The following is a 72,089-nucleotide window of genomic DNA, read 5'->3' as shown; positions in this document are numbered from 1 at the left end:
TATCTGTGAGAGGAGCGGATGTGACAATGCACTGCAGCCTCAGCAGCTCATATCAGAGCACTGGCTGGTTTTTTCTTTACTGGGACCGCGAGGAAGTGCAGGCGCAGTGCGTACCTGTAGGAGACAAAAGCTCCACCTTCACCCTAACTAAGATACAAGAGAAACAGCAGGGGGAGTACTTGTGTCGCTACTCCACCCATTCACAGACCGGCTGGGTGCTTACTGAACAATCTGCTCCTGTGAATATAACTGTGCTCGGTAAGCAATGTTGTGCATAGATTGCTCTTGCAATATGCTATTTCACCAGGCATTGCAAACCAACTGAGCTTGAATCTGTCATTATTGTTTAAAGCATAACCAAACTCCAATCGATGTTTCAAACACCCCCCCCCCCCCCCCCCCGGTATTCATTGCATTCTCCTGTGCTGTAACTAGCTTTACCATATATTTTTCTACAGTATCTCCATTGCTTTGTTATTATTATTATTATTATTATTATTATTATTATTATTATTATTATATGCAATATAAATTGTGTCGGCAAAAAACATGTACTGGGATGCACTGAAATCTGGGGTTTTAATTGGCTCAGAGTGACACTGTTTGGATCAGCTGAGTAAACCCCATTATTATTATTTATTAGCAGACGCCCTTATCCAGGGCGACTTACAATTGTTACAAGATATCACATTATTTTTACATACAATTCCCCATTTATACAGTTGGGTTTTTACTGGAGCAATCTAGGTAAAGTACCTTGCTCAAGGGTACAGCAGCAGTGTCCCCCACCTGGGATTGAACCCACGACCCTCCGGTCAAGAGTCCAGAGCCCTAACCACTACTCCACACTGCTGCCCGTGTTACTTCCTGTATTTTCACGTTTAAAACGTGTCATTCTATTGAGAGGAATTTTTAAACACGTCTGTGGTTGCCATTTTTAACAGCTGAAGTGACAATGGTATGTTTTGTTCTGTATTCCAGACCTCCCTAAGCCAGCGATCTCATTGGAAACACTGTTAAACCCAGCTGGAAGAAATGACATTACTTGTTCATCAGCCAGGGATTACAGAAACGTGACGTTCTATTTGCACATCCAGGGTGAATCGAATCATACTGAGATGAAGAACGCAGAGGCATCTGATAACAGAGTCACGTTTACTGATATAAAGCTTACAGCAGGGGCTTACTGTACCTGTTGGTATGAAGTCCTATTTTTAGGAAAGCGTTTCATTTCACCATTTAGTAAGCGTGTCCCTGAAGTAACAGAAGGTAATGTGATGTTATTACATATCGCTGAAATATTATTATTATGAGTCATTTAGCAGATGCTTTTATCCAAAGTGGCTTACAGAGACTAGGGGGTGAACTATGCATCATCACCAACTGCTGCTGCTGCTGCAGAGTCACTTCCAATAGGAGCTCGGTTTTAAGTCTCATCCGAAGAACGGAAATTATGACTTCCCAACAATTTTTCTTGGAATGATCAGAACCCCTTTTTAAACTGCTGTTGTTTTTACACACACACAAAAAAGTTTAATAATTATAATAGACAATGATTAATTAGTGATGTTTTACTGTGTTTTAAAATTTAAAAACTATTTGTTTTAACAAAAGTCGTGGAATCCATATATTATTTACAAAAAAAAAAAAAAAAGTACAAATGGGGCTGAAGTGAATTACTTTTGGTTATAGCTGCATCTGGGGGTTCTCGTGAATTTGTGGTTTGTAATAACCTTGTAATCAATTACAGCCCACCTATTATAGTATATATAACATAACAAATTATTACATTTGTAGTTTGTCTTTAAAATAGGATTGTAATAAACTTTCAATACTGGAAAAACCTTTAAAAAACATCCTATAGATGTTTTATACATGAATCCTTACACGAAATGACTAGAAAACAGAACGCTGCTGTACTATTAGGCAAAACCTGCAAAATCGTGGTGGCTATGATTCCCTCCTGCCCTTTAAGGTGTAATGAATTACTTCTGAGCCAGCTGCGCTCCTCAATTAAAAAGCGTTTATTGTCCAAGGGGCTTCAGAGCCTTCATTGCATAATCTGATCAAAAGCAAGTGGCCCTGGGTAACGTCATCTTCTTTGATAAGTAAAGATCGAGTCATTTATAAACCATACTCTGGAGGTGACTAGCTGAACCTTCTGCTCATCTCTAACCGCACACGAAAGTCTCGCACATGTTTGAAAGACAATGTTATTTATCCAGTTCTTGCTGATTGTGTTTTAGAAACAGAGCTCAACACATGGATTGCTATCGGGGTCAGCTCAGCTGCAGCGCTGATGCTTCTCGTGTGTGTCGCAGTTCTGTGTGTCCGCAGAGTCAAACGAGGACCTACCAGCAGGGTAAGTCTCAAGTCAAGCTACCACTTCTGTAACCTTTTTAAATACATTCTTACATGTGTGATGTCAAACAGTCACCTCATTCTAACTTCACTCATGCTATATTGACCCTGTACATAAAAAACAGAAGAATCACGTGCAGTAATAATCCACCACTTGGAACCTTTGAGCTCTCTTTGATTACTTTAACTGATACACCTTTGAGCTCTCTTTGATTACTTTAACTGATACACCTTTGAGTTCTCTTTGATTACTTTAACTGATAGACAATAAGTGGTACTAAATGCATAAGACTACAGCTTGAGTGAATACAATCAGCAATATCGAAAATAACAAGTCTGAATAAAAAAATTAAAAAAAAAGCTTTGTGTCTGAATTGTGTGAATGACTCTGGGCGCCACGGTATGATCTGATACAGATTATCGTTCCTATTGCAGAACACAGAGATGTCGCAGACACAAGAAGAGGAGGAGATCGTTTACGCCAGTTTGAACCCAAGCACTCTGAGAAAAAAGGACTCAACTTCTCTTATGCAGGAAGAACAGGCAATTTATGCAGCTGTCGTCATCAAATAAAAACCCACAAACTAGGACGCTGATTTCCAAAGGTTCTGTTGGGTGGTGCGGTCGGTTTCTCAGATCTGACGACTGGGTTAAATTTGATGGTTCTTAGCCAAGCCTGATGCATAGAACATCACAAATCCATTATAATTTTCACTCAGCTGTTCTGAATTGTGGCTCCACTGAACTTGATCAGCTCTGGCCAAAAGTTTTGAATTAATTTTGCTTCATAAAGTCGAATGAAACCTGCTAAATAAGGTTACCTTGTTAACATATTGAATTACACACCCTCTATATAGAATGAACTCCCTCAGCTTCATAGAGTCCAATGAAAGCTGCTGAATAATGTTCCCTTGTTAACATATTGAATTCCACCCCCTCTATATAGAATGAACTCCCTCAGCTTCATAGAGTCCAATGAAAGCTGCTGAATAATGTTCCCTTGTTAACATATTGAATCACACACCCTCTATATAGAATTAACTCCCTCAGCTTCATAGAGTCCAATGAAAGCTGCTGAATAATGTTCCCTTGTTAACATATTGAATTCCACACCCTCTATATAGAATGAACTCACTCAGCTTCATAGAGTCCAATGAAAGCTGCTGAATAATGTTCCCTTGTTAACATATTGAATTACACACCGCTTTGTAGTTTTCCATAGACTTAACGGAAAAAAGCTTTAGTCTGTCATAATCGAAATCTAACATGCAATATAACTGTACTACTATTACGGCTTCCGGTAGACTTTTGCGATATCATTTTGTAAATACTGAGCTGAAGTCATGTGGTTTCATAAAAACGCCAGGTGCTCAGTGTTTGGTATTTCAGTTGAGTTAAAATTGCCAAAATGAGCTGATTTAAGAATCTGTATAAATAGCCATTCGAAAAGATTTTAATTAACGCATGAACAGCGATTCACAGCCGCACGACTTCAGGAAAACAGCAGTCTATCCAGAGGCTGATCAGGTCTGTGCATCAACGCTGCCAGGATTGTGTGAATGCTCAGGGAGGTCATACTCGAGACTAACTTGTGTAATGTTTTAATTCTGACAGTGTGTCACGTTTCATACAGAAAACCTATCATGATTCTTTGACCTGTAGTTTTGTTCACATTGTCTGTGATTTTGTTTGATGTCTGTGTTTAAAATATTTGATTAAATCCATTATATATAGATATAGCAAACAGATCACATTCTGGGGGTGCCACTGCAAATTAAAATCTTCTGAATACATTGGAAGACGGGACGATTATCTATCCAGGGATAAAAGTTTTTTTTTGAGTGGGCTTCTGCATTTATTTATCTGTCTCAATACTTCACAGGATGTTAGCATGCGCGTGTGTGTGTGTCAGTCGAGTATATATCTTTCAGCGCATGTTCGTGTGGGCGTGTTTGTGTTTCCATGTGTGCCTGTGTTTGTTGTGTGCTTGTGTGTGTGTGTGTCCGGGGGGGAGGATTAATCTGCAGAGGCCAGTTGATACCCATTCCATATAAAGAAGAGCGCAGTGCCCTTTGCACAGCATAGCGTCTAATCAGCTTTTGAAGAAAGTCTTGCAGCTGAGCTGCTAGTGCTGGCAAAGCAAACAGCTGGACTCAAGCTAAACACCAGCTACTCCTACTACAGAATAGCAAGCACAGAGAGAGAGAGAGCCAGAGAGGTAAGGGAACACAGCCCTGAAACAAACTACTGCATATAAACCCGAGAAATCACAGACGAGATACAAGGCTTCACCGTCTTGTGCTGGGTCCACTATTCACAGTTTTTATACTGTTAATGAGAAGATGTGCATGAATTATTTTTTATCATCACATTATATGTTTCTCCTTAAATTTATTATGAATCGATTTTCAGGACTTTCAATGCGTCATTAATCTAATTATTTAAAAAAAAAAGGGCTTTTGTTCAAAACGTTTTGAAATAAATATTTTTTGTAATCATTTAAACCATTTTGCACACTGCAGTTTGACCTCTTTTCAAACAGTATACATACATATATATATATATATACACACACACATTTCAATGGTTTAATTTGGATGATCCTGTGTAATATATATTTTTTTTAAAACACATGAAAAAAAAAAACCACACAACATGTGCTTAAATCTATTTCATTTTTGTCAAAAATTGCATCTTCCTTTTTCCATTTCCTTTTCACTTGTACTGGATATTTATTGGTCCAGATGGTGTTTTTTTTAAAGCTTTATATATATATATATATATATATATATATATATATATATATATATATATATATATATATAATATTTTAAACAATGTTCTATTACTTTTGAATGTATCAATTACTCAATGCTTTATCCAGGTTGTACTAGATATGGACTTGGACTGTTGTGGCATTATCATATTCCTTGCATTATTATTATTATTATTATTATTATTATTACTATTATTATTATTATTAATACGTACTTTCTGTTCAGCATACTGGATACCTCTACTGGTTATTCCCTTCTAATGATTTAGCTGACTTTTTGCATCGTTATTTCTTGCTGTTTGGATTAGCTGCATAGAAACACAGAGCTATATTTCCTCCAATCCATGTGAGTTGCTGCATTAAGGCAACATGTGCATTGAGCAGTTCCAGTTGTTACACTCAGGTGCCCCAGATTAGAGCTTCGACGTGTTTCGAGAGCTTTGAGGGCTTTACTGAGACCACAGCCCTGCTTTAAACTTCAGGATGTGATGACTGCACATGAATACCTTAGCTATCCGGGATATTTAACTCGCTGTATGGTAAACCTGTATGGGGGGGCGACTCGCTATCTGACTGGGAGATGTTGCTCTGTTCATGTGCACAGGGAGAGGAGAGAGACCCCCCGACCGCGTCACCATGAATCCGATCCCCGCGGCTGACGGGGACCCAATCGAGGAGCTGATGCTGCTGATGGCTCAGAGCCTGAGCAGCCTGGAGATCAGAGAACACTTCAACGTCATCAAGGAGATCGGGAGAGGGAAGTATGGGAAAGTGCTGCTGGTCACCCATCGCTGCAGAGGTACCAGGGCTACGAACCAGCTTCATTAAAGAGGAACCACCTACATTTTAAAATGTCATTTTAATTGTTTTTTATATTTCCTTGTTATCTGATAGTGACTAGGTTATGTTATTATTATTATTATTATTATTATTATTATTATTATTATTATTATTATTATTATCAGTAGTAGTACTATTATTATTATTATTATTATTATTATTATTATTATTATTATTATTATTATTATTCTTTATTTCTTAGCAGACGCTCTTATCCAGGGCGACTTACAGTTGTTACAAAATATCACATTACAGATAAGAGCAGTTATAAAATACAATACAGTCAGTAGTAAATAGGAGCAAAATGACATAAGAGAAAATACAGTAAATAATTATGTTTGAGAGCGATTTAGACTAAGAGCAGTTAATCTTCTAGTAAAAACATTTGCTTATAAAAGTAAATTCCATTAAGAGCAAGTAGTGAGTACAATAAATGGATAAGAACATTTTCAAGTAAGAGAAATGACAAAAAAATGTGAATACGGTTACCCTGAAGAGTAAAACCAAGCACAAGACACAGGAAGTAGTTATAATTGAGAGCAGTAGTAGAATATGGAAAGGTATGGAGCAGTTCAGTGCAGATACAAGCTGATGCAAGTACTGGTACAACTGGGTGCCATACAGTCCAGTATAGTGGAGAGTTTTACAGATGCTGTCTGAACAGGTGTGTCTTGAGAAGGCGCTGGTATGTTGTTCCAATTTTCTCTAAACCTGCCTTTATCTGGTGTTGAGCTTGTCTGTGGAAGGGCTGGAGTGGACAGCTTTCTCTATTCAAATCCATGTGTCTGTTCAAGTTGTCACATGATTGGAGGCTGTGTGGTCCAGTGGTTAAAGAAAAGGGCTTGTAACCATAAGGTCCCCGGTTCAAATCCCACCTCAGCCACTGACTCATTGTGTGACCCTGAGCAAGTCACTTCACCTCCTTGTGCTCCGTCTTTCGGGTGAGACGTAGTTGTAAGTGACTCTGCAGCTGATGCATAGTTCACACACCCTAGTCTCTGTAAGTCGCCTTGGATAAAGGCGTCTGCTAAATAAACTAATAATAATAATAATAATAATAAAAATTATCATAAGGCACTATTTGAGCAAACCCATAACCACTAAGAATGAATATATCCTACAAATTGTTAAAAAAAATAAATTAAAAAGCCATTGAAACAATTGAGACCTCCCTGGCATTTTAAATACAAAAAAAATAGAAACTCCCATTAATCCTTAAGAGACCAGTAGTTCTAAGCTGTAGATGTGCATGAAATGTCCATATTGACTTACAAAACGTACATCTTTCCAGAAATGTAATAATAATAAAAATGTTTTACAATAATTTCATTTGAATGCGTTATATAAGATATTGAAAAGAATCAGTAATTGGGGTAGTCTTTCAGATTACACACTAAACAGGCAACACAGACAGATACATTTTCCTTAAAGGGGTGCTAGGAAAGGTTTTCAGATCCATTCTCTTACCTCTTATCAGCACTCGGTATTCCATTGCTGGTGCCCTTTTTCTTGTTGTATTTTACACTTCGATCTCGAACGTGCAGGAATCTCAAAGGCAACAGTAACTCTTCCTCTGCTGTATCTCAGCACCCTTCCAAGTTTCTGTAACCAGACACAGGAAATCACTCCATAGATTTATTTCATCTACATGAAACATCTGATTTTCACATGTGTCCTGGGTGGATAACAGGGTATGCACATTCAAATATTACAGCACACACACGCACACGCACACGCACACGCACACACAAATCCCTAACTCCTGCACACAGTGGAATTGGCAGCCCCCACTTACTTCTACAAGGATTCCAAAATTCAAGGTATATCCTGCGATATACTACTGAATTAGATATTTAAAATAAGAAGCAAAGAGCTAACACTTGAAGTGGGGGGACCAGTGATGTTGTGCAAGCAAACAGAAGATATTTTAAAAGCCTCAGTCGGCGTGCCTGATAACTCTTCACATGGATTGGGCAGCAGTGTGGAGTAGTGGTTAGGGCTCTGGACTCTTGACCAGAGTGTCGTGGGTTCAATCCCTGATGGGGGACACTGCTGCTGTACCCTTGAGCAAGGTACTTTACCTAGATTGCTCCAGTAAAAACCCAACTGTATATAATTGTATGTAAAAATAATGTGATATCTTGTAACAATTGTAAGTCGCCCTGGATAAGGGCGTCGGCTAAGAAATAAATATTAATAATAATAATTGTGTTGCAGGCACTCTAATGGCCCTGAAGGTGATGCCCAAGACCTCGACCAAGCTGCAGGGTTTCCTGCGCGAGTACTGCATCTCTCTGCGCGTGTCCAGTCACCCCTGCATCGTGGGGATGTTCGGCATCGCCTTCCAGTCTGAGGAACACTACGCATTCGCTCAAGAGCTGGTCCTCGGAAAAGACCTCTTTGCTGTCATCGAGCCTCGAGTGAGTGGAAAGGGGGAAGCTTTGGTTCTCTTAGGATCAGTTAAAAAACACAGTGTTTTAGTCATTATATTGCATATACCATAAAGATCAGATCAGTAGCTGGGGAACACTGCGTGTGTACTTTGTCAAAATTAATTGCTGTGTTTTTCGGGAAGCCTATTTAAGGCTCAAGTTCTTATCTGGAGACAGGTGAGAACTCGAGGGGTTTTTGACAGTACTTTTAATGCTCACCTGTGTAACTTTAAACTGTGGCAGGTGGGCATCCCAGAGACTGCGGCGAAGCGCTGTGCCCAGCAGATCGCCAGCGCTCTGGAGTTCATCCACAGCAAGGGGCTGGTCCACCGGGACATCAAACCCGAAAACATCCTTCTGCTGGACCGGGCCTGCTGTCGGGTGAAGCTGGCCGACTTTGGGCTGGCTCAGAAGAGGGGCTCGCAGATCCAGCTCATCTCCGGTACCCTGCCCTACATGTCGCCAGAGCTGTGTGCCGTGGGAGTCTCCTCCGACCACGACAGCAAGTCAAGAACGATCCTCAGCGTGGAAACCAGCCTGGACACCTGGGCCTTCGCCGTGGTCCTTTTCTGTCTCCTAACCGGATACTTCCCGTGGGAACGCTGCGCCCCCAACGACTGTTTCTACCAAGAGTTTGCCGAGTGGTGCCAAGGTGAGCCGGGAGAATGGGAGGTGCCCTCCCAGTGGAAACGCTTCAGCGACAGCGCGCTTGCCATGTTTAAGAAGCTGCTAGCACTAAGAGCCCAGGATCGCTACCCGGTCACTGAGGTGCTAGCTTACCTAGATGAGGAGTGGGTGAAGCTTCCTGTAGCAGAGAACCGGAAGGAAGAGGAAATGACGACTGAGGGTTGCCATGGAAAGGGATTCAGTGTGTGCAGGACAGCGTCTCACTATGGAAGTCCAATGCAAAAGGATCTGCAGTAAGGAAGGGTCATTGAAAACTGCGGAGATATCCTAGGTGATTTTAAGCAGTGAATGGATTGCTCCATTGGGACCTTTATTTTTAAACAAGGCAAAAAGCAAGCAAGAAACAACAACGCTGTTAAACTGCCGGTTGTTTTTTCTTTGAATTAAAAATCAATAAAATTATATTATTAACTATTATGTTTGCCATCTCTTAAATCACCTGCTTACAAACACAACAGTAGTAAGGTCTAAACAGACAGCTGGCCCTTTGATTGGTCTCAGGGACCAAATTAACGTTCAGATACAGGACGCAGAAAAGTCCAGTTATTGGTACTGTTTATAATGCTAATGCTCTATTACCATTTCAATGTATTTAATAGCGCTTGATACAGATCCCATGTTCAGTGCATACATGGGGTTGATTACAAGCTGTGTTTGCGACATCACAGCTGCGGTCCTTCAATATCAGTATTAGGATGCCATACTCAAGTACCCTAGAGCTTTATTATCTTACAGATAGCTTTGTAGAAGTTCATCCACGTCGAGGCAATGCAATATCAAGGGTCTAATGTAAAAAAACATTATGCAGCAATCTCAGCAGCTGTGTAACCCAAGAACTGGGAGACACTTATCCAAACTATGTCCATTCTGCACAAATGGAGGGACCGCAGGGTATATATTAGGGGGGGTTGCTGCCTCTGATCAGCGTTTATATTTAGAGTGCTTTGGGGTGCTGTGCTTCGGGAAGCTAATTTAAGGCTCAAGTTCTTATCTGAAGACAGGTGAGAACTCAAGGGACTGGATGTCATATCCATGGCCTGGCAATGTGTGATTTTGAAAGAGTATTGAATCCGCAGTGGACAGCTTGATCACCGAGATGCTAAACTTGTAAAAGAGGGTAACAGGAGGCTTTCAGTGGCTCCTCCGCTAGAGGGGCAGAGCTCATCGGTGTTGTGCAGTTGCTGATCGTGGCCCACAGGTTCATTGGCTTTTGTGCTCCGGCAAGGGTTTGACAGAAAAAAAATAAAATAAAAACGCCTGGGGGATATTTCACCCCAAAGGTCCGGTAGCCGTTCTAAAATCAGGATGAAAAGAGGCGATTGGCTTGACAGCTGGAAAAGGAAGCCAGTCCGCGATTGGTAAGCGGGTTGACCAGAGGTTACATTCAAATTGGAGTAGATAAATATGTAATGTTCCAATGTTCTTCATCAGTGTCAGCTCTACCAACGAGAACCACCACACACCATGTAACAACTTAAACGAACCCTGTGTTATTGACAACTGGGCAGAAGAAAACCTGCAAAGGGATTATGGTGAATCTCGCTCCTGTTCTGCCGCATATCATCATGCTTGTCCTTCAGCCACGCTAAAAAGCAAGCTCTGGCACATCGTCTTCGGCATGCACATCAACAGCATCGCGATTTCCCCTGTCGAGCAACGCAGAACACAGTGCAATCCAACACGGCTTCAGAAGAAGTGCCAACCTTGCAGGCATTTTGTTTTAAAAACTGTTGTATAAATCTACACAGTAAAAAAAAAAAAAATTATGTGAAGCAACGTTTTTGGCAGGTAACTCTAAACAGACATGCAAATGTGATCACATCATAGGCAGGAAAATACTAGCAATCGTAAAAACAAAAATCAAAGCAGTGATTGAGCCAGGGAGATAATTCCCCTAGTCATATTATCCTCATATTATCACGCAATCAGGCTCAAGATAATTAAGGGCTAAAACAGTTGTCCAGCTTGTAAGGAAATGATCGGCTAACTAACGAAACCTCAAACCATTTCATCACAGTCAAACAACTTGCACAGCAAATTGGCTTACACTGAAAGAACAGTAGAATTGAAACAATATGATAACTTTTTCTTGGGTCCTTTCTGGGGTCTGTTGCTTCAAGAGTTATTACCATTTTTCTCTAAATCAGCCTCTATCTGGCTTTGAGCCTGCTAGTTAGCTCCAGCCTTTTCCATCCCATCCCATTTATTTTTTATTATTTTTTTAAAAATGTAGTTGTTGCCAAGTATTTTTATTATTTTCTCCCAATCTGGAATGTCCAATTATTTTAAGTCTCAGCTCACCGCTACCACCCCTGCGCTGACTCGGGAGGGGCGAAGACGAACACATGCTGTCCTCCGAAGCGTGTGCCGTCAGCCGACCGCTTCTTTACACACTGCAGACTCACCGTGCAACCACCTCAGAGCTACAGCGTAGGAGGGCAACACAGCTCTGGGCAGCTTACAGGTAAGCCCGCAGGCGCCCGGCCAGACCACAGGGGGCGCTGGTGCGCGGTGAGCCGAGGACATCCTGGCCGACCTAACCCTCCCTCCCCCCGGGCGACGCTCGGCCAATTGAGCGCCGCCCCCTGGGAGCTCCCGTCCTCGGTCGGCTGTGGAATAGCCTGCCATCCCATACAGAAAGAATGAAAATTACATTAACAATAATAATAATAATAATAATAATAACTAAATTTGTATTTTAATATTCATTTAAAATGTCTGTACTAGCTGTATGCCTGAAATACATTTTCTTTCTTTGCCATAAATCTCATCCTTAGTAAATCTTTGGTACACAGTTGCTATCTCTACAAGGTGCAATCTTACTGAAAAGAGACAGAACAGAGGGGTTCATCTGAACTCATTTGGTATCATTGTTATGTATTTATGTTCATTATGGTACTGCTGCTGAGTAAACTTGGTTACTGTATTTCTTAACTGCAATTATGCCTTAAAAGCTGGTTCCTGACTTCTCTGGTAAGGTGCAGCTATGAGGGAGTTTGGGGCACAGTACAGCAAACACAAAATAACATAAAATGGTAGCTTGAAAAGAAAAATAAAGAGAAATATTTTTAAAATGTTACACTCATGAAAAGGTCAAGGCTTTATTTTTGGAGTAAAGGACTAGTAATTATTACACCAAATCTGCCACTAGTGCTATACCGAGACCTCTGTAGGGCCTGACAAATAAATACATACATAAATAAATCCCATGAGAAAGCTGTCAGTGCTCCTTTCATCTAGCGTCCCACTTGAAGTGTAACATCTCAATTACAGGCGCACCTCTCTTCGTCCACTTTTCCTCCCCCTCCCGCTCTCCCCGAGGTCATTAATCTTGTGGCATGTGATGCAGCTGGCAGGCTGTCGAAAGACGCGGGGGGTATGTTTGTTTAGGAATAGTTGGTGTGAGCTCCAAGATGCCTGGGCCCTTTGCCAGGCCTTCTATGCTCCGTGTTCGCGAGGATGTCTAGAGGCGAAACGGGACACAGAGCGATTTGTCGTTGCTGCCTGCGGTTCTGTGGGGGATCGATTTCAGAGTTCCAGGGCCTTCGGGACTGATCAGATGCCCACTCCACCAGGGGGCGTGTATTCATCCTGACCTCAGGCCGACTTGTAAATGGAAGGTTGGAAGAGACACCGGAGCTCTGGGCTGTAAACAACACCCTTAAAGGCTTGTCATTGGTAGTACACATTCCAGGAATGTGTTTGGTGGTGTAAACAGCCTAGTATAAAAAAAATCAAATTCTAATAAAACGGAACTGCCTTACCCGAGTCGCTGTCCAGCTCCACCTCCTCCTTGGACAATTCAAACAATTGGGATGGCCGTGCCACAGACCACAACAGTAGTTTCTCAGTGTTTAAGTAGGAGCCTGGACTGACGGTTATGACAATTTTTAACAAATCATCACGCATTCTCTATTTATTTCAATAGCCTACCACCGTATTGCCGCCCTGGTGATTCAAAACCAAAAACCCAAACACTAAGTCACTTTCTTAGTGTTGTTGAACGCGTAAACTTGAAGGCACAACGGTATTTATATAAGGATATGACTGAAGGATATGACTGAAGTTTGAAATAAAATGCAAATGCATTATTTCAAACATGCGTTTAAATGCTTTCAAACACTGACACCCGTGCTCAGTTTGGGAAGCGAAGATTCAGCGAGATTCCACACTGCCACGCCCTGTAACTGCATCCCTCTTCTCTGAATGGATGGCTGAACAGAAATCTCTGCTATCATTGGTTGTTTCAAGTGCCCATTAAAAGAAATGTATTGATGTTAGGAACTCAAGTAGTTCCACCGATGACTCGCCATTAAAAAAAAAAAAAAACTGAAATTGTCCCCACCCCTTCACTGGCTTTTTTCCTGTCAATAACCAATCAGCTGCTTTCCATATTGACTGACATGCTTTCCGCCAATAGCAAGCTTTGACCCACAAGATGCTGTTTAGGTGAAATGACAACCCAAGAATTAAGGCACAGAAATTGAGAGCTTTCTTCAACCTGAAGTAGTTCCTGATACCATGTAAAATGAAAATATAACATGTGTTTCTTTCAGAACTGCACATCTGAGACCACCACTCCTCTAACTTCCACTCAAGGGACAGCGTGGAGCTCTCCCTGGCCTCAGCTCCCTATCATATTAGGCCTACTTTGCTGGCGAGCGTAATAAATTTCACTATACAACTGTGGCCAAAATTTTTGCAGCACCCTATAGAATTAATTCATTTTGCTTCATAAAATCAAATGCTGAATAATGCTAGGTCAACATGCCTCTTTGTAGTTTCCCATATACTTAATTTCAAAATCTAACAGAAATACTGTGAGGCTTTCTGGTAGACTTTTGCGATATCGTTTTGTAGTTTCTTTGATTACATGATGTTAAATAAAAGATCTAAATCATGTTAATATAGATTTTTTTATTGTTTTTATGCCTCAGTCCTAAAATTCTAGCTGTAGACCCTACTTCAGTTTCATTAGGCAAATGAGCTTGTGGAGCACATATTGTTTTTTAGCTACACTCCACGACCACATTATTAGGAACTGTAGCTATTATTGGGTTTGGCAACCATATCGACCTGATCACATCCTTGACAGGATGTGGTATAGACTCTACAAGGTGCTGGAAGGTTGCCTGGGGTGTTTGTCAGCCTGTCGTATCTGTGTTATTGAAATCTCAGCTCCCCACAGAACTAAGAGGTGCTGAGTAAACTTGTAATGCCAGAAAAACACACATCAGGTTAGCATCAGAATCTGGTCTGATGAAAAGCGTTTCTTTAGTTATCAACGGACTTGAACATTTTCCAGAGACCTTCGTTTTGCAATGAGATCTGCCTCTCCGGAAAAAAAATAAAATATAAAAAAATAATAATAATAATAATAATAATAAAATTGTTTCTGCTGTTTCCTATCTGCTTCTCGCTTGATCGCTATGAAAACCCGCCTGCCGGTGGCTGTTATTTATTTAGGAATAGTAAAATGTGATGTTTTGCATGTTACAATGTTTACAGAGTGGAAGATACATGCTGTATTCTGCAGGCTGCTTGATTACTGTATGACACAGAGCCTTGAAAGCAGGTCTTCAAAATGAGGTCCGCTCTTGCAGGATGGGCTGTCGTGGGGCTTTTCCTAGCTCCTAAAATGTTTTTTTGTGAACCCGGGGCTGGTGAATGCCGAGGAACATTGGAGGCAGAAGGGGATGTGTATATTTTTGCAATCTTTGGAATCTGTTATATTACAAGATTTAAGTAAGTAACAGTTACTGCACTTTTTTTCTTTGATAAATTTGGGAAACGTGACAAGAAGGTTTCACGGGGGGGGGGGCTTAGTGTGTATCACTACTGATCTGGGAGCGATTTATGACCTGAATCATAAAATACAGCTGGGTAGCAGAGCTGAAAACAGTAACTCAAAGCGTAATGTACAGCAGCAAACGAATTCTTACTTAATATTTTACTTAATAGTTTTTGTTCTACTCCAGTTTTAAACTGAACAGCTCTGGCCAAAAGTTTTGCATCACCCTATAGAATGAACTCATTTTGCTTCTTAAAGTTGAATGAAACCTGCTGAATAATGTTACGTTAACATATTGAATTACACACCGCTGTGTGCTTTTCAGAAATTGAAAAATGTCACATTTCGAAACCTAACATGAAATACTGTACTACGATGATGGCTTCCGGTAGACTTTTGCAATATCATTTTGTAGTTTCTTTGATTACATGAAGTTAAGTAAAATATCTAAATTATGTTCATATAGTTTTTTGTTTTTAAATGATGTTTCAATCCTAAAATTCTAGGTGATGCTAAACTAGCTGTATTATCCTTTTGTTTTCCAAAAATAATTTTCTAACATGAAAAATCCAAGTTTGTCCCAACACTAAAAAAAACAAAACAGAACCTGGACTATGAATCAGTGCCAATTTATAGTTGAACCCTTGTCGTTTCAGTATTCAAGAGTACGTCCAGGCACAACTGCCCAGGTTTTTATTGGACAACAGGGAAGCTACCGAGGGTCTGAAAGTGGGATATAAACTCATTTCAGCCTGCAATACATCTTATGATTGTCAAGTAACACAAGCGCTGGAGGCAATACACAAACACATGGACGGAGAACAACCTATTATAGTCATGATCTTTGGTGATGGCTCTGAGAGAATTCTTCCAGATTTCATAGGGGATATACCAACGGTAAGGGAAGACACTGTCATTTTTATGTTATTTGTGTTATTCTCTTATGGTTTTACCTGTAAACCCAGAAGAACATTAGAATACGGTTTCTCTGGTAAAAGGTATACTTTCACGTATTGTATAAATGTATCTGTAAACACATTATACCTGTTGTGTTGCTCATATCATTTCAGATCAGGTTTTCTAGGGAAAACATCTTCCTCTTCAACAAGGGAACAGTGGAGTTCGGCACTCACGGAGGGACGTTGGCTTTGCTGGAGCTCATGAGATCCTCAAACTGGAATTTAATCAGCGTCTATCATGAGCTTGACCTGCAGGTTCCTGAGATCTTGGATTTAGCCAACAGTCTGGCCGAGAGAGACAAAGAAGAAATATGCATTGAGCTCAACCTTATCTCCTGTAGCTGCCCCTTGAACCGAAAACAATTAGCATACAGGATCGGCAACCTCACCTCCGGGGTAATTTGATGATGTACTGTAGTCTACAGCAGGGGGTCGCCAACCTATCTTTGTTTTTATATAGCGCCTTTCATAGTGGACCGCCATCACAAAGCGCTTTACAGAGGCAGGCTGTGAACTGCGCATTATATGCAGAGTTACGACAGGACGTTGTTTTAACATCTCATCCGCGGGACGGAGCACAAGGAGGTGAAGTGACTTGCTCAGGGTCACACACAGCGAGCCAGTCGGTCAGTGGCAGGGGTGGGATTTGAACCAGTGACCTTCTGGTTACAAGCCCTGGACTTTAACCACTGGTTCCCCTAACTATCCTGACTCTTCGAATGACCAAATATGGCTCCCATAGTCATTCACACATAAGTAGTTTTTTTGTTAGGTCCAGCTACTCTCTGCTCTTGTTGGCGTTTCTATTCCTGGAGTCTGTTTTACCACGTATAGGGTATGATTTGCTGTAACGTCTGGCTCTTTGCAAACCACTTGCTCTAAGTGTCTTTTCAGCTGGGCTCTTGCAGAAAAAGTTTGGCGACAGAATTTTCTGTATATTTAAGAAGCACAGTCCGCACTCGCATATCCGTTACCCAGATACACGTCAGTCACGTTTTGCCGTCCTTGCACTAAGAATAAAATCAATCCCCATTATATATATGTAACAAATTAATCCTCGTCACATGCGATTTCTGACACCAGTTTTTTTAAACAAAGCCCATCTCTTCAATGTTACAATGTACGTGTTTATCTGTCACAGACCAGTTTTTTTTTTCTCCCATACCACGTCTGTCTTGATTGTGCAGTTACACAACGCTTCCTCCAATTTCACATGACGAAAATACAGCAAAAACCAAACGAACGAGACAAGCTACGATTATGTAAAAATTAATCATTAAACAGTTTTAGATACTGTGATGCATTTTTTTAAATCTGTGATTTTTAGTTGCTTTTGTGCATTTTCATTTGCAAGTGAACTGTGACATTAGGGACTTATCCTATATTCTGCAATTTTGAAGACTGGATAAATGTGAATGTGGCAATATTTATTTATTATTTATTATTTATTTCTTAGCAGACCCCCTTATCCAGGGCGACTTACAATTGTTACAAGAGATCACATTATTTTTACATACAATTACCCATTTATACAGTTGGGTTTTTACTGGAGCAATCTAGGTAAAGTACCTTGCTCAAGGGTACAGCAGCAGTGTCCCCCCCACCTGGGATTGAACCCACAACCCTCGGTCAAGAGTCCAGAGCCCTAACCACTACTCCACACTGCTGCCCCAACATTTGTAGGCAAAATGACCATCTTTTTACACCCCTGTCCTTCGGTAGTCTAATCATGAAAGCAAACCTTTTAACAAGACTCTCTAACATTTCATTTTTGTCTTAGGTCATTGTTATATTTGACAGAGTGGACAAAATCCCTTTCCTGATCAAAGAGTTTGAGAAGGGTTTGCTGAACACCAAGCAGCTGGTCGTGTGCTGTACCTGGATCTACGCATCTTACAGTTTCCCAGAATCTAGACCAGAGCTGGAGGGCATCGTCTCCCTGCACAAACGTGCTCGACTCCTGCCCGGATTTGAGAAGTACATACTGGGTTTGGTGGACCAACCTCTGGATGGCAGCGTGCAGGAATTTGCCTTTAAAAAACTGTGCCTCTGTGACAATGGGATGAATACCATTAACCCAGAAAACGATTTCGGAGGGTTCGTTCCTTTCAACCTCACCAAAGTGTTCCTTGGAGCGCCCGATACAGACGCCTGCGTCCCTACTCAGCCCCCAAGACTCTGTGATAGCCAACTCTCCCTGTGGGCAAACGAAGACACCAATTACCAGCTGTACTACGCTCTCACCAAAATCATCCAGGCAGCGGAGGAGTTCTGCTCAGCGAACACCACGTTCTGCACAAAGATTGCCAGAGAGGATCGCATGTCACAGGTATCGTGAAAACATTCTCCGAAACTGTGCTCGCTCTCAAGGTTTTCAAAAGGGGGTCTGGTCAATCGATTAGCTTGCTGATTGCACCACTAGTGTTTAGGGGAGTACAGCTATGTCCCCAGTCTATAGACCTAACTAATTTTGCTTCACAAAGTCGAATGAAACCTGCTGAATAATGTGACGTTAACATATTGAATTACAAACCGCTTTGGAGTTTTGAAAAACTGACAAAATTGAAAAATGTGACATTTCAAAATCTAACATGAAATACTGTACTACTGTTTTGACTTTTGCAATTGTGTAGGTTTTAAAAAAAAAAAAAATGTATTACTAAATTATTTTTATATATTGGGAGGCTGTGTGGTCCCGTGGTTAAAGAAACGGGCTTGTAACCAGGAGGTCCCCGGTTCAAATCCCACCTCAGCCACTGACTCATTGTGTGATCCTGAGCAAGTCACTTCGCCTCCTTGTGTTCTGTTTTTCGGGTGAGACGTAGTTGTAAGTGACTCTGCAGCTCATGCGTAATTCACACACCCTAGTCTCGTATTTTGTAAAGCGCTTTGTGATGGTGGTCCACTATGAAAGGCGCTGTGGTTTATCATGGTATAGGCTGGTCAAATCGGCAGCTTTCTTGTTTGGTTGTAGTTTATTTAATTTACCTTTCAAATACAGCCAACACTGAAAATACCTTACATGTTCGAAAAAAAAACAAACTACGTAATGATCTTTGAATTAATCATAAACACGTGAATAACTTTTTAGTGGTTAGGGCTCTGGACTCTGGACCGGAGGGTCGTGGGTTCAATCCCAGGTGGGGGACACTGCTGCTGTACCCTTGAGCAAGGTACTTTACCTAGATTGCTCCAGTAAAAACCCAACTGTATAAATGGGTAATTGTATGTAAAAATAATGTGATATCTTGTAACAATTGTAAGTCGTCCCGGATAAGGGCGTCGGCTAAGAAATAAATAATACTAATAATAATAATAATAATAATAATAATAATAATAATAATAATAATAATAATAACCTTGTCTTCTTCTTCCACCAGTTTAAAGCCTTGCTCAAAGAACACCACATGCCAGCAGCTCCACCAAACCCCAGCCCGTTTGAAGGGCTGTACTGGCACACGGCTGACAGAAAGCTGAAGCTGATTCCATTTAACATCTCACAGGGCTTGCAGGCAGTGAAGCCAGCGGCACAGGTATGGGGGCATCCGTTCACTGTGTGGTACTTTTAACAGTGCTAGGATGCACACAAGCGTAGTTTGAATGTTTTTTAGTATATGGCGAGATGTGATCAATTCTGCTAGATGCTACAGTTTAAAGATGACGCTCATATTAAAAATTAAATTCAATTAAATTAAATGCAACTTTGATGCAAAAGTGCAATAAAAAAATAAAGGTGAAACAGCTTTTCCAAGTATTTTAGTTTTGGCCATGGGGAGATTGAAATCTTACAGACATTTGTCCTTAAAGTATCATTTTCAACGTGTTAAATATATGATAAATATAATACTGCATCAAGTTTGTCAAGAATAATTGAAGAAATATACTCTTGTCTCCTGGTACCTTATTACTTCCTGTTCTGTAGGTCACGGTTTGATTCCAGCTGGAGCACTGGAGTAAAATATTTTTTTTTTTTTTAAATTAAAAAACAGAATATGATTTGGTTTACTTTTAACTATAACGTCTGTGTATTATGAATTTGAAAGTATTTAAAAAAAAAAAAAAGTCCTTCACCACAAGAAAAAGGGGTTGGAGAACTAATACATTTTAAAATGCTTGTGGTTGTGTTATTTCACAGGCTAGAAGAGTTTCATGCACACAAAACATAATCGAAAAACTTCAAAGCAGACTTTGCGAACAAGGTGCATTAACCACATAAATTAAATGTGAACTGCCACAGAACAACACCTGTAAAACCACATGCAAAACCACAAGAAAAGCCTCTTCTTACATGAAGTAGCTTTACCAGCAGTTCACACTACAGAAATACAAGGAATAGTGTAGACCTAAAACTGTACACAATAAGGCTTTCGTTTCTTCAAGGGTTTTTGGGGGGGGGGGGGGCATGTAAAATCACAAGAGCGTGAGACTAGGGTGAACCTTATTGGTTACGATTAGTGCAATCTGAATGCGTGTCATTGCTTTAGCTGCTTCACGATCCAAAATCTATACATCACAGACATAATTGTTAATACTGCTGGTCTCACTATTTCATTTCGATGTGTGGTGCTGAAGAGAGTCAATGGGTTGGGGCCCGTCCGATAGAATATAGGAGATTGCCTTTGATGCAGAACTTATGGAGTTTACAGTATCTCTGCTTCTCTGGGTCCAAGGTTCCGCAGTCTCAGTGTGTTCGGACCTGCTCTCCGGGACAGGCGAGGAAGACCCATCCATACCTCCCCCGAAACTGCTGCTATGAGTGCCAGGACTGTAAGCCGGGAACCTACAGCAATGGAACAGGTGAGCCATCAGCCCCTGCGCTGGCAATGCTCAGCAATATGAAAAGCAGAAAAATTATAATTTGATGCTGGTCTACACTGCTGAGCTTGGCTACCTGGCTTTAACATGAGTGCAACTGGAAAAAGAGTTTCGCTTTGAGCTTTTATGTCATCACATTTATATTTTTTACATATAGAAACGCTTCTGCAGTTTTGGTTGCAACACTCTGCAGCAGAATCTGGGCGGCGCTGTATTTAATGCTTCTTACACATGCACATAATGTGACTTGTGATGATGTCATTTTTCGTGATCTAAATTGTATTTGGTTAAAATTTGCATTTCAAATTTATTTTTTTTTTTAAATCCCATGGAAAGTCTTTGAAGTTACATTTACAGGAAAAAAAACAAAAACACAGACTGCATCCGCTGTGGCCCTTTTACAACCTTCAGAAGTTTCAACGCCCAAGAGGCAAAACATCGCCCCCAAGTGGAAGTTGTGACAATGTGCAGCACATCATCTGAAAACTATACCTGATTATCTCTTTCTCTGTTTCAAGTATCTTTTTTGTTCCCAAATGACCAGGAGTGTTTTAATTAGTTTGCTGCTTTAAATGCAATTTGAATGGCTTTTTTTGTTTTTAAGTTGTATTTTATTTTTAACATTTCCATTGGTTGTGTTCAGACTGAGGGATTCTGGGTTTTGTGGCTCCATTATTGAGTTATCATTTTTTCTCTAACTCCTGCCTTTACTTGGCTTCGACCTACAGATACAAAGTGCCATCACTGAAGAGCCTTTCACATTACTTTCGAATCACGTGACAAAGTGACCTTTCAACCCTGCCAGCTTCACTGGCAAGGTTCCACTGTCACATGATTTCAATGGCATTAAAAAGACTGTTCTGTGCCAGCACAAAAGCATCTCAAAGCCAGTTAAAGGCACAACTAGAGACACAAAAAAAACTTGATATTGGAGTAAGAGAACTCACTAAAGAGGATTGCGGGCAACGCAAAAGAAAAAAACCTACTGCCTTTTTAAGATTTGAGTGTTTCACTCTATACTGTATCTCTTCACAGCCTCTGATGTTTGCTGGCCATGCTCATCAAACCAGTGGTCTCTCCAAAGAAGCAGCTCATGTTGGGAAAAGACTTACGTCTACTTGCACTGGTCCAAACCAATGGGGATTGCCCTGGCTATACTGGCTTCAACTGGGGCTGCCATGACCGTTGGCCTCTTCACAGTCTACCTTCGGCACTGGGACACCCCCATTGTCAAAACAGCAGGGGGCTTCATCTTCTACTGCAGTGCTGGGGGTTTGCTCTCCTCGTTCCTCAGCACGTTCCTCTACATCGGCCAACCCACCGACTGGAAATGCCAGGCCCGCCTGCCCCTGTTTGCCCTCAGCTTCTGCCTCTTCTTCACCAGCATCCTGGCCAAGACCGCCCGGATCTTGTGCGCCTTTGCCAGCCCTGCCGGCCGACCCACCAAGCTCCAAACAAGACTCCACCTCATCATCCTTCTCCTTGGGAACTCGGCACAACTCCTGATCTGCCTCCTGTGGCTCCTGTTCAGCCCCCCTTATTCTAGGTACGTGTTCCCCAAAGTGGAAGCTCTGATCCTCATTGAATGCTATCATCCTTCTCGGGTCCCGACCTACTTTGTCATTGGACACCTCTGCTTCTTGGCTCTGTGCACCCTCTTGGGCGCCATCAAGGGCCACTCTCTGCCGTCCAATTTCAACGACTCCCAGGGCATTTCCTTCTCCACCATGGCTTTCTATGCCATCTGGTCGTCCGCCATCCCGGTACTGGAACCCAGCGAGGGCGAAACGGCTGCCACCGTCACCGCCTGTGCCATTCTCCTCTCGGCCTACAGCTCCCTGGTGTTTCTGTTCTTGAGAAAGTCCTACACCATTCTTGTCAAGCCAGAAAGGAACACCCCGGAATGGGTGAAGAAGTCCAACTATGAGTACTGTCAGAAGCTGGCACAGAAAGCCAACCTTAGCATCCAGCTCGACAGGTCCAGTAGCCTTGGCACATCCAACACCATGGCCATGCATTCCGTTAGCGACCGTTAGATTACAGGGGGTCTGCTCTCTTTGCTAGCTTTGCAGAACATTCCTAACTGTCAATTAAAAGACATTGTTTAAAAAAAAAAAAGTGTGCAGTCATCCAGATTTGTTTTTGATCTTTTTTTTTTTACATTTCATTGTTGAATTTATCAGTTTTAATTAGTCAGTTGATTAAGGTAACTCAGTGGTTGAAATGTTTTATTCTGTTTACAGAAATGTGTGAATCATTATTTACATTTATTGATACTTTTAGATTTTTTTGTACATTATTATTATTATTATTATTATTATTATTATTGATACTTTCTTAGATTTTTTGGACCATTTATTTATTATTATTATTATTATTATTATTATTATTATTATTATTATTGATACTTTCTTAGATTTTCTGGACCATTTATTTATTTATTATTATTATTATTATTATTATTATTATTATTATTGATACTTTCTTAGATTTTCTGGACCATTTATTTATTATTATTATTATTATTATTATTATTATTATTATTAATAAAATCAGTAGTAAATGTTGTTTATTGTTTACAGTTGTGTGAAACATTTTCAAAGTCCTAAATTAAATCATTTACAGCTAATTATAACTAGGGCTTCTAGTTTTCCAGTTTTATTTTTGATTACGTGATGTCCCTTTAAACATATTTTGGGCCGATTCGTTTTCTTAATCAAACACTAATTACCAAAGGAAGTTATTTCTTTTTACCCTCATATCTTGATTGAGTTCACAAACGACGCGCCTTGATATCTCACCTGATTCTATGTGAACCTGCATTTCGTTCTGGCTCTAATCGCTGAATTCAGCTTATCAATTTCCACTGCGATAAGTTTCTAGCAGCGCTTCGCTAATTTAAACAATCTGGTATGCAGTTAAGGCTTAACAACTATTAATTAGGGTTTAAAGGGAGGGAGAGAGATGGAAAATAAAAACCAAAAACTAGAAGCCATAATTATAACAGATAAAGTAAATCCTACTGGTCCATATAAGGCTGTAAGGATTTGTGTGGATTTCTAGAGTCACCAGAACACCTTGATAAAACTACAGCCTTATAATGTACTTTATTCCTTATATATAGTGTTTGTTCTCTGTTCACTATTATTATTATTATTATTATTATTATTATTATTATTATTATTATTATTATTATTATTATTATTATTATTATTACTGGTTTATAGAAGATTAGAAGCTCTGCTAAATGCTTGCGTTTTAATTTCTTTTTTACACGATCGTCCTGAAGGCTTCAAACAAACATCCTTCAACGCAGTTTATATTTAGAATAAGCAGAGAGGGGATAAATCCATCACCAAAAAAATTACATTAGCAGCAACGATCAACAACAGTGCAAAGCTGGGTCTCTTACAAAAGCAAGCTTCAGATTCCAATGCCATTTAAACACAAGGCATGCCAATGAGCTGTTTACAAAGTGTCTCTAGCTGTGATGGCTTTTAGCAAGCAGATTGACAAAGCCTGCTTCTCCAGCCATGCAAATCATCCGAATGCAAATCGCCTGTCTGCAGATTTTGAGGTTAATAAACAGCTGTACGGTGACATAACCTTCTAAGAGTTCACAACTGTTACATATTCCAAATCCACGTTATCAGAAAGGAACTTTTCACACACACACACACCCCGAGGCTACTTCAAACCAGAACTAAAACAACTCGGACACTTAATTTTTGAAATTCATAAATCTATCTAAAAATTCTTTTTTTTTTTTTTTTTTTAAATCCATTTTATTAAAAAGAGCAAACGACAATTCGGAGTAAAATGTGGAACTTTAAATATCTTGTGACATAACAGAGAACACAAAGGTGGTTTATGAGATTAGAAATATATATTGCCATTTGTGCAAGTACATCTTCTGACCGCATCTTATTGTCATAAATTGTAATAGTTTTAATAAAGTTAATATCTTAAGATTTGAATTGTGATTGAGTGTTCTTTTTTTATATACAGCAAGTGTTGATCTAGCATAAAAAAAAACCAAAAAAAAAACCATATTCAATCCTACTGAGGGGGGCTTGTGAGTTTTTGGCCAGTCTCGTTAGTGGAGTGACTACAGTACTCCATGGCTATTTATGGTATATCTTCTGTATTGCATTGAAAAATGTGGGCTGTGTTTTGGCTGCACAAAGCATGCCTAGACAACAGCCTAGAAAATTTCCATGCATACCAACAGTTTTGTGACTAACAAACTACTGAATTTATCATGATCAGATGCCTTGACCAGACTGCACCCAGCTACCTCCAGACCCTCATCTCTCCCTACACCCCCACTCGACCTCTCCGCTCCGCCTGCACTAGAAGACTAGCTCTACCTCCGCTATGCTCCCCTGCCTCCAAAGCCCGCTCCTTCTCCACCCTTGCTCCGCAGTGGTGGAATGACCTTCCTACAGATGTCAGGACTGCCCAGTCCCTGACCACCTTCCGGCGCCTCCTTAAGACTCACCTCTTCAAACAGCACCTGTAGAACTCCTCTGTTTGTATCCTGGGACACTATCACCCTTCATTTAAATGTGCTTTATTTTGCTCTTATCTGCCCCCTATTTTACTGCATTTAATCCTGTACTTCAGAATACTGTAATCTGCCAAGTGTTTAACCTGTAGTATTTTGTATTTAATCATATCCTGATGTAACTATCACTATTATCTGCTGTATAATTGAATTGTGGTTTGTCACACTTGTACTTTGCTTGAACAAAAGTTATTGTATTTCTTGCTCTTATTGTATTACTTGTATTGTAACACTTAATGTATTTGCTTACGATTGTAAGTCGCCCTGGATAAGGGCGTCTGCTAAGTAATAAATAAATAATAATAATAATAATAATAATGATCTTAAAAAAAAATACCCTTTGAATAACTAGCATTCAAGTTAGTTCTACACTCAATTTATTATACCGTGTTAATAATATTACTCATTAATTTCTTTCCCAACCCACGGTGAACAATTAACACTGATTAACCTAATGATAATTTAGGTGACCATACAAAATTATTACCGCCATTGCAACGAACGGCGATCCTAACGCCACAAAAGTGCACCCCAACCTACAGTAGGAACACGTAGAATTTTAGTATTGAGACACCTTTTAAAAAATATGAACATAATTTATTTAACATAAGAAAGTTTACAAACGAGAGGAGGCCCCATTCGGCCCATTTTGCTTGTTTGGTTGATAGTAGCTTATTGATCCAGAACATAATGTAAACAAACAAACAAACAAATACAATTATATCGCAAAAGTCTACCAGAAGCCATAATACTAGTTCAGTATTTCGATTTCGAAATGTCATATTTGTCGTCAGTTTTTCCGTTAAGTATATCTGGAAAACTACAAAGCGGTGTGTAATTCAATATGTTAATTTAACATTATTCAGCAGGTTTCATTCGACTTTATGAAGCTGAATTAGTTTCTAGGTGATACAAAACTTTTAGCCACAGCTGTCATAGAAAACACGGTACAAAAATAAAATATATTTATGTATTTTTAAATGTGACCGAATTGCGCACTATTTCAGTACAGACTAGCACAATGTAAATTACAAAAAAAAAAAACATACCTTTTTTTTTGTTTGTTTACCTTATGTTAATTTCTTATCTAAAATCTTATTGTATTACTTGTATTGTAACGCTTGAAATGTTTTTGCTTACGATTGTAAGTCGCCCTGGATAAGGGCGTCTGCTAAGAAATAAATAATAATAATAATAATAATAATAATAATAATAATAATAATAATAATTTCTCCGGTGTAATTTGAGAAGCTGCATAATTTCTTGGTTGAAACGCCTACGCCATTTCAGGTGCTTGTGTTAAACCAGTTGCATAGTTGTGGTTTCTAATTTTACTATATGGGTCAATTTATTTCTTAGTTTCTCCTGTAAAAAAACTTTTTTTCTTTCTGTTGGTTTGGCAGAAAAGCGACACGTACGTCGTTACTTTGCTTTGAATTTTTTTTTTTAACTAGTGACATCACAGTACTTGCTAATTCGGTACCGGGGGATGTCGATATTTTTAGGTACTAAAATATATTTAAGTACATAAGAAAGTTTACAAACGAGAGGAGGCACCATTCAGCCCATCTTGCTCGTTTGGTTGTTAGTAGCTTATTGATCCCAGAATCTCATCAAGCAGCTTCTTGAAGGATCCCAGGGTGTCAGCTTCAACAACATTACTGGGGAGTTGGTTCCAGACCCTCACAATTCTCTGTGTAAAAAAGTGCCTCCTATTTTCTGCTCTGAATGCCCCTTTATCTAATCTCCATTTGTGACCCCTGGTCCTTGTTTCTTTTTTCAGGTCAAAAAAGTCGCCTGGGTCGACATTGTCAATACCTTTTAGGATTTTGAATGTTTGAATCATTTAAAATACAGCTACGTAATGTGAGAGCTAAATAATAATAATAATAATAATAATAATAATAATAATAATAATAATAATAAAACCATTCAAATAAATGCACTTCAGAATGGTACTGGTGTAGGGCCAGAAAGTGATACATCGTCACAATGTGGTACGTGTACCGTCAGAAAACGGTACAATAATGTTGTGATGGCTACTGCACAAATCACTACGAACAAGATTTACACATTTTAGATTACCCAATTTGTTGTTCATCAGGTAAAGTAGCATAAATTTGCTTAATATTTGTCTGTAACCCTGTAGGATACAATGACCCATACTGGGCAGCAGTGTAAAGTAGTGGTTAGGGCTCTGGACTCTTGACCAGAGGGTCGTGGATTCAATCCCAGGTGGGGGGACACTGCTGCTGTACCCTTGAGCAAGGTACTTTACCTAGATTGCTCCAGTAAAAAAAACAACTGTATAAATGGGGAATTGTATGTAAAAATAATGTGATATCTTGTACCAATTGTAAGTCGCCCTGGATAAGGGCGTCTGCTAAGAAATAAATAATAACAAAAAATGATGTTAACTTTCTTATTTTTGTACACACACACACACACACACACACACACATATATATATATATATATATGTGTGTAATTCCATGTCAGTATATTTTCCCCTGTGTGTGGGAATGTGGTACATGTGGTTTGGTTCAAGCCTTCGTGTTGAAATGCAGCCTAGCCCATTTCTTCAGGATAGAGATCATCATGCATTTAATGCTGTTTTCCAACTCCACGTGAACCCTCTGCCCACTTCTGTAATTAGCAGACCACCCAGCGTGATCCAAAGATAGGACTCGACGATGCTTTCACTCAGCATAGCACCACTTTCAAATTAGTCCCAAAGGGAACGAGACCAGCAAAGTGTGTAAACTAATCCCCACCTCCTAGCATACGACTTGCCTCTCAATTACAGAGGTCGTTCCAGTTGAACGGTAAAAGGTTCATCTTTGAACCGGATGCCAACTCTTTGTTGCATTCATATCATGACGTGACAATATGACCTTTCAACTCTGCCAGCCCCACCAACTGTACATGTGCTCAGAGGAAATCAAACCCCTGGAGTTCAATGTGCTTACTGTCCCATGATTGTATGTAAATCGACTGGCAGTGCCAAACTCAGCCTCTAACAGGGTGATTAATTTATTAATTGCCGTGGTTTACTGTGACCTTTCGGGGCTTTACAAATTAAAGGTACATTTTAGACATCATAAACACACACGCATAATTCGCAAAATATGTCATGTGATGGTGTTATCTGTAACTTTACACAATGATGTGTTTATGTATATTTTTTAATTATTAGTTCAATTATTGGATTAGCCGACACCCTTATCCAGGGTGACTTACAATTGTTACAAGATATCACATTATTTATACATACAATTACCCATTTTTACAATTGGGTTTTTACTGGAGCAATCTAGGTAAAGTACCTTGCTCAAGGGTACAGCAGCAGTGTCCCCCACCTGGGATTGAACCCACAACCCTCCGGTCAAGAGTCCAGAGCCCTAACCACTACTCCACACTGCTGCCATATTTTACACACACACACACACACACACACACACACACACACACACACACACACACACACACACACACACACACACACACACACACACACACACACACACACACACACACACACACACACACACACACACACACACACACACACACACACTTTAAAGCTATTTCCCAATTAGCAATTGTTGTATAGCTACACCTGAGGAAGACACACTATGTGTCGAAACTCGTGTTTTGCTTGGTTCAAACCAAGTGTTTTTTTACATCAATAAATTTTTAGAAGATTTTGCAAATGCCATAAACCTGTAAAAGGAACCCCCAATGAAAATAGCCTTGGAAGACTTTATTTATCGAACGCAGTGCTTGCAATTACGTTTCAGTTTTTTTTTCTTTTTTTTTTTAAAATCAGCCTCTTGCAGTTGCATGCTCTCCTGTCTGTATTAGAAACTGACAGCTCTTTGCATGTGTAAATCAATACTGACTCATCCTCTGCAGAAACACACTCAAATTCCCCAGGTGATGTGTGACCTTGTGTCAAACGGAGCGGAACTCAAAGGCGACGGCCGGGAGGTCTGGCACCTGTGTTGTTATGGCAGGCAAATAGAGAACTTTCTCACAGTGGAACAGGAGGAGACAGCAGGCCTGTCCGCAGCTAGCGACACATTGGAAATGAGTACAAAACAACAGCATGGAGATTGATTGCGGAGCTGCCATGAGGCTGCCTATCTATTACAAGCGAGGTGTCAAAGCCAATCGTAAACAAGATCCATGTTGTTATTTGATATTTCAGTTGAGGTCCAGTGAATATACTGTGGATGACAGGAGAGTCTCTAGGTGGCCATTGATATACAGGACTCGGATATCTGCATATTCCTTATATGGGGACGGATCACACAACACCTTACATATCCACTAAGCTCCTGTGCTGTATGGAAGGAACTCTCACGCAAACAAAATACACAAGCCTGAAGTGCATGCAAAGGTGAATTTTATTTAAAGGTCTTATCCACGTGAAACATATTCAAGTTACAGTGAAGGCATTCTATCATTAAAGGGGCGATTTGGTTTGAACTCTTTCAGCTTTAGAAATGCTAAAAGAAAACAATCTGTGACAGTGTCTTCAATGTCTTTGAAGACACTGAGAAAGACTTCTAGTCATTGAATTTATTGTAAATTTAGAATTGTAGAGTGTTTACAGTTTATTAGTCTCTCTCTCTCTCTCTCTCCCTCTCTCTCTCTCATTTACCGTATACACACACACAATCCACATAACAGTGTAGGAACATTGTGAAAACTGGAGGGACGTGATGGTTGATATGCAAAGGAAAAATGTCTATGACAGAGACACACAGCTCAGTCTTAGCACAGTATCGGCTGATAAATCATAAACCTTAAAAGGGGAGCAGAAAGTCAAATTCAAATGTTTTTTCTATTTTATTAAACCTTCAAATAACACACATGCAATTTTACACTCTTCCATAAAAGGGGCGTCTTTCAAAGAAATAAATAAATCACGTTTCTCACCGGTTTGCTATGAGTGGAGGTGTGCTGGAGCTGGCAAAAGTGCTTTTTGTGTTGTAAATCAAACTACAGTTGTAGAAATACAGCTTGAAATACAACAACCAAAGCCCTCTCCATAGATTCCAAAGGTTCTGGAAGTCAACGGGGTGTTCCTCTGGGGTTCCGGAGTGCTGACAAGGGGGTGTTGCAGGCTGGTGGTTATTGAAGAGAGCTGGGAGTGTTTAGACTACTTCTGATTTTACAAGAACAGAAGAACATTTACGAACCAACTGGCCCATCTAAGCTAACTGGTTCCTAGTAGCCGATTGATCTCAAAACTTTGTCAAGTCTTACATGATCCCAGTGATTCTGCCTCAACAACATGACCAGGTAACCCATTCCATCCCCTCCCTACTCTCTGTGTGTCTCCTTCCCTCTGTCCTGAGTCTGTTTCCACTTAGATTATTTGAACACTCCATTTCTATCACTACCTGTATAATTGTACCATGTTAAAATGACCTGTCTGCACTATGCTTTATAATTAGTTTTTCAGGGGTATTTTAGAAATCAGGGTTCATTTCCAGAAGCTGGATAAAATCGGGATATCTATCCATGCAATACAAAGTTTAAATGCAAAGGTATTATATTTTAGGCTACACAAGGACCTATTTTCAGATCTCTTTTTTGTTTGGTGTTTGTGGATCAGATGCACAAGACCAGAGCTGTTTAGGGTTATGTTGCCCTGGTCGCCACTGTGGACAGCCCCATCTTGTGCCACATGATCAGAGTGCCTGGGATTAATAATTTATTAATTACAGGCATTATTAACATTAGGTAGGTAGATTATGTTTACAATTAGGCATGCTTAAAATTCAAAGATAGAGCACAGCACTCAGTCACGCTGAAGAATCAAAAAGTGCAGTTAACATACCGGTATTTATTGACTGGCGAAATACAAAGTTGCGCAGTATATCCACTGTTTTGTCATTTCAAATATTTTCACAAAACAAACATTGCAATTTAAAGCTACAGTGTGCAGTGCAAACACACGTCATAAAAAAACACATTTGCAGGTGAAAAAAACCCGCTAAAATAAAAGTTGCGACATTTAAATATATGAACTGAAATTTTCGGGCCACTAAAATACACGTCTTGATGATGCAAGCAATTATCTGAATCATTAATGCACACAACAACTACTGCTAGGCAGTTTTTTCTCTTCACTCAGGTATATTTGCACATGGTTATTAAAAATGAATGGTACAAATTTTACTTTCAGCTACTGCAGACTCCAGTATATTCAGTGTCTTGTACATTTTCAAAGTGATTGAAGTTGGTATTTGTTTGTGCTTTCAGTCGGTTTAGTAGCTGGAAAACCAGGGGAGTGAGATTGACCTTCAGCACAGGAAATAAACAAAAAAGAAAAGCGAATAACACAAATGATTTTGCGCCCAACAGTTTTGGGGCCCAGCTTATGCTGATAAGAAGCAGATTGATTGTAAATCCTTCATTTAAAAACAGGATACAATTCTAGCCATTTTTTTTTTCGTTCCAGTATCTTACAAGCACTTCACAGTCTCTTTGCTGTCATTGTCTTCCAATGTTTTCATAGCCACTGAAAAATAAACAGCAGGTACCAAGCATCAGTGCATTTGTGTATGCAAAATACAACTTCCCTACTGAGGTAAAACCAGTGTCCCTTTAGACCCTAATATTGATGTGATACAGCCCTCTGAAATGTCTTTATAATATACAGCACTAGACCCTGATATTGATGCGATCCAGCCCTCTGAAATGTCTTTATAATATACAGCGCTAGACCCTGATATTGATGCGATCCAGCCCTCTGAAATGTCTTTATAATATACAGCGCTAGACCCTGATATTGATGCGATCCAGCCCTCTCAAATGTCTTTATAATATACAGCACTAGACCCTGATATTGATGCGATCCAGCCCTCTGAAATGTCTTTATAATATATAGCACTAGACCCTGATATTGATGCGATCCAGCCCTCTGAAATGTCTTTATAATATACAGCGCTAGACCCTGATATTGATGCGATCCAGCCCTCTGAAATGTCTTTATAATATACAGCACTAGACCCTGATATTGATGCGATCCAGCCCTCTGAAATGTCTTTATAATATATAGCACTAGACCCTGATATTGATGCGATCCAGCCCTCTGAAATGTCTTTATAATATACAGCACTAGACCCTGATATTGATGCGATAGTACACTTGGCTATGCTTTTACTATGGTAAACGATACAGTGTTTTCTCCCACTCAAGGTCTTGTGGCAAAGTATTATTATAAAGTCTTGGCTGAGGTGATGTAACTCGAGTTCAGAAGCTGCTCCTTCTTTCTAGTTGCATGTTACTGATTTATGTAAAGTCGGTGATAGTCATGAGCCAGCGCCATCTAGTGTTCTGCAACTTTGGATCACATTTGCTTCACTGGCAATACACTGCTGTGCACTTGACAGAAATTCATATAAAGACCCTGTGGCTGATCCAGGCTACATATCTCTTTGACAGATAACTAGAACTCAAGAACAACACCTTAGGAAAGAATTATGGGATTCGATGCGAGTTCTACAGCTATGGCCAAAAGTTTTGCATCAACTAGAATTTTAGGATTGAGACATAAAAAAAAAAAAAAACACAAACGATATGAACATAATTTAGATATTTTATTTAACATTGTGTAATCAAAGAGAAACTAAAAAAATGATATCGCAATAGTCTACCGGAAGCCATAATAGTAGTACAGTTAGATTTAAAAATGTCATTTTTTTTTTTTCATTTCTGTCATTTATTTTGTGAAGTACATGGCAATCTACAAAGTGTAATTCAATATGTTAACGTCACATTATTCAGCAGGTTTCATGAAGCAAAATGTGATGCAAAACCTTTGGCCAGAGCTGCACACCAGATTTAATAATATACACTGTAAAGATCTAATAAAACAGTGATGAATTAAGGAGGCTGTGTGGTCCAGTGGTTAAAGAAAAGGGCTTGTAACCAGGAGGTCCCCGGTTCAAATCCCACCTCAACCACTGACTCACTGTGTGACCCTGAGCAAGTCACTTAACCTCCTTGTGCTCCGTCTTTCGGGCGAGACGTAGCTGTAAGTGACTCTGTAGCTGATGCATAGTTCACACACCCTAGTCTCTGTAAGTCGCCTTGGATAAAGGCGTCTGCTAAATATACAAATAATAATAATAATAATTAAAAAACTTACCTGCTTCAGTCTTCAACAGTCTGGATCCCCTGTCCCGTCTAACGTCTCACCATCGCCCCCTGCTGTCTGTCCCAGGTCCCCCACTCTGGTATGCTCCGAAAGGGAGTGTCCTGACTCCAAAAGTTCCTCCACGTCATCATATTCGACCTGGGTATCCAGGTCTGGGGGTGGGGGGTACCCCTCTATTGGACAGACCCCGTGTAATAAGGTAAGGACCAGTCTCCGATTTTCTACTGCTATTTTTTTAGGTGTAACAGGACTGAGAGTTACAGAGGACATAGTTGGAATGTAGATGTCAGAGGGTAGGATAGGCTTCTTTTTACCCAGAGGGCAGTGAGGGTATGGAATGGGTTACCAAGCCACATTGCAGATGTTGAATCACTGGGATCCTGAGCATTGATTCGGAGCGTGGCAGTACAATTTCCTTGTGTTGCTAAACTTGACAGCTAAAAAAATAGCTCTTAAAACAGTGTTTAACTGGAGCAGTGCTTACCAAAGTTTATTAACCTCTTACAAACACCAGATGTTTTATCATCGCCATCTTTTTCTTCTGCAGGAAGTTCCTTTGGTTTTCTACGGTGTGATTATACTTTGGCAGGTTTTAGCCAGTATAGGTGAAACGTTCCTGCTGCATCCTCGCATCTGTAGTTCTCACTTGCTGCAATCACGCGACCGACAGCAACGGCACTGTACCTGCATCAGGTTATCTATAGCATTGTATTTCAAATATCTGCAGACCTCTAGAGCAGTGGCTTCCTAACCCCGGTCCTGGGGGACCCCCTGCGTCTGCTGGTTTTCATTCCAACTGAGCTCTGAGTTACTTAACTAGACGCTTAATTGAACTAAGAACGTGCTTAATGTCTTCTCAGCTCTTAAAAAGTTAACCCTAACATTTTAGATGTGACTTGGAGCCGAGAACAATTTAAAGGGTTTAGTTAAGTAATTGAGAGCTCCGATGGAATGGAAACCTGAAGACACTGGGGGGTCCCAAGGATAGGCTTTGGGAAGCCCTGTTCTGGAGATACCGTGGTGATCTGTCCTTACCTTGGTCTCTTCGCTCCCATTGCAAGTTGGCTGGCTCGTCGGGGTTCGCTTCGTCCAGGCTCTCAGACACGTCATCATAAACATCCTCCTTGTCAGAGTTGAGGCGCGCCAGTCCCTTCTCCACATCCACGTCACCATTTACATCTCCACCTGAACACAATAAGGTAAGCCAGCCACAAACTTAGCAGGAGCTTATAACATGGCAGTACAGCTGTGGCCAAAAGTTTCGCTTCACCTAGAATTTTAAGATTGAGATTTAATTAAAAAAAGTAATTTAAGTAAAAAAAAAAAATCGTAAAGTATATAGGAAACTACAATGTGGTGTGCAGTTCAATATGTTAACAAGGGAACATTATTCAGCAGCTTTCACTGGACTCTATGAAGCTGAGGGAGTTCATTCTATATAGAGGGTGTGGAATTCAATATGTTAACAAGGGAACATTATTCAGCAGCTTTCATTGGACTCTATGAAGCTGAGTGAGTTCATTCTATATAGAGGGTGTGTAATTCAATATATTAACAAGGGAACATTATTCAGCAGCTTTCATTGGACTCTATGAAGCTGAGTGAGTTCATTCTATATAGAGGGTGTGCAATTCAATATATTAACAAGGGAACATTATTCAGCAGCTTTCATTGGACTCTATGAAGCTGAGTGAGTTCATTCTATATAGAGGGTGTGTAATTCAATATGTTAACAAGGGAACATTATTCAGCAGCTTTCATTGGACTATGAAGCTGAGTGAGTTCATTCTATATAGAGGGTGTGGAATTCAATATGTTAACAAGGGAACATTATTCAGCAGGTTTCATTGGACTCTATGAAGCTGAGGGAGTTCATTCTATATAGAGGGTGTGTAATTCAATATATTAACAAGGGAACATTATTCAGCAGCTTTCATTGGACTCTATGAAGCTGAGTGAGTTCATTCTATATAGAGGGTGTGCAATTCAATATATTAACAAGGGAACATTATTCAGCAGCTTTCATTGGACTCTATGAAGCTGAGTGAGTTCATTCTATATAGAGGGTGTGTAATTCAATATGTTAACAAGGGAACATTATTCAGCAGCTTTCATTGGACTATGAAGCTGAGTGAGTTCATTCTATATAGAGGGTGTGGAATTCAATATGTTAACAAGGGAACATTATTCAGCAGGTTTCATTGGACTCTATGAAGCTGAGGGAGTTCATTCTATATAGAGGGTGTGTAATTCAATATGTTAACAAGGGAACATTATTCAGCAGCTTTCATTGGACTATGAAGCTGAGTGAGTTCATTCTATATAGAGGGTGTGGAATTCAATATGTTAACAAGGGAACATTATTCAGCAGGTTTCATTCGACTTTATGAAGCAAAATGAGTTCATTCTATAAGGGGGATGCAAAACTTTAGCCATGGCTGTATATACACGGTACGCACAATGAAAATTAGACCTACAGACAGACGGAAAGCTGCCTTTACACTCTCAGATATACTCTAGATGTTCTCAATAGCTTGTGCTAATGCCCAAACCATGTGTCACTGTAACTCAATACGTGCTTCTCCAGCTGTATGGAAAAAGCAAGACATAGTGACAGAGAGACAGGGTCGACACATTTCTGACTGACAACTGGGCCTGGTAAGCTGTTGATGTTTTCTGTGTTCTGATTGATTATGTGTGTTTTTAAAATGTGCATTATAAATATCATATGGGAGGTACTGAAATTGAAGAAGGAATCTCTGAAAAAGACCTAGGAGTTTATGTTGACTCAGAAATGTCTTCATCTAGACAATGTGGGGAAGCTATAAAAAAAAGGCCAACAAGATGCTCGGATATATTGTGAGAAGTGTTGAATTTAAATCAAGGGAAGTAATATTAAAACTTTACAATGCATTAGTAAGACCTCACCTAGAATATTGTATTCCGTTCTGGTCACCTCGTTACAAAAAGGATATTGCTGCTCTAGAAAGACAGCAAAGAAGAGCGACCAGAATTATCCCGGGTTTAAAAGGCATGTCGTATGCAGACAGGCTAAAAGAACTGAATCTGTTCAGTCTTGAACAAAGAAGACTACGCGGCGATCTGATTCAAGCATTCAAAATCCTAAAAGGTATTGACAATGTCGACCCAGGGGACTTTTTTGACCTGAAAAAAGAAACCAGGGGTCACAAATGGAGATTAGATAAAGGGGTATTCAGAACAGAAAATAGGAGGCACTTTTTTACAGAGAATTGTGAGGGTCTGGAACCAACTCCCCAGTAATGTTGTTGAAGCTGACACCCTGGGATCCTTCAGCGCTGAATGACTCCGAGCACTGCTGCTACGAGATATCAACCGTCTGTGCTGTCAAAGGACTGGGTGTCAGAAAACAAAGCGATAAACTCTTGCGATGGCCGTGTGCATATCCAGGGTGAACTACCTGCGGGACAGGGAGTTAGTTTTGGGATAGTAGATCCCAACCAGGATACGCAGACAGGTGTGTACGCAGGATCTCCCTTGTATTAGCGGAGTAGCGAACTCCCATTGCTGGTAGCGTCACATGAGGTTCCTGTGTGTGTGTGTGTTTGTAAACCTGCGTGTCTGTGGTGTGTGTCAACAGCAACCTCTGTCTCGGCCACACCCCCTATTCTCCACTGTTACACTTCTAATTGGCTCGTCTGTATAAATACTCACCTGTAAAGGAGGAGTCAGAGTCCAAGTCCTGATCTTGGGAATCCTCCTCGTCTGATCTCTCACGCCTCTCAGACGAAGCTATGAAACAACACAGGGATAAAAAAGAGTCTGGGCTTCAATTCGAAGCTTTTTACTGCAGTTCAAAATCACGGTTTCATTTCTGAGCTCTGGCAAGAGAGAGCTCCCTAACTTTTAAAAGATCGTCACTGTTTACAGTACTGTCACAGTCTCTTGTGTGTGCGATATATAAAACGGGGGCAGACAGACAGAGTCCCAGTTGAAATCGGTTTGATCTGAATTTGCTGCTGATGAAAATGCCTTTCAGGTCAAGCCACTATAATCTCAGTGTACTGCACTGAAGGAACCTCATAGCCAGCTTCTAGAACCACTAAGCAGATCACAGCAGCTTCACAGTGGGATGAATACAGCTCTGCCTGCCTGCCTGCCTGCCTCTGATAAAGGGGACTGTGGTACTACAATTGATAGCCAGACGGTGTATACTGGACGAGTCAGATCTAAAACAGCTTTGAGGTCAGTCCCAATGGCAGATGGAAACCTGCGATGTTAAGATTGTATAAACCAGCTGGTCTCTGTTATTGTCAATAAGATAAGTGGGCAGCAGTGTGGAGTAGTGGTTAGGGCTCTGGACTCTTGACCGGAGGGTCGTGGGTTCAATCCCTGGTGGGGGACACTGCTGCTGTACCTTTGAGCAAGGTACTTTACCTAGATTGCTCCAGTAAAAACCCAACTGTATAAATGGGTAATTGTATGTAAAAAATAATGTGATATCTAAGTCGCCCTGGATAAGGGCGTCTGCTAAGAAATAAATAATAATAATAATAATAAGCCACACTAGAAGAGTTTTTTTTTTTTTTTTTTTTGTATCCGTCCCCCATATGAGGTCATCGTGCATGAAAGGGTTAAACGCAGTTTCTGAATTATAAAATGCACTGCCAACTGCGCAGAGAGAGGGAAACATAAAAGCAGCTCAATCATAAAACCTCTTTTTGTGTTCTGCAGACAAATCAACGAGGTAGGCATTGTGTTCCTCACCTAATCGTTCCAGCTCCGTGCCCGGCTGCTCATCATCACTGGCGTTGATGTCCTCGTAGTCAGAGATACTGTCAGACACCTTCGACGCTCTCTTCATCGCATTTACTGAAGGAAGAAAGGACTTTTTAAAGGCTTTTTAAGTGTCCCACAATCGTGTTCAATCGAAGGCTAGGATTTCCTGTGAGATGGTTTATAAATGTTTTATTATTATTATTATTATTATTATTATTATTATTTATTTCTTAGCAGACTCCCTTATCCAGGGCGACTTACAATCGCAAGCAAATACAAATACATTCAAGTGTTACAATACAAGTCATACAATAAGAGCAAGAAATACAATAATTTTTTTCAAGTGTGGCAAACCACAATTCAATAATACAGCAGATAATAGTGAAAGTTACATCAGGATATGATTAAATAGTGATAGTTACATCAGGATGTGATTAAATACAAAGTACTACAGGTTAAACACTTGGCAGATTACAGTATTCTGAAGTACAGGATTAAATGCAGTAAAATAGGGGGCAGATAAGAGCAAAATAAAGCACATTTACATGAAGGGTGATAGTGTCCCAGGATACAAACAGAGGAGTTCTACAGGTGCTCTTTGAAGAGGTGAGTCTTAAGGAGGCGCCGGAATGTGGTCAGGTTTTTACCATAAACCACCCCCTAAGGTAGTTTTAAGATTTTGGAAACTTGACATTGGATAATATTCGATAACGGACCCACTCAACCCAGTGGCATAGTCGAGGGTATACCCAGGTAAATGGCATTTACCCACTTTTAATTTGGGCAATACAGCGTTTACCCACTTCTCATATAAGGGATACAGAGTTTACTCATTTCTACTCTCCTGTGATGTGCAAATACTAAGTTAAAGAGAAGATGTTTTAACAGTGAGCGTCTGTGTTGTGTTGCTGCGCGCGAGACTGACAGCTGAGAGCTCTCAGTCAGATCTATCTGTTCAACTCCACTAAACAGGAGCGTTTACCCACTTTTGTATTTACCACTACACTACTGACTCAACCCGTCCACTGTGCCACAATTATAGGCAAATGGTTTGACGATGGTGACTTCAGGAATCTTCCCAGGCCAACTGCAATAAACTGAAACAATGCTTTCTAAATTGGGGGAAATAAAAATGATCACTTCAGACACCTTCCAGCACCTTGTGGAGTCTATGAAACTTCACATGCTAGGCTGTGCTCAGAGCAAACCTGATATGAGGTTTTTATCACAGTCAATCTGGGTTTTTACTACAGTTGACCATGGTTTATTACACTTTGCAATGGTTTTACTATGGTCAGCTTTTAGAAGGGTAAACCTCTTACTTTTAACCATAGCCCATTTGTAGAGTCGGACCAAAGGATAGACCAAGATCAGCACAGCCAAAATCACCACAAAGGCCAAAATCAAGGGCAGAGGATTGAATGGAGCTCTGTATTCTGAAAAGAAAGAGAACTCAAAAGTCTTTTATTATTTATTTCTTAGCAATCGCCCTTATCCAGGGTCGACTTACAATTGTTACAAGATATCACATTATTTTTTTTACATACAATTACCCATTTATACAGTTGGGTTTTTACTGGAGCAATCTAGGTAAAGTACCTTGCTCAAGGGTACAGCAGCAGTGTCCCCCACCTGGGACTGAACCCACGACCCTCCGGTCAAGAGTCCAGAGCCCTAACCACTACTCCACACTGCTGCCCTTTTAAAATGTCAAATCCCTATAACTTGAGATGCAACAATTAAAATCGATTCTCGTGGCTTTTAATTTGCTTAATTAAACATTCAGTGATGGGATAACCATCCAGGTCCCCTACACAGAGCCTCACCTAGCTAGCTACCCAGTAACTTCCCTTATTTAGCGGATTTAGCAGATGCCTTTATCCAAGGTGACTTACAGAGACTAGGGCGTGTGAACTATGCATCAGCTGCAGAGTCACTTACAATTACGTCTCACCCGAAAGACGGAGCACAAGGAGGTTCAGTGACTTGCTCAGGGTCACACAATGAGTCAGTGGCTGAGGTGGGATTTGAACCGGGGACCTCCTGGTTACAAGCCCTTTTCTTTAACCACTGGACCACACAGACTCCTTGCACGTTGCTGCACTAAAGCTCTTCCATTTGTGTGTTTTTTTTTTAATAAAGAATAAAAACCCCTTTACACAATAAATCTAAGGGAACGTTCTACGTTTTGTGCCATAGCATGAAAACAAAACAAAACCAAAAAAAAAAAAACAGGCACTCCTTAGGACGCCTAACATTCAAGGTTTGTAGAAGTCGAGGAACCTTACCTGAACAATACACAAAGGTATGTTCCTGCAGCCTGCATGTCTTCTGAGTCGCACACTGCCACAACTCCTTGGATTCCTGTGTACAGTTCAAATAGGGCCTTGAGACATTGCTGGTGAGGACAGTTGTCATTTGGGTCTTTGTCATAGTTCCGCAGCCCAGCTCCTTACAGACCAGTTCTCCCCCTTTAGAATTCACAGGGCAAGCATCTTCCCAGGTTCCTCGGAGATTCACCTGCAGCCGGCCTCCGCAGTGCTCCGACAGCCTTGCTTTGAAACCAGCTGAAAGAACCCCGGTAAAGTCAAGCCCCCATTAGAACCCGAGTGATGTCAAACTCAACGACAGGGCATTCTAAGGGGTGATTCCAAAGACCAGCACTAATCTGGTACCACCGAATGGTACTTTAGAAAAGGTTAGGGTTAGGGTTAGGGTTAGGATTAGTGCTAATCAGGGTCTGTGGAAATGTAGGTAAAAGTTTAAACAGTATAAGGTTCGATATAAACACATTACATAGTTTAATATCAGCTTTTCATCTGATTTTTTTAGTTAGAGCGAACATGTTTCTAAGTGTTCGGTGGCTACCGTTAATCTAGTTGAGCGTCTTTTCTGGAAATACACCCTCAACTTGATTATGGAAGCCTTCAAGCCCTGAACACCATAAACATTAGAACACCATTAGAAATCACATCAAAAAAATTGGCACAGTCACAATTCAAATGTCTTTAAATTGCTGTGTATTTACATAGTAGTTACTTAGTAAATACATGTGTACTTACACATCATTACAATGTTATTATGCATAGTTACAGTGTACTTCATGTGTAAATCATTTTGCATGATATATGGAAGCACATAATTGAATCAGAAAAGTGTTAGGGTTAGAGTCAGGGATAGGGCTATACCATGCAAATAAAATATACCAATTAACGTATGTTGTAACTATGCATAATAACATTGCGATTTTGTGCAAGCACAATGCAAACACACAGTAATTAGAGATCAGATGGAAAGTGTTAACATCGCATCGAGCCAGCTGGCTGACTTGCTTCCTTTTCAGTTCTATGCCTTGCGGCCGGAAAAATCTGACCTGCGCAAACCACGGTGATGTCATTCGCTGCACTGCACGTTTTGGGTGGAATGCTCAGAGCTCTGCACTTCCACAGCAGAGACTCCCCCCCGTTGCAGCGCACGTGGTCCACCGTGGCATCCAGTGTGTTGTTGTCCTGGTGCCGCGAGTCCCAAACTGTCCACAGGGCGGTGCCGCAGTCCAGCTCCTTGCACAGCACCCTGGCCTGCGTCATACCCCAGTTCCCGCCGCACACTCTCTCGTTCTGACTGTTGCGAGCGAGACGGACTTGGCCCGAGCATTTTTCACTCAGCGTGGCCTTGACTGTGTCTGGAGGAGGAGGAGGAGGAGGAGGAGGAGGAAGAGGAGGGGGGAGGGTAGAATTAGTGCTGTGTGTTTCAAGGGCTGATGACCCATGTGATGAACCTCTATCTAATGCATAGCCTGAATTGCCCCTCTCTGTAAAACAGGAAATGTTTGCGCGCGACAAATTGGCCGTGATTATTATTATTATTATTATTATTATTATTATTATTATTATTATTATTATTATTATTATTTATTTCTTAGCCGACGCCCTTATCCAGGGTGACTTACAATTGTTACAAGATATCACATTATTTTTTCATACAATTACCCATTTATACAGTTGGGTTTTTACGGGAGCAATCTAGGTAAAGTACCTTGCTCAAGGGTACAGCAGCAGTGTCCCCCCCACCGGGGATTGAACCCACAACCTTCCGGTCAAGAGTCTAGAGCCCTAACAACTACTCCACACAGTAGGAAGAAGTAGGTCTGATGAACCCAGGGATGTGTCAAATTGTAATGAACATCTGTCTAATGCATAGCCTGCCCCTTTAAGAGCTTTTATTTGAAGCTCCTCCCAAGATTGCAAGTTAGCTATAACATTTTATAAGCAACTTTGCAAGTATTTAAGAGCTGAAAACAATTACAAAGGTCTAATTAAGCAAATGATCAGTTCAATTAAGGGACTAGTTAAGTAATTGAGAGCTCAGTTGGGATGAAAATCAGAAAACACAGGGGGGTACGCAGGACCGGGTTTGAGAATCAGTCAATCTATCAATCTTTATTTTATATAGGATTTTATAAAAGGAGGCTCTGTGGTCCAGTGGTTAAAGAAAAGGGTTTGTAACCAGGAGGTCCCCGGTTGAAATCCCACATCAGCCACTGGCTCACTGTGTGACCCTGAGCAAGTCACTTCACCTCCTTGTGCTCCGTCTTTCGGGTGAGATGTAGTTGTAAGTGACTCTGCAGCTGATGCATAGTTCACACACCCTAGTCTCTGTAAGTCGCCTTGGATAAAGGCGTCTGCTAAATAAACAAATAATAATAAATAATTATATAGCGCCTTTCATAGTGCACCATTAGATACAGTGAAATACAGGGCATAGTACATTAATTACACCTTTTCTAGGTGATGCAGAACTTTTGGCCACAGCTGTAGAACTCGGTGGAGGGTAAAGGGACGCTGTGTTTCGTTACCGGTGCAGCTGACTTGAGCAGTCTTCCCCGTGCAGTCTGCAGGTTCCAGGGGGCAGTCCCAGGGATTGCTCTCTGTACACGGTTGGAGCCGTAACCACTTGCTGTATCTCTGCAGGGTGGTGTCGTTGTGCACTGACTTTGTTTTCCCGCAGCGCAGGTGCTGGCACAGCTGGTCTGCCTGGCTCTGCCCCCACTGGTCGCTGCACATTGGGCTCCAGGAGTCGTTGTAGTGGAGTATCACTCTCCCAGAGCAGGGCTCTGGGCCCTGGAGTCTGATCTCCCTGTGTTCTGTTACAAAACAAGCAAAACACTCAGAGGTATGTATATATGTGCTTGTGATGTCATTTACTACATAGCGAGTGACATACTGATCTCCTGTTCCTCTCTCTCTCTCTCCCCCTTCTCTCTCTCTCTCCTTCTCTCTCTCACTGTCTCTCCCCTTCTCCCTCTCTCCTCCCCTCTCCCTCTCCCCTTCTCTCTCTCTCCCCCTTCTCTCTCTCTCCCCTTCTCTCTCCCCTTCTCTCTCTCTCTCACTGTCTCCCCTTCTCTCTCTCTCTCCCCTTCTCTCTCTCTCCTCCTCTCTCCCCTTCTCTCTTTCTCACTGTCTCTCTCCCCCTCTCTATCTCTCTCCTCCTTCTCTCTCTCTCTCACTGTCTCTCTCTCTCTCTCTATCTCTCTCCTCCTTCTCTCTCTCTCTCTCTCTCTCTCTCTCTCTCTCTCTCTCTCTCTCTCACTCTCTCCTCTCTCCTCTAAGCGGCGTGCAGTTGCTAATATCAGAATTCCATTAAAGTCTATGGGACGGGATTGGTTCCTGGGAAAATGTTGTTAATAAACGAAAATTGTCTATCAGGGTTGCTAATAAACGTTAACACGTAGTGTTATTTTTCGAAAGCACCGAAGGGATGCACATTTGGCTGGATCGGAATAGCTGGATCTGCAAAGCCTGACCAAACGAAGAAAAGAAAAAAAAAAAAAATCTCTGGAAAATGGGGGTCCATTACTTTTTTTTCCAATTCCAGTTCCCTTTTAAAATCAATTCCCAATTCCCTTTTAAATCACTTCCAATTCAAAAAAGGAAGGAATCGATTAAAAGGAATCGATTAAAATCGGACCGGAAAGGGAAAATTGTAATGTCGACCAGGTCAAAAAAAAAGTAAACTGACCCCAACCCTCCCTGAGAAGTAGCTATTTGTAGCTGAAACTCGTTACGAATTACAGTAACTAATTGCAATTTATTTCAAGTAATTTGTATTATTATTATTTATTTCTTAGCCGACACCCTTATCCAGGGCGACTTACAATTGTTACAAGATATCACATTATTTTTACATACAATTATCCATTTATACAGTTGGGTTTTTTACTGGAGCAATCTAGCTAAAGTACCTTGCTGAAGGATACAACAGCAGTGTCCCCCACCTGGGATTGAACCCACGACCCTCCGGTCAAGAGTCCAGCGCCCTAACCACTACTCCACACTGCTGCCCTAACCCTAACCTTTGTAACAGCATTGCATTCCTTTTTAAAAGGAACTGACCCCAATCTTACCTGAACAGCGGACACCAGCTTGCCCCGTGCACTGCTGCCCCTTACCAGGAGAGATGCACTGAGAGAAGGAATCCTCGCTTCCTTGGCAAGCTCTGACATTCACCCAGCCTTGTCCGGACCCCGGTCCATAGTAAGCTCCTCTGTGGATCTCCACGGCCAGCCCGCACCCCAGCTGTCTGCACACCACGTCCCCAGCCTCCTTGCTCCAGTTCTGGTCACACACCGACCACCACCTCCCAGAGTGGTAGGCCTCCACTGTCCCCGCGCAACGGCCTTCGTCACCGACCAAGCGGGGCTTGATGCTGTCTACAAAGGGAAGAACAGAGGATGCGCCGTGAGCCCTTATGCAGTACTGCAGTTATTATTATTATTATTTGTTTATTTAGCAGACGCCTTTATCCAAGGCAACTTACAGAGACTAGGGTGTGTGAACTATGCATCAGCTGCAGAGTCACTTACAACTACGTCTCACCCGAAAGACGGAGCACAAGGAGGTTAAGTGACTTGCTCAGGGTCACACAGTGAGTCAGTGGCTGAGCTGGGATTTGAACCGGGGACCTCCTGGTTACAAGCCCTTTTCTTTAACCACCAGACCAGGTGCCTGGGTTGTCTACAGCCATCCTAATTTGTGAAATCAATCTGAGACCCGGTCAATGAGTATTCTGTTAAGATAAGAAGTGTCATGTTACTTAAGTATATTTAACCCTTTGACCTGGTCGACATTACAATTTTCCCTTTCCGGTCCGATTTCGGACCCTGTCCGACATCATCAAAAAGACGTAAAACACAGGTCTCTGGTCGTTTTTTTCTCCGGAAAAAGCCGAGAAAACCATTCAATGGCCGAGTGAGATCGATAGCAGCCGAGAGAAGCCCAAAAAAAAAAAGGGGGGCGTATCTCATGAATACATAGCCCCGACACCACAGAGATAACACGGACATAAACAAAGAAGATAGCTGCTTCTGCATCCAGCGCTCAGAGAATATCACAGACATTTGCAGAGCTTTTTGAGATGTTACAGTAATAAAATAATGACTTGGATCGCATTATTGAGGAGTTTGGTGATAAAACGAGTGGTCAGGAGATGATTTATCGGTATGCACTACTATGAAGAGGTATGTGAAAAATAAGCAGGCACTGTTTCACAGATATAGATGAATGGGACAGCTCATCAGATGAAGTACCTAAAAACACAACAACACAAGAAACGAACAAAAAAAAAATATTCAATTCTGTCCTACTAAATGATATCCTCTCATGGGGGCAAATGGTTCTGAACTGGCATCTCAGCCCATTGAATTGAATGGAAAGGCAATGGCTGGGCGCGGACCACAAAGCATCCGGGTTTACAAAAGGTGGCCTTACCCTTCAACTGTAGTTGAGAGGTAAGCACATGTCGGTGTCAGTATTATGACTCATCAGCCGCTACGAGAAGATCCATTACACAATGTTCTTACCTGAACAGATCACCTTTGCATTGCTTTTCTGGCACTGTTGGCTGCCCACTTTCAGCAGGTTGCAATGGGCCAGAAAGGACTCATTGCCCGTACACCTCACAAAATCCAGCAGGGGCCGCGTGTTTTCAGACGGAACTGTAAAGTCATCCAGCATTTCGACCACCTTCCCGCAGCCCAGTTCTTGACACACCACCTCGGACTCCTTCGCGCTCCAGTCTCTGCCGCACACGGAACCACAAGAACCCTCCAAACACACCTCCACCAGCCCAGCGCAACGGTCCTCTGAGCCGGTCAGGTTCACGGACACGCTCCCTGAAAAAGGAACAGCACAGAACCTTTCAGCGATCGCGTTGAAACGGAGGTGGAGGATGTTAAGCAAAGTGGTGGTTCAGGCAGGGAACTCACTTTGTTTGTGAAATCACAGAAACATCAAGCATATTTTGGGTGGTTCCAATACCAGATCAAATCAGCACGTATCTTATTTGTCCTCCCCCTCCCCAGCCTCCCCCTGCTTTTTTTGGCTTCGTCTAAACGGGGGAGGGCAGCTGTCCTGCCCCCCCTGCCCATGGCTTCCCTACGGTCAGCCTCTCCACTGATCTGCGAGCTAATTTATGGGCAGGGGTACCTCGAAAGGCGAGACAAAAGAATGTGGTGTAAAAATTGGTATAACGTAGTAGTGATGTCTAGTCTAAGCTTTCATAAATCGTTATCGCATGTGTTTCCTGACTCAACGTAAGATCATCAGAAAATACAGCCTTCCACACTACAGCCGAAATACCAGGATACAAACATGGCAGACCAGCACCGAGTTTCTATCTCTCTTGCTTGCTGAGCTGAAACACCTGACGCCTGCCTGCCTGCCTGTAACGAGTCAAGATCCCTTTCACTAAATCCACACAAAAATGAACAAATAAATAAGGGGAACGAATCATCCCACCTGAGCAATTGACGTATGCAAAGCCGTCCTTTTCAGGATCGCTCTTTGCCACCTTCTCAGCTTGGCAGCGAAACACGTTGTCCTCTGTGGAAGAGCAGTTGAACCAATGGCTCCACACCTCCCCGCTCCCCAAAGCCTTCACCTCTTTGGAGACAGCGTTCCCACAATGCAGCTGCCTGCACACCACCTGGGCTGCAGCCTGCTCCCAAGATGCACCACTCAGACCCATCCAGCTGCCACGGCTGAATATCTCGACAGCACCGGAGCAAGAGGTGCCGTTTGCCAGTTGTAGCTTCTTGTGTTCTGTTATTAAAGACCATGAGAAGAGCTATTTATTATTATTATTATTATTATTATTATTATTATTATTTATTTCTTAGCTGACGCCCTTCTCCAGGACGACTTACAATTGTTACAAGATATCACATTATTTTTACATACAATTCCCCATTTATACAGTTGGGTTTTTACTGGAGCAATATAGGTAAAGTACCTTGCTCAAGGGTACAGCAGCAGTGTCCTCCCCACCTGGGATTGAACCCACAACCCTCCAGTCAAAAGTCCAGAGCCCTAACCACTATTCCACACTGCTGCCCATGCTAAACCCTTCAGGTTATGGGGCATATATTGCACAATAATTGAATTAATAGATACAACTGCATACAAGTACAAAATTAAGGGAAAAATCTTGAAAAAGTTGACTACCTTCATCCATATTGTAGTACTCACAGTACATGTGTAAAAGTATGTACAGGTAAGTGTGGAAGACATATGCATGGATGGGATGTGTGAATGATTACTTCCAAATATCCCCACATTATGATACGGAGCTTGATAATTTTCCCGATAAGGGTTGCTAATGAATGTCCTTACCAAGTTTCTTGACTGACTCTGCTGCTAAGATTCATACTGATATATTCTGAGCATGTAACAATAAAAAAACTGGGCACACCTAAAGCAACCACACAGATCCAAAGTCTTACCTCCACATACAACTCCGACTTCCTGGTTGTGAGAGCAGTAGTCCTTGCCCCAGTCAGCGCCTCCCGGACAATCCCGCAAATATGTCTCAGTGCTGCTGCAGTGCACTTTGCTTCTCCAGCCTCTTCCTTGGCCGCTTCTGAAGATGGGTGCTTGGTGGAAGGACAGGACTTTACCGCAGTTCAGCTCAGCACACACGACGTTGGAGTCTTTCATGTCCCAGTCTGTGTTACACACCCTCCCCCACTCCCCCCGGTAGAAGACCTCCACTCTCCCTGCACAGGGACCGTGTCCATCCATCAGACGTGTTTTCACGCTGTCTGGAAAGACAGAGACAGAGGTAGTGAAGCGCACAGCAGTTGACAGTGATATCAGAAATCAAAATCCTCAAAAAGAGGGGACTGTGTGGTCCAGTGGTTAAAGAAACGGGCTTGTAACCAGGAGGTCCCCGGTTCAAATCCCACCTCAGCCACTGACTCACTGTGTGACCGTGAGCAAGTCACTTAACCTCCTTGTGCTCCGTCTTTCGGATGGGACGTACTTGTAAGTGACTCTGCAGCTGATGCATAGTTCACCCTAGTCTCTGTAAGTCACCTTGGATAAAGGCGTCTGCTAAATAAACAAATAATAATAATAATCTGAATGTATTTTGCAGCTGGTACTAAATACCAGACAGTGAACTGTCCTGTGCATACATCTGATTATCCATGGCTTGTGTAACCGATTATGAGGACAGGGTGAAATATTATTCTTCACAACCTTACAAAGCCTTACCACTGTAGATTAAATTCACTACATTTGAAAAATAAAAACCGCAAGCTCACCGCTGCAGATCACAGCAGCATGTTGACAATTCTCCTGAGTGGGTCGCAGGGCTCCACAATGCCACAGATGTTTCTCGTTGCCATTACATCGCAGGTAGTCAAGAAAGACTGGCCCTCTTCCCTGGGTGCTGTACACAGAGACGGCCTTACCGCAGCCCACACTCTTACAAACCGCCGTCCCGGCTTTGAGATCCCAGTTATTGGAGCACACTGCCCCCTCCTGGCCGGTGTGGTTGATACGCACAGTTCCGTAGCAGTGACTGTCTACTGAGACATGTACTCTGCCTGAAACACAGTTCAGTTTATTTTCATACTTGTGACCATCTCTAGGTTAGCAATAAATTAAATCAAGCTGGAGACGGTCGCATTCTACGCGAGTTTAGCAAGGATGGGGAACCCCATCCGTGCTGCAAAACAACAACAACAAAATATGTTTTTAAAACACCAAACCATGCATTTGAATAACAGTAACACAACACAAATACACACAGGTGTACCCCTGTTCTGAAAACAGCTACCGCTGTAAGGAAATGTAAATGATCAGAGTAGAGTTGCTAAGGCATCGACCCACTTGACCTTAGGCCTGGGGTGTTGTGTGACAAGGTATGTGCTAGAATGTATGAGAAAAGAGAACTATGGTAAACAATGGAAACCTTAAGATGGAAGTAAGCTCAACATTTTGACTTAGATGAAGTTTTAAAAAGAGGATTTCTAAACAGATTCTCCATACAGCCTTGAGAAAACTAACAGATTACTGTACAGTACCTCCAAATGACTTAGGGTTGGTACAGTATTCTAAATGAAATTGGATCTATAAAAAAAAAAATTGGTATTGTTAAGAAGGCGTGTCGTGAAAAAACATGAGCTACAGTATGTCATGGGTTGTATATACACAGTTTACAGGGATGGAAATAAGGCTCCCATTGCATAGCTGTTAAATCCATTCCTGATTTTACTAGGAGTTTAATTAGGACACACCTGAGCTTGCTACCTATGCTCAAATCAAGCTCGTAGTAAAACCTGGAATGGGTGAAGCTGCTATGCCTATTTCCATCCCTGGTTCTTCATCGCATATCCTCAATAGCTACAAACACTTAACAATGCTAGTGCAGACTAAAGAGAAAAACAGTGGCCAATAGCGTCAGTGATTACACACTGCTGTACCTGAGCACGTCAGATTTGAGCCAGTGCAGTTGATTGGTCGAGAAGAGGTGGCATTTCCACAGCGCAGTTTCTCGCAGATCTTGTCAGGGTCGGTCAAGTCAATCTCAGGCGGACAAGTCGATAACAAATCTTTCCCCTTCCTAACTTCCAGTGTCCCCGAGCAGGCATCTTCTCTGCCAGCCAGTCTCACTTCAATGTGGTCTGTTAATACGAGCAGTCAAGATGTGTGTATACTGTCAGACCTGCTTAAACAGCAATTTATTTCCCAGAGTAAAAGCATTGCAAAGCATAGGTAATCATTTGTAAAGAATAATGAGGTGTGGTAAAACATAGGGAAGCATTGTAAAGCACAGAGAGGTCTGGTAAAGCATATGGAAGCATTGTAAAGCACAGAGAGGGATGGTAAAGCATAGGGAAGCATTGTAAAGCACAGAGAGGGATGGTAAAGCATAAGGAAGCATTGTAAAGCACAGAGAGGTATGGTAAAGCATAGGGAAGCATTGTAAAGCACAGAGAGGGATGGTAAAGCATAGGGAAGCATTGTAAAGCACAGAGAGGTCTGGTAAAGCATAGGGAAGCATTGAAAAGCACAGAGAGGTGTGGTAAAGCATAGGGAAGCATTGTAAAGCACAGAGAGGTATGGTAAAGCATAGGGAAGCATTGTAAAGCACAGAGAGGTATTGTAAAGAATATTGAAAACAAACCATGGTAAACTATGTCGTATGCATTGTACTGTATAACAGTGGGAGTAATTACCATGCAAATTTACTGTTGTAATCATTTTAACTTAATTGTAGCTCACAAAATGATCTAAAACATGGAATCTGGTACTGCAGTGCTTTAACGGAATCTCTGTTTGGAAGAAATGCTTTTAGACTGTCCTGTCAGTCCTGGGTAATTTCAACTGGAATTCAGGGCTGGCAGCAAGGGGGGGTCTTGCCCCCCAGTTTAGATCTAGTGCCCCCCAAGTTTACATCCAGTGCCCCCCAGTTTAGATCCCAGATTGAGATAAAAAAAAAGATATGACAAATCATTAATACATTAATAAAAGTTAAACGCAAAAATCAAACTATACTATGCTTCAATATTTTTTTTTACAAATTAGTACCAGTAATAACCGCACCCCCCCCCCCCCCCCTCCCTCCCCCATCGTGGGGTCCCCCTTCCGAGACGCACACTCTGCCGCGGGGGCTGATGGAAGTGCAAAATGGCAGAGATTCTGAGAGCAGTTCTCGGGGTTCTTACCCGCACACACCACGCTGGCAGCTTTTTCTTCATCCTTGCACTTGCGGTTCATCATTCTGCCACACTCCCAGATGTTTGTGTCGTGGACGGTGCAGCTCAGATCGTTGATCCAGACTGGTCCAGCTCCCGGGCCGAACACAGCCCCCCTCCCGAAACTCAACGCCTCCCCACAGCCAACCTCTCTGCAGACGAGATCAGCTTCACGCTGACCTAGGGAGGGACATAACCAGAGTTCTTTTGTTGGTCTGCTCAAGCAAGAGAAAGGCATCAGCTGAAATCCTGGTCTTCTTCACTAAATCCCAGCACATACAACAACGACATTTGGACAGCACCATCAAGACAAAAGCCTTCCCAAAGTCCATCAAACAATTGATTAACTTGAGCCTGCTGTCCAAAAAGCGCTTGTTCAAACAACTACAGTCCTGTAGGTCTTAAGACTTGCTTTAAAAACCTGTCTCTGCATTCCTGTGAAGGAAACAGGTAATTCTTTGGGTGTGCTAGATGCTAGGGGTAGCAGTGTGGAGTAGTGGTTAGGACTCTGGACTCTTGACCGGAGGGTCGTGGGTTCAATCCCAGGTGGGGGACACTGCTGCTGTACCCTTGAGCAAGGAACTTTACCTAGATTGCTCCAGTGAAAACCCAACTGTATAAATGGGTAATTGTATGTAAAAAAGAATGTGATATCTGTATAATGTGAAATAATGTATAATGTGTATATCTTGTAACAATTGTAAGTCGCCCTGGATAAGGGCTTCTTCACACTCAGCTTGGATGGGCTGAATGGCCTCCTCTCATTCATACATTTTATTAAGTTCTTATGTTCTTATGCGACTATGCAAGACACAACTTTCACAGAAGATGGCATGGTTTTAGTTTCTAAAATAATGATTGATGTGTATGTTGGAATAAAATGGAGATTTAACCTTGACGACAGAATCCTCAAATACCCATGCATTCTAGCAACACCCCAGGCTCTTACCCCAATTTTGGGGGCAGATCGTGCCATTCCTCCCCTGGTAGGCTATCTCGACTCTGCCAGCACACCGATCCACTCCATCTGCCAGGGAGACCTTAATATGCTCTGTAGTGAAACAAGAAACAGTATAAATACATCCATACCTACAGCTCCATGCCTCAAGCCTGCCCTGGACTGGAGGGAGCACCCTTTCTCTTAGGGGGGTGAGGGAGGGAGGGAGGGAGCAGTTCAGTCTCCGTGCCTCAAGCCTGCCCTGGAGTGGACTGGAGGGAGCACCCTTTCTCTTAGGGGGGTGAGGGAGGGAGGGAGTTCAGTCTCCATGCCTCAAGCCTGCCCTGGAGTGGACTGGAGGGAGCACCCTTTCTCTTAGGGGGGTGAGGGAGGGAGGGAGCAGTTCAGTCTCCATGCCTCAAGCCTGCCCTGGAGTGGACTGGAGGGAGCACCCTTTCTCTTAGGGGGGTGAGGGAGGGAGGGAGTTCAGTCTCCATGCCTCAAGCCTGCCCTGGAGTGGACTGGAGGGAGCACCCTTTCTCTTAGGGGGGTGAGGGAGGGAGGGAGTTCAGTCTCCATGCCTCTAGCCTGCCCTGCCCTGGACTGGAGGGAGCTCCCTTTCTCTTAGGGGGGTGAGGGAGGGAGGGAGCAGTTCAGTCTCCATGCCTCAAGCCTGCCCTGGAGTGGACTGGAGGGAGCACCCTTTCTCTTAGGGGGGTGAGGGAGGGAGGGAGTTCAGTCTCCATGCCTCAAGCCTGCCCTGGACTGGAGGGAGCTCCCTTCCTCTCAGGTGACAAGGCAGCAATCAGTTCAGTTTCTTTTCTACCTTTGTGCGTTTCCCAGTTCATAGTCGTTACCTGAACAATTGATGTTAAAGTGATCGGTTTTTAAGTTGCACTCGTGGACCCCCCAGTTGACGGAGCTGCACTGAAACAGGGAGGACTCAGATCCATTGCAGGACACATCGTCCAGCCACACCTTGTGGGGGGGGTCCTGCCCGAAGCTGAAGCCGACGTTCATCTCCTCCACGTTCCCGCAGCGTAGCTGGCGACAGACCACCTTGGCGGTTGCTTCGTTCGGTTTCCTCGCGCAGACGATGCCCCACTCGTTACTGTGGTACACCTCCAGTCGCCCAACACAGCTGTGTGCACCGCCACTCAGACGAATTTTGTCAGGAGCAACTGCGAATAGACAGGTAAAATAAATACATATATATATATATATTATATATATATATATATATATATATATATATATATATATATATATATATATATATACAAAATGTAAAAAAGTTAATACAACAGTTCATTCTCAAGCCTGCCCTGGACTGGAGGGAGCCCCCTGTTTAAAAGTGGGCGCGCAAAGCTGCCTCTTAAAGAGACAGTGGGTTTGTTAAGTGAGTGAGCGGCTCAGTAAAAGAATCAACTTCACGACTCGCTCCGTGCCGCTCCCGCTGAGCCACTCGGAGCGCTCCTGAGCATTTCTCATCAGTGATCAGAGTGAGCGGACTGAATGGACACCTGCAGGAAACAAGTGGAGAGGACAGGCAGGACTGACAAACACGTTTGTCAAGAACGATGAACTGGTTTCGACTTGTGAAGTTATGTATTAAATTGGCTAAATAAGATGGTAAAAATTGTTGTTTTCGAATTTGTATCATTTAATTTCTTTTTTTTTTTTTTAATGTAGAGCTGTTTTATAGTTATTAATGTATTATTATTAGGCTTGTAGTATTAATATTATTCATAATTCTCATTATTAACGTCGGTATTGTCGGTGTTAAACGCAGATATGAGATACGGGGGGGGAGGGGGGGCGCATCCACTTATTTAGGACGGGCTCGTTTTGGAAAAGACGAATCTATTATTAGCTCGCATTCTCTACTATTTTACTTCACTGCGATGACAATAAACAAATAAATACATTTAAAAAAAAAATCACATGACATTGCAAAATGATGACCTATCCACACAGCACGAATTGCCACAGCTCGATCCGTAATAGTTTTTTTTTCTTTATTTTAAATTATTATTATTACCGCTTTAGCAACGACGGGGTGTCTGAGCAACAGCACTTCAAACAAATACAATCATACAGTGAGCAGACCCTCTACAGAGATTGAAACCGATTCCCCCCCACACACCAAATTACTGTAAAGTAACGAATGTACATATAATGCTTACTTTCAACTGACTATTCAATACTGAATATAAAAAGCATACGCTCTTAATCCGACAAGGCGGCCGTAGAAAGGGCTTTCCAAACACCAGAAGCAACTAGACATTTTTAAATTATTATTATTATTATTATTATTATTATTATTATTATTATTATTATTATTATTATTATTATTATTGCTGCTGTTGTTGTGGTTTGCTTTACTTTAATTTGATTTGATTAATGATTTCTCATAGATTTCTATTTTAATTTAAGCGATAGTGCCCGTCAAACATTCAAAATCCTAATAGGTATTGACAATGTCGACCCAGGGGACTTTTTTGACCTGAAAAAAGAAACAAGGACCAGGGGGTCACAAATGGAGATTAGATAAAGGGGCATTCAGAACAGAAAATAGGAGGCACTTTTTTACACAGAGAATTGTGAGGGTCTGGAACCAACTCCCCAGTAATGTTGTTGAAGCCGACACCCTGGGATCCTTCAAGAAGCTGCTTGATGAGATTCTGGGATCAATAAGCTACTAACAACCAAACGAGCAAGATGGGCTGAATGGGGCCTCCTCTCGTTTGGAAACTATCTTATGTTCTATCTCTATTAGGGAACTATCTCTATTAGAAAATAATTCTACCATTGTTTTCTTTAATAAAAAACCCACCGTAAAACCTAAATAAAACCATACATAAAATAGAAAAAAATGCATTTTTAATTAGTAAATCGATTTAAATGTTTTAATAACTTGTTAGGGTTTTAAACCCCTATGTATAATTTAAACATTGCCTAAGGCATGAAATTGAGCAATTACTGTCCGCAGCCCGCTTGGTCGTTGTTCAAAGATGCCGCGTCTGTGATTGGCTCTCGGCAGTTGCAGGTACAGGATTGGTTGCTTTTGTCGATGGAAAGTATTGATTGGCTGGTTTTGGTGGATAATAAAATTAAATTTGGACCAATTGTGTCTTTGTTTAGTATTTACTGTCCAATAGTTAAGGGCAGCTAGCGCTAGAACTGGAAGCTGGCGGTACCGAATCAATTTAGAATCTGAAACTGGGGGGGCCAGTACCCCCAAGGCTGGCCCATAACGCCGGACCTGGCTGCAAAAATCTGATTGATTTTTCCAGATATTTATTTTTTCAGATTTAATTTTAAACGACAAAGACTGAACTATGCTGAAAGATCGCGTATTTCAGAGTTATCTTTTAGCTAAATGCTGATGCCAATTGCAAAATATAGATTTTAAGTTACATGTATATATATATATATTTTTTTCTCACGGATTTGTTTGTTGCACCCAGATTTAACGTCTCGGCTAAATGATGTGTAAAAAAAAAATAATTAAAGACCGACGCATTTTTTTTCCCCAGATTTAATTGGCATATTGACTTTAAGTTGAATTTGTGATACGCGTTTTCAGTATTTATAAATTATATCTGAAGGTACACATTTCAAAACTTTGAACTATGTTAAGAATTATGTATTAAGCTAAATCTGAGTTGGTAAGTGTGCTCTGCTCTCGGTATAAGCTGTAAATTTCAAAAATACATTGCACATGCATAGCATATCTGCAATTTCATTGAATGCCACATGGTTTCCTAGTGCACAGCTTAGCACTAGAGGGCGCTGGTGCTTACTAAAATAAAGACCTATCTGTAAATCAGTATTATTATTATTATTATTATTATTATTATTATTATTATTATTATTATTATTATTTATTTCTTAGCAAAGTATATTCCTATGCGTTCTTTGAGATCAGAAAATGCAAACCTCTTAAGTTGTGCCTATAAATGTGAAAAAAAGTACTTAGTTGTTCTAAGTTAATTTTCATCTTATTAGTAATAGTGACATTAATTGGTTTCACTATAGTGTACGTGAGCTTACGAGAATGGTGTGCAGCCCTCAGAAAGTTTACTTTTAAGACTCATGAGAAAGTTGGATCGGAAAAAAATTACACACTTTTTGAAAGCTGAAATGCTCACTCGTTAATCAATGAAATCGCTGACGCACGCAAAATACATTTTTAGCTTTTTTTAAAAAAGCATTTAATCTGAATACAGCCGCTACACGCCACAAAACTTGATCGAAAAAGGTATTTCGCTTGATTTTTTTTTTCTTTAATTATTATTGTTTCCTTCACTTTAATAACACTCAACAGTGGCACATTTAAACACACTTTAAAAAACCGTGTAAAGTCCACATTTCTGCTGTGCACGGATTTCTGGATACTGAAGACATTTATTAAGACTTCCGGTCCAAAATATTTGTCATTGTAATTTACAGAGTTTCTTTTAGTGTTTTTTTTTATTATTATTATTTGAAATAAACTAAATTGCTCAGCTGCAGTGAGCTTCCACTTACGTCACAATGTCGGATCTCAGTTTTGTTCGCTTAACGATGTTTGGCTGCACCTGTACGTGCGAGAAGGCATTCTCTTACTTGAACACGACTTTGCTCTCAAGATTAACAGAAGCACGATTGCATGAAGCTAAACTTGACCAGGTACAGCGTTAAAGCATGACTTTAACAATAAGCGCACTGTAAGTACAATAATCAATTTTAATTAATGTATTATTATTATTATTATTATTATTATTATTATTATTATTATTATTATTATTATTATTATTATCAGAGACTAGGGTGTGTGAACTATGCATCAGCTGCGGATCTCGCATTTGCAATGTCCATGAAAAAGCATTTGAAACGTTCAAACCACAACAGGTTCTATATACACAGATGAAGTAGTTCATCCGTTTCCTTTTTTAAATGTAGATTTAATGTCTTATATGTTTCTAAGTGTTCGGTGGCTGTCTCCAATCTACTGTCACAGGAAAGAGTGGGTGAGAAATATATTTTAAACTTGCTTAGAGGCAACACACTTAGAAACATATTATAAGACATTATATATTATATATATATATATATATATATATATATATATATATATATATATATATATATATATATAATTATTATTATTATTAATTACGCAGGTGTGCCCAGGTTAATTAAATGTAATTGCAATTAATTACAAATTGCATAATTGCAAAACAGTTTTTTATATGAATGTGCCAAAGTACACCATTGCTATGTTTTACCATACCTCTTTACAATACAATGCTTTACCATGCTTTAACTGCGCTTTATTACACTGTGCTGTGCTTTTACTATGGGAAACTTTCATAAGGCTTACTTCACCATGGTTTGTTTTTTTAATATGCTTTACCAGACCTCTCTGTGCTTTACAATGCTTCTCTATGCTTTACCAGACCTCTCTGTGCTTTACAATGCTTCCCTATGCTTTACCAGACCTCTCTGTGCTTTACAATGCTTCCCTATGCTTTACCACACCTCTCTGTGCTTTACAATGCTTCCCTATGCTTTACCAGACCTCTCTGTGCTGTATTACAATTTGCTGTGCTTTTACTGTGGGAAACTTTTACAAGAGTTTCTTCTGCCAAAAACCCCCCAGGTTGTCCGATCTGTATTGTGGATCTCCATGAGCCATATATGGTTGAAGAGTCATGCAATGCAAAGCCCTGGATAATGGAAATCCAATTCAACGGAATTAAAAGACTTACCTGCTGAAGCCCACAGAGGCCAGAAGAGAAGATGGAACTTCACTGCCATGTAAACCTTCAACAAGCCCATGGGTTGCACCCAGCCCTGCTGTTCTGAACAGACCCACGAAGACAGAGAGAGAGAGAGAGAACAACACTGAGTGGGAAAGGGAAGCTAACAGGTAGGGCGTAACGTTGCACTATCCTGTGCTTGCAGTGTGAGCCAAATTATCTCCATTTATGGTAAGAAGTCATAAGAATACACGCTTAGCGCAAGCCAATGAGGTCCTCCATAGGCAGGTTATGGCCATATATGAAATTATGAAATGTGTTCGATAATTCTGACGCGGAATGGGGCCATTTCGTGCCCACCCAAAAAACTGTGGTTAAAAGTAGAAATTGACTCTCGTTGGTATGTCGGGTGGTTTTGGTTAACTTAAAAGTTAAATAATAATTAAAAAAAAGGCAGGTTACAAATTACAAAAAAAAGCCCTAAATAGGCAGGTTACAAATGCGAGAGCAGCCTGGATTCGACATGTATTTTAAATCATGCTGTGTTGAGAATACATCCCAGTCGGACACTCGCTTAAAATTTGTGGTTTCATTTCTCCTTCTGTTTTATCACGTTTGTAATCCCGGTGAGTGGTTCCCCCAATAAAGAGGTCTTTTTTCTCTAAACCTGCCTTCACCTGGCTTTGAGTTTGTCTGGAGCCTCCCACATTCCGTTGAAATCATGCGACGACTCTTCCAGCTGCTCCTACATGATTTCTATATGATGTTTATTTTGGGTTCTCCAGACAAGCCCATTAAACAACATTCAAAAGCTACTTCTTACTCTATTGAGTTGAACTCCATTGCTTTTCCAGTACATGCAAATGTTCCTCTTTTTTTTATTCCTATTGGCACATCTTCACTGTCTGCAAAAAAAGATAATTAGTTGCATCTCAATTCAAGCACCTCAACTGAAAAATAGTACTTCTGTGTTGAAGACAACAGCTTCCGAAATGCAGGGTCCATGTTATGAAACATACAGGGTCATAATCAAGACTTTAAAGACTTTTTAATCCTGTTCATAAATATCCTCTTAGGTTAAAACCACAGCTAAGTCAATTTTAACAGGTTGAATAATCTCCCATCTCTGTTTAAACTAAATGATCTTTTAAAAACACTTTGTTTCTGAAAATTGTCTTTCATCCATAACCATAAGATGTTGAGGAGCCATTGAATTTGCAAATTCTTTTAGTAGTTAAAACGTTTTATTTTTTTATTTAAGAATGGTCCCCTAAGATATCTTATTTATTTATTTATTTATTTATTTAAAGAATGCTTTTTTTATAGTCTTGCTTTTGTATGACAACAATTTAATAGACAACAAACACCAAAAGCCTAGAACAGCTAAACAAAACACCAAACTGTATTTTATTCTGAAAAAAACCCCCCAGGAGACTTTGAAACATAAAATAAACAGTATAGCTATAGTATCTTAATAAAAAAAATTCAAAGTTTACCATGGTAAAAGTATAGGAAAGTGTCAGCTATTTTACTATTTTACAGTGTGCCCAATCCTCCGATATTAAGTTAACATTTTTCTTAATATGTGCCTTTACCTGACTTTAACTCTGCCAGCCCCATGTAATCATATGTTGTTGTTTTTTTTTAAACAATAAATTGAACACATATTTTTTTCTGTATGGGGTTTTGTTAATTGTGTTCTGTGAAAAAGAAAATATGGTTATTTTTTTTTTACTGATATTACAGTGTCAATATTGAACATCTATTTTCTTAGAGGAATCAATAATTATCTGTGGTAATTAACTAAAGTATTATCTAAGCAGCCCCAGAGCAAAATGGCTTTGAAATATTACACCTTGGGGAATATCACAAAAAACTTTATAGATTTTAGAGTCCCTCAGCCCCTATATGCGTTTACTGTTGTTAGACAAAAATATGTTTAACCTGTTACCTGTTTCATTGGTGTAATGTTAATTTGTAGCTGTGTAGTACGGTGGACACCAACGTTAGCCTAGTATTAGGAAGCAACTGACTTAAAATGATTTATTTTTTTACACAGAGGTTACGAAAACGGTTAAATATCTCATTTATTTTGTCAGTATTAATTTAGCAGAGGTGCCCGCGTGAGTCACGCGCGCGCACTGACGGTTTAATGTTTGAAAGTGATTCGGTGGCGCGCGCGCAGGGAAGACACCAGCGAGTTTTACGTACCAAAATATTTTCGATATTTGTACAAATATTAATTTAAGTATTTATTAAATGTATTGAACTAAACAAGATACAGTTCAAAGCGTAAACGTCGCAGCAACACACGAGAAAAAAAAACAAACAAAAAAATTAGCTTACAGGTTTTTATCGGCGTGATGAAGACATTTGACTGATAAGGAAGAAGTAACGTAATTTTGGTTTGTACATCAGATCTCTCTCTCTCTCTCTCATATATATATATATATATATATATATATATATATATATATATATATATATATATATATATAATTACAGCAGCCAACGCTAACATTTTTTAACAGAACATTTCTTTACACTAACTAGGCTGGTACCTTAATTTAAGAATCATTAAACATTAGCCTGCTGAGTTGCTTGTTCCTAGTTTTGTAACATTATCGCTTTTTAGGTTTATATATTCACTAAAACTGTGGTTCGTTTGAATTATTACTGTATATCATTCAAGGTAGTTCAAGTGTAACACCATGTAGCATGTATTATAAATAAACAAAACTAACGTGTTTTTAAATTAATACAGGAGCACTGGAGAGTAATGTACAATCTGTCAAATAAATGCAAATAAAATGCAGATGGGTTTTTTCTGTTCTCTGTGTCTGTTACAAATTAGTTTTCTGTGGATTCCAAGGAGACCACTGCTAACCTAATAACAGTACTGCTTATTAATAATAATAATAATAATAATAATAATAATAATAATAATAATAATTTATTTCTTAGCAGACGCCCTTATCCAGGGCGACTTACCATTGTTACAAGATATCACATTATACATTATTTCACATTATACAGATATCACATTATTTTTTTACATACAATTACCCATTTATACAGTTGGGTTTTTTACTGGAGCAATCTAGGTAAAGTACCTTGCTCAAGGGTACAACAGCAGTGTCCTCCACTGGGGATTGAACCCACGACCCTCCAGTCAAGAGTCCAGAGCCTTAACCACTACTCCACACTGCTAATTCAATAATAAAGGTTATATTGCAGATTCCAGTTTTGACATGGATGATATTTTAAATTAATGAATGAGCTAAAGCATTGTATGCATACCATTTAAAAAAAAAATTCTGACAATGCTATTAATCTATTTACTCATAGGTTACTCATCTTTGGTGTTTAGTGGCATGCATTCCAACTAGCTTTTACGTAAGCAAATATTACACACCCCTTTTGTATGAACGATAAGCTCAGAACACATACAAATAAAAGCTAGTAAATAAACTTTAGTAAGTTGTACACACTAGGGTCGCACAGTATTCTGTTTTTTTTTAAATTGGTCCGTTTTGTGTTTCAGGAGAAAAGGTGCAACCTAAGGTGAAAGATCTGATGAATAAGTTAAGGAAAGTGCAACAAGGCAAATAGACTGACAATCAAAAGTATTGTATAAAATGACCCCCAAATTTTTATCTGGATCTCTTAACCTGCTTGTTTTTTATGTTTCTGAAAAATATCCCTGGAAGACGAGCTAAAAGAGGCACAGTTACTCAGAAAGACCCTGTATGATGAACTGAATGCCTGTAAGCTTTCAATTTTCATTTTCTCTCAACACTGCAGTCTCATGTCAACTAAACCCTTGCTGTCTTTTTGCTACAGTGCATTCTTCATTTGGTTAGCTTTCTTTCGCCTCTTTTATCCACTACTTTATTTAAAGCCAGATCTTTCTAACAGTCTACTTACTTTACATCCTCCAACAGGGAAATAAGCCTCTTCCTAACCCAAATCCTGACACACATACAGTAGCAAGGAGTGTTTAGAAGCCTGCAAACACGAAGCCAGTGGCTCAGATGATCTCTGATATATGAGGTTTTGACAGTGCTACAAAAGGGCAGCAGTGTGGCGTAGTGGGTAGGGCTCTGGACTCTTGACCGGAGAGTTGTGGGTTCAATCCCCGGTGGGGGGACACTGCTGCTGTACCCTTGAGCAAGGTACTTTACCTCGATTGCTCCAGTAAAAACCCTACTGTATAAATGGGTAATTGTATGTAAAAAAAATAAAATAATGTAATTGCATGTAAAAATAAGTGATATCTTGTAACAATTGTAAGTTGTCCTGGATAAGGGCGTCTGCTAAGAAATAAATAAGAAATAAAAGACAGCATTATAAAATTACTGGCACATACTGGTAGAAATAGCAAACTTCAACTAGGTGTCTACTGAACGTGGATCTCACAAAGCACTTCATCTTTATCACTCAGAGATCATCATTACGAGACTAGAATATGGCAGCCATTTTAGGTCACAAGTCAAAGTGAAGGGACATGTTTCCATAGCACTTAAAATATGAAGTCTGTATCTGAAATGGGGGGGAGGGTGTATTTACAACAACATATGCGATTCTCCTCTTAGGATACAGTTAGAACAAAAAACAAATTACTTAATTGGTCCAATTACATGCTTATCAGAAGCTTAATTGGTCCAATTAATTAATTACAGTTCGAACAAAAACCAGGAGGGATACCGACCCTCCAGGACCAGAGTTGGAGACTCTTGCCCTAAAGCAATACTTAAGTGCTGAGGTGATCCAAGAAACAGAGATTTAATCTCATTACATATCTAAACCTCTTACATTACTTTAATTCTGTTATGTGTAGCAGACAAAACGAAAGAAATTTGATGAGCTCCATCACAAATTACTTATTTTCAAAGTTACATGGAAGGAAATACATGCCTTAATCAGATTCTCTGAACCAAACTTAACGGGTAATCATGTCACAGCTGTTTACTCGGAAATTATTTACTGGAAGCGTTTCTCTATTTTTAAACTAGCTGGTAAGGTGATATACCCCAGAGGATGTTTCGTACATTGAAAAGCAACGCTTCAAAAATGTTATTGAGCATGAACTAACCACACTTCCTATTGAATACCTACAACATTTTGTTATTTATTTATTATGTCTTTATGTACAGGAAGGTATAAAAAATAACTAATAGAGAAATTCAAAATGTGACCCTGATCGATGACATTTACATAAATACCTACATAGACATTATTTTTGTAAAAGAAGGCTTCAAGATAGATGTGTAAATGCAGATAAAACTGCCTAACATTGAACAAAACTGGACAGTCAATAAGGTTTCTGTTGTGTAAAATTGAACAAAATTAGTTGACGCAGCTTTACAGAGATAAGGGGTCTAGCATATTGAAAATACACAGAAGTTAAATACACAGAAGTACAAAATAACAAGTAAACATTCACAAAACTTCACAAAATAATAATACACATAGGACCTATTAACCTAATAACATTAAGAATATAGAGTAATATTAAATACCATATAAACCTTTTTTGTTAATTTTTGTCCACTAGACCCTGTAATTTAGTTAGAATGCTAAAAAATCTTAAAACAACAAAGTTATACAACAAAGCAGAAACAAAGAATTATTTTATTACATTTCAAAATTTGATCAAATTGACTGTTTAAGCCTTAAGTTCAGTTTGTATGTACTGTATGTGTGTACTGTATGTATGTATGTATGTATGTTTGTATGTAAAACTACTTAGTTTGTTCCACCTGTTTTTTTAATTTTAGCAAGCACTGAAAGTTCTTGACTGGAAGACACTTATAAAGAAAATGAAGGTAAATACAATACATTAACACAAATCTGTAAACACAAATGAAAAAGCTGTATCTTTGTAAAGTATTCATATATATATAAAAAATGAGGGAAAAAAAAATCACCCTTAAATAACAGCTTACAAACTTTTTTTAATTTTTTTTTACTACACATGTTAAAGGAAAATGGTTCCTTGGCTATACAGTATGGTTATAAATCAATTAAACTAGAAGAACCACATAATGGTCACTATGATTGTAGACCCTCTATGGGGGGTTTGCATTAAAAACGTCAGGATGCAGCATTAGCACAGGGAGACACAGCGCTCCTCGATGGATGGTGTCCTTTAATTTGATTATCAAAACGTTTTTATTGCTGGAGCAGTGGCCAGCGCCCAGACTGATTTTAAAACACCTTGTAGAACACACTAAGGGTATAGTTATTTTAGCTGCCTCTTTTGGAGACTGAGAACAGCAAAGTAGAAGTTTGTTCTGTAAAAGTTTTAAATTAAAATAAAAAAAATAAAATAAAAAAAAACCTGTGGCGTGAGAGATGAGCTATAAAAGATTGTGAGAGCGATTCTTGAGAGCTCTCAGCAGAGTTGTCGGTTAATTATTTGCAGAGTGCTGAAGCTAGAGGTTTGTGGGCAACATTCCGTTTATGTAAGCAGGCTTAACCAGCAGTTCAAACACATTTATATTCTGGAGACATGCAAGATTCTGCGGTTCAAGTGTGAGGAATCGGAAGTCGAAACAAACGGGTATAAAAACATGTTCATATTGCTAAGTTAAATTATTAGTTTTATTTAATAAATAACTTCATTTAGGAGTTCCTACCTTAGCTGTAACATAAGCCGTTTATTATTTGTGCTAAAAAAAATGGTGCAAACCACAGTGGTAAATGCTGAATATGGCAGTCACCAGGGCACCTAAGGCAGAATTATGTCAATTGTGGGCCATTCCAGACCCAAGCAACAATTTTATATTGTACAGTCTGGAGGGTCAAGAGTGGGTATTTTATTCTTATTTCCACAGGCAATGTTCTCACTGGTATTAGAATGACGATTAAAGTTAAATCTCACTTCCTGCACTAGATGTCACCCTTGCACACCCCACGCTTCAATCCATTTCAATCCTCTTGATTGCATCTGTGGTTATGTGCGTAAGAAAGTGCTAGCTAATAGGAAAATTACAGGCAGCATGTGGGTTTGTGGTCTGGCAATGTTTGAAACCGGGAGGGCCTCTCCACAGTTTGCAATGCAACAATCTGCCAAGGGTACAGACAGGCAGGAAGACTTGTCCGCAGCTCGCATGACTATTGGTTTTGATCTATTAGATTTGCATTTATAGATGCGTACGGTAAAACAGCCCAAAAAAAAAAAAAGAGATTTAGCCTGAAATTTAACTCCTTATCGCTTACCTTAAAGGTTTCTAATCTGTGGTCCAAGACACATAGGGTTCTGTGAGTAAATGTTACTCCATGAAGAAAACCCAGTTTTGACTACTGCATCTACCTTTCCCCAAACGCCCAAACTCCATGTATTAATCTGTTACACCACACAGAACACAGCATCTCAGAAAATACGCTCTGTGTTTGGAGCAGCATCCCAGTTGCTATTTATCAGTCTATTCTTAACAAGATGAAGCATTTCTCTTGCTGGAGTGAATCGATCAGTATTAACATTGCACCAGATGCTGACATTTACAATTGGAATGCAATTTTGTAAAATAAATAAATAAATAAAATAAATGAAAACATATATATATTTATATGTTGTTAATATAGTCTTAACAACAATATCTAAATTATTGACACTAGTAGTTTGCAGTAAATATAGTACTGTACATATTGTTTTTGCCCCATGCTTGTCTGTGATAAAATCATTTAACACCAAGGTAGAATATTAGGAACAATTAACTAGCAACCAAAAATAAAGACTTTGAAATGAAGGGTGTCCATTTCAAAGTCTTGGAGAGAAAATTGTTTAAAACTGGATTGTAATTAGTTGGAGACCTAAAATAAAATCATGCCATATCATTATATTAATTAAGTAATTAATTGAGAACTATTTAAAATAAGTCAATCTGTTAAACACACATTTGTTTTTGATTAACCTGGGACCTGGGTGGTATAATGGTAATAAATGTTTCACGATAACCTGATCACAAATACTGTTGTTATCCCTTTAAATACAGAATAATCATACAAATACTGACAACAGACCAGTTCCCCTGTGGTCTTCCAGAACAGGATTAAATGAAAGAAATTGACAGAATCTAAAAACAGCATTATAAAGACAGGCAGTCTTTAAAATACTGTATATTTTGACTTTATTACCTGTAGAAGCCAAAATTGACACATTTAAAGTAGCTAGGGGATTATATAATATTTACCTTCCGTTGTACCACAGTGATCCAGAATCTTGTGACATTTTAGTAGCTAAACAGGTTGGATTCATGAGCTGGAGTGAGCAAATAAGAATTTGACTTTTAGAGAAAATGTTGTACATTTTCCCTGTTTGCTTTTCAGACAGCTGAAGGATAACAACAAGCGTGAGGAGATACTTGAGGCATATCCCTTCCAAATCCAAGAGGCCAAACAGTTCTTTTAATGTAACGTTCAATTGTTAAACCATTGATTTTTTTTAATTCGAAATAAGTCTTGCTGATTTTCTACATTAATACTTTGCTGATATATAAAGTTCAATTATTTAGACTTTGAAACAGCTAAGACAAGCCAAATACTTTTACTTGGTAGTCAGCAACAACCTATTAACTGGTCATAGCCGACTTACATTTGAGCTGCACTTTCTTGTACACCTTTGTTTCCTGTTTCCTTTTTTTTCTTGCTTTCCTGTTTGCAAATGCTGTTGCTGATCTCACGTTTGAAAGATCAGACCCAGGGTAGGCCAATGATAAATTGTGGTGCTCTTGTAATGTGCTGGGCTGGCAGTACTGCAGACTGAGAAAAAGCTTAAAAAAAAGAAAAAAGGAATAATCCTGGATCTGACCCCTGTCCTTTAAACACTTAATAATAAGATCATCAATAATACTGAAATTACCTTTTTTTTTTGCTTTGTTTTGGCAAGGTGCTTTTTCAAATTTTTCGGTGTTAAGCCCTGTTTGCTTACTCAACATTTGAGATTGGTTTACTACGCTTTCTTGTTTAGAGACCTGTATAAGACACACCAGAGCTGCACAGTACAAAGAGAATGTACTGGAAGCAGTAGTAGCACATATTATATATCAATCAAACATTGCAACCGGGAACATCAATATTATACCGCAGGGAACTCTGCTTCTTTCTGTTTGGCTGCTTGGTTAACAGAGCAGTCACCAGAAGATACTGGTATCTGGTATTCCGAATCCATTGCATGGTGAACCAGGAGACATTTTCAATGAAATCTGATTTATTGACCATTCTTAAAAGGGATCATTAATTATTGTTTTATAAGATGGAGTTTGAGAAACAGCTGGATCAGCTGATGGAGCAGCACAATAACCTTTACGAGATTTCTGTAAGTTCAGGAAATGTGAAAATATTGAGTTTCATAATTTCTTATACAGTAATTATACAACAAATTCCCGTTTTTAATGATAAGAAATGCATGCCAGTATGTTTGAGATGATATTTCAGGTGCATAACTGTATAAATATGTATGTACATAAAGACTAAATCCATGTTATTTTCTTTATGTAAAACTGTTCTGCTGATCATAAACAACACTTCAAAATGGATGTTTAATTAAAAAAAAAAGGCTAACTTTTCTGATTTGCATGATTTGGATACACAGTAATAACTGTAGCAAACTACCTTCATGTCTGCTAACTGTCTTCAATATCATTGCAAGTACTGTAAAACAATGTTAATGGTCTTAATAATAAGCCTAAGATGAAAATGCCAGCTTTTTCCTGTAATATTATATCAGGAAAAAAAACAAAACAACATTAGGGAAACATTTAGTTTTGCCTGTGCTATAACAGAGATTGATGATTCAATGAATAAAACTCTGCTGCTGCAAGTAATAGCAGGATCCCGTCTATGTTTAACACAACGTGTCATAGGATAAGATGGTGTCCCTAAAGCTAGTACTACGTATGGGGAATTTAAACTAATAAACTGGGCAAGGGCTGTTTTTTTTTGAATAACTTGAATGCAAAGAAAGCTTAAAAAAAAGAAAAGAAAATCGATTTTAAATGTCAAATTCAGCATTACTGATTTTCTTTTTTTTTTTTAAAAAACACTTTCAAAAGAGGTCTAATGGCTGGTTTTGCACATTAGTGTCGTTTGTTGCACTTTAATCACAATGGAAAAACCCAATGAGCACCAGGTTTTTGCATCGGGGCAGACAGGAAGCAAGGTTGACATGCTGCTCTTTCACAGCAAACAAGCTTCACTCGCTGCCCTAATGAGGCCCGGCTGAAGTGCTGCAAATGTCAGGCTGACTTCCACTGACTCACATAATGCTGTATTTTCTGCTGTACTTGAAAGGCAGAAGCCATGTGGGAGCTGCATGGGGGTGACTTTGTTTTGAAGGTGTACTTTATGGTGTTGTATGGATTTACTACTGTATGGATTATTATTGGTCCTGGTTGAGGCAGCACTGGAGACCGTACTAGCTGTAAAAAAATTTCCAGAGCATGGGCAGGACAAGCAGTGGCAATGTTAGATGTGACACCTGCATTTCCACACGCCAAGTGAACAAGCCTGCCCCATACTAGAGGGTAAGGACCGTAGTAAAAGCATTGCAAAGTGCAATGTAGGATTGTAAAGCATTGTAAAGCCCAGAGAGGTACGGTAAAGCATATTTAAAAAAAAAAAAAAAAAAAAAAACCAAACATGGCAAACCATGGTTATAGTATAATCATGGGAAGATCATGGAAATGCATTTACTGCTGTAAACTTTTCTAAGGGTAAACCCATCTAGTTTAGTTTTTAGATTTGATGGATGGGCTTCTTTGTAAAGGTCAGGCCACTTGGGATCTATAACCCATCAAAATCAGCATGAACTCTATAAATACATTTAAAATGTTCCTGTTGAGTGATGTGGGTTGTTTTTTTTTTGTTTTTTTTTTGACAGGTCACCACAGAGACTCCCAGAAGAGATCAAGAATACGGAAATAACCAACACTCAGCGATTAAACACAGGTAAAAGGTTACTGAAAAAAAAAGAAAAACCTTCTCAGGGACTACTAACAGTTCAGGATTATGATTCAAGTAAAACTAAAATATACATTTTAAACATGCAGATCATAGAAAACAACAGCCACTGCCTCATCATTACCCCACTAAGTGCCTGTTTTACACAACATATACAGTATCTGCTTATATTTTTAAACTGTGTAACACAATTGATAGGCTGTTTGTACACAAAAGTGTGAGATGTACAGAACTTGACTCTCGGTGTATGGCATGATCAAGTACCATGTCACCCTCCTGTCTAAAGCACTGTCTCAAACAGTAAGAATTAGTGCATCATTAGTACTTTAACTACACGTTTCATACTTTTGTTACATTATTTTGCCCTTACAACCAAATAATAATACAAGCAGAAAAATAACTTTGGTAAATGTATGTTCCACCTCACAATCAAATAACTGTTTGCCAAGTGCCTGTAGTAAATATTAGTAAAAGGTCAATTAAATACTCATACGTATAATTGTGTATAATCTTGATGTAACTATCACTGTCACTTATCTGCTGTATTATTGAATTGTATTTTGTCACACTTGTACTTACTTGAACCAAAGTCATTGTATTTATCTTGCTCTTATTGTATTACTTGTACTGTAACACTTGAAATGCATTTGCTTACGATTGTAAGTCGCCCTGGATAAGGGTGTCTGCTAAGAAATAAATAATAATAATAATAATTGTAGACATATTCACACAACAAACTTCAAACAAACAAACCTCAAATGTTAAATTGTTACTGGGGTAATGCAAAAAATGATAACCAAGTTAGGGGAACCAGTGGCTCAACTCATTCTTACATATCACACACACAAACACACACACACACACACACACTTTCTGCTTACATGGGTTTTTAATCCCAGTTAGTCAAACCCTAATCCATTACTTCCATTTGATTTACATTGTTGTCATTCTAATTAAAACAGAAGCCCTAGTTAAATAGTGCAAACTTCAGATCTTCATGCTAATTGTAATACTGCTGAAGCCACTTGGTGTCACTATGCAACACAAGCAGAAACAGAAAGAGATTGGGGGGAAAAAAAAAAAAATTGCATATCCTGGGAGACAGGGATGGTGCAACTGGTCATACATATGTCACTGTTTATGTTTTTATCAAGAGAATGCATGATGAACTAGAACCATCTTAGCTCACATTTCCATTACCTCAATCCAAGGGCTATGATCTCAGCGTTCAAAAAAGACAGGGAGATATTAAAAGTGATGTGTTAGTATTTGTCTTGTGAAGGATGCTCTTGCGAATGGGCTTACTGGAATGAGCTGACCTGGTTAATGTAGTTAATTAAAGTTAATGCATTGACTTGCATGGCTGTCTCCACTCTTCATTGCTTCTCACTTGACCCCACTCAGTTACCAGATTACGAAGCAGGAATCAAGACCCACAAATGAATCAATAAGGGGACTGCTGGTTGCAACACTACTTCCCAACACCTGAGAGGGGAGTTCATCCCATGCTTAATCATGCTTATGCACAAAACAGTTAGGGGACCGTTGTTTAAATATACCACAACAGCTAAGATAATTTAACAGTTGAAAACAGATAACTTGAAGTAGGTTTTTACATTTGCTCACCTGGTAAAGGCTGTGTGGTGTATAGTGTCATACATTGCTTCTTATTTGTTGGCTGGCTATTGTCCTCTAGAGTCTGGTAGACTTCCGTTTTTGGGCTCCCAAGTGGAAAGAGGCGATTGGCTTGGTTGTGGGATCGAAGGCGATATCCACTGATCTTCAGTTCTCCTGAGCTGTTGTGGGGAATTGCTGCAGTGAGGTGAGCGTAATTGGACATTATAAATTGTGGAGAAAAAAAATAAAATAAATAAAGTCGGGGTAAAATAATTGGCCACTTAATTATAAAAAAAGAAAAAACAAACAAACATGAAAAAAAAAAAATTTTCATTGTGCATCACTAAACACGATGATCTTTATGGAACAGGCAGAAATACAGATGGAAACATACCCGACAGCTGAAAAAAATCCATTTACAAAGAGATCATCATTAGTGAGGAGACAGTTGCCAACATTAAAGTGTGTATACAGGGGAATTGGAATTACCTGTCAAGTAGAGCGACCATGGATAGCTGGGATGTGATGAGTCTGAAAGGTGTTTGAATTATTCAGGAGGGATACGTGACCATTCCTCGATAATTGCCACCTCTGAATTCTTCAGGGAATCTGCAGAAAGCTTTGTTATCCAGAACGTGGAGTCCTCGATATTGTACTTCTTGGATGTCAACCAAGCATGTTCGATCAGCCCTCTATAAAAGTCTGGCTGTATATTGCCCATTGTAACTGACTTGAAGCATAACAAAATCTGAATACATGTCAGAGATTCCATTTGCATAGCAAATGAATCAAGTCATGTGTGTGTTAGAAATTGTAGATGTTCTGAATCTGTTATCCAGTCAGTCCATGTATATGTAAATAAAACCATAAATGCGTTAAAAATGGGATGGAAATTATTGGGTCATGTTATTATAGATCACCAATAGAATATATTGTAATCTGTAATATTCCCTGTTCCATAATGACTGGTCTTGCGTACATGACAGAGTGTATTGGACTCATTTTGTCATTTTTTTAATAACAATGCAAAAGTACACTGAAAGGCAAGTCAGTGCATGTGTATATAAACTACAGCAATCAAATAAATGAACAAGTTATATTTATATTTCTTTCATGTCACGCATACCAAGACTTTGCAAAGTATAAGCAGTATTACAGTTTAAGAGCTCACAATATATTGCACGCAGGCAATAAAAATGTGCATTATAAATATCATATGGGAGATACTGAAATTGAAGAAGGAATCTATGAAAAAGACCAAGGAGTTTATGTTGACTCAGAAATGTCTTCATCTAGACAATGTGGGGAAGCTATAAAAAAGGCCAACAAGATGCTCAGATATATTGTGAAAAGTGTTGAATTTAAATCAAGGGAAGTAATGTTAAAACTTTAAAATGCATTAGTAAGACCTCATCTAGAATATTGTGTTCAGTTCTGGTAACCTCGTTACAAAAAGGATATTGCTGCTCTCGAAAAGAGTGCAAAGAAGAGCAACCAGAATTATCCTGGGTTTAAAAGGCATGTTGTATGCAGACAGGCTAAAAGAATTGAATCTATGCAGTCTTGAACAAAGAAGACGACGCGGTGATCAGATTCAAGCATTCTAAATTCTAAAAGGTATG

General features: G+C 40.0%; 2 protein-coding genes across 3 annotated transcripts in view; one reads left to right on the top strand and one right to left on the bottom strand.

Annotated features, from left to right (window-relative positions):
* LOC117404308 (serine/threonine-protein kinase SBK1-like) overlaps positions 1-9,510 on the top strand; it is a 15,157-nt gene extending 5,647 nt beyond the window's left edge. The window contains exons 3-8 of one of the 2 annotated variants that reach the window (XM_034914997.2): positions 1-258; positions 982-2,362; positions 2,797-4,579; positions 5,742-5,936; positions 8,195-8,397; positions 8,653-9,510. The exon at positions 1-258 is cut by the window's left edge and continues 30 nt beyond it. In XM_034914997.2, the coding sequence (XP_034770888.2) occupies positions 5,774-5,936; positions 8,195-8,397; positions 8,653-9,333 (1,047 nt within the window). In that variant the 5' untranslated portion in view covers positions 1-258; positions 982-2,362; positions 2,797-4,579; positions 5,742-5,773 and the 3' untranslated portion in view covers positions 9,334-9,510. Of the gene's footprint in view, positions 259-981; positions 2,363-2,796; positions 4,901-5,741; positions 5,937-8,194; positions 8,398-8,652 lie in introns of those variants that run through there. The other variant, XM_034007147.3, reaches the window with a different exon arrangement.
* Positions 9,511-31,095: 21,585 nt separating this feature from the next.
* On the bottom strand, positions 31,096-57,987 carry LOC117404276 (antigen WC1.1-like). Its single transcript, XM_059017472.1, has 19 exons — positions 57,895-57,987; positions 52,996-53,319; positions 52,151-52,252; positions 51,172-51,381; positions 49,927-50,127; positions 48,763-49,047; positions 47,941-48,258; positions 46,958-47,260; positions 46,021-46,332; positions 44,566-44,871; positions 43,018-43,305; positions 41,536-41,844; positions 40,451-40,729; positions 39,485-39,598; positions 38,151-38,255; positions 37,098-37,175; positions 34,440-34,589; positions 33,396-33,577; positions 31,096-31,763 (listed from the first exon to the last, which is right to left on the bottom strand). The coding sequence occupies exons 1-18, from the start codon at positions 57,962-57,964 to the stop codon at positions 33,408-33,410; spliced, it is 3,924 nt and encodes a 1,307-aa protein (XP_058873455.1). The 5' UTR covers positions 57,965-57,987; the 3' UTR covers positions 31,096-31,763; positions 33,396-33,407.
* Positions 57,988-72,089: the final 14,102 nt, after the last annotated feature.

Source organism: Acipenser ruthenus, chromosome 56 (genome assembly GCF_902713425.1).
Source record: "Acipenser ruthenus chromosome 56, fAciRut3.2 maternal haplotype, whole genome shotgun sequence".
In the NCBI taxonomy this organism is placed as follows: Eukaryota; Metazoa; Chordata; class Actinopteri; order Acipenseriformes; family Acipenseridae; genus Acipenser; species Acipenser ruthenus.
The sequence above is the reverse complement of the archived record's forward strand: the minus strand, read 5'-3'. Positions and strand labels throughout refer to the sequence as shown.

Coding starts and splice junctions, on each gene's coding strand:
- LOC117404276 (XM_059017472.1), bottom strand. CDS start 57,964: ATGGGCTTGTTGAAGGTTTACATGGCAGTGAAGTTCCATCTTCTCTTC. Junction 53,320..57,894: donor GCCTCTGTGGGCTTCAGCAG/GTAAGTCTTTTA, acceptor GTCTATTCGCAG/TTGCTCCTGACAAAATTCGT. Junction 44,872..46,020: donor TGCAAAGGTGATCTGTTCAG/GTAAGAACATTG, acceptor TTCCCTTTGTAG/ACAGCATCAAGCCCCGCTTG.